Raw genomic sequence first — 71,837 nt, forward strand, 5'->3', positions numbered from 1 at the left:
CACATGCACACACCAATATACATATGTTCAACAAACATGCAAACACCACTATGCATGTGTACAACATGAAATAAATTAAAATTTTCATGTTAGTCATAACATAAAATGTGAGTGTGCTTGAAAAGTCATGTGGGAGTTGTTACCAATAGCCACAACATTTTGATTTTGATTTAACTGATAAAAACTTAAATAAGGGTAATATCATCTTTCAGCAGTGGTCAACCTGGTTTGTCCTTGAGCTTTAATTATTTGCAGAACTAAACTAGAAGCGAAATTAAAACGCAATTTTGTCTTACGGGCCCATTTTCTGAAATGGTGTCATTACTGTCTACAAAAAAAACTTTTGGGGCCCCACAACTCAAAGCCCATGGGCATGCTACCCTAAAAGCCGAAAAGGTTGTGGGTGGACATGGACTCAATGGCTCGATGCCTACTCTAATGGGCAAGAGATTCGGGTAGCCCACGGCCCACACGCAAATCATATATAAAGAAGGATAACCTAGTTCCTAGTAAGTGCCTAGGGATTTTTATTTTGTTAGAAGATGGTGAGTTTTACAATTCTGCTGTGCGCTTGTTGTATTGTTTAATCATTTCTTAACTTACATATGGTTTTGTTATTTGGCAAAAGGTTCTTCCAAACAATGTTATTTCCAAACAATGTTATTCTTCTTGATGATGTTGTATATTGCGAGGAACTTTATGGACGCAGCACTCCCGTGAAACTCAGATCTCTTCGCCAATCATCAAAACTCATATGTCACTGTCAGGTAACATTTATTATTATTATTATTACTAGTAAACGGGCACGTGCGTTGCACGTGCTAGGAAAGAAAAATTGGGAAAATGAATGAACGCATGTAAATTAGAATAGCAAATTAAAAAGTTCAGTAAGGAAAAAACATTTCAATACGCTAGTTGTATTCTTTGTTCGATTCGATTTTTGATGTTCTACTATCAGTTCTTTTTTTGTTGGTTTAAATAAGTAAGTAGCTTGGACAGAGAGAGAATTTGTAGCTAGCTTAAAAAAACAATTTTTATTTACTTATTTATTTTTTTATTTAGAAACGATCACATTTGACAACAATTAGGAAAAAATGCGTTAGACACTGTTAATATTTGGAGTGAATTGAATGTGTTAATAATAGATTTCTGGAAGATGGTTATATGGCAAGACTATAATTTAAAAACTTTCAATATAATGTGGATCTTATTTCATGTGTATGGAGATTGAATGATGATGGAGTGTTGTTTTTTTCAATCCATCTAAATGGAGGCGACAAAAGGAAAAAATTATGGATGCTAGCTAGCTACATTGTTGAATTCTTACATTGGTTATTGGTCCCCATTTAAAAAATGTTATTAGCACGCAACTCCACATGCAAAACTTTGGAAGGTTTTGGGCTTCAACTTGATTAACATAATGCAATGCAATGTTGGTTCTTTGAGAGTCAAATTAAGTGTAATGACTGAGTAGTTAGCAGCAGGTGCAGAGTGCACGGCGAAGGAGTGTAGAGGCATTATAAGCGTGATCCATTGTGTATGATCACTATGCTATGCTTATATGATTATATAAACATTCTGTCAAGTGGCAACAATTTGATTCTAGAAATATCCATAATACAGACTGGTGTACTGGGAAAAATGGTAGTGTTATTCGTAAAAAAAATAATTGTTGGACTCGTATTAAAAACTCTAATATTGCTTCAACGAAAGATGAGACATGCCATGATTGGTAATTTCAGGTATGCACATGCAGCTCTGGGCATAACTTCCTATTAATCATCATAACAAATTAATCCAAAAGTTTAAAAACTGTAACACCCAAATTAAGCTTAACTACAAATACCCAGATCGCTAAATAAGTTGACTAAAGAAATGGAGATATACCAGTGGAAAGATTTCATTGGTTTAATGAGAGTAACGAGATTGGCATATCCCTTGATGAGTTGATCAATCTGGTCTTGGGTAATCTCGTCCTTAAACTTTGCCATCAATTCGTGTTTCACCAATCCAGTCGCTTCCTCCATTTCTATCTCACTATTATCTCCAAGAAATGAGAAATGCGGCCTTAGCTAGCTACCTCCTTTCACTGTTATCTCTCTCCTAGAAATGAGAAATGATCTAGGAACTGGCGACTTTTTTTGGATATGGGCTTCTAAACTCAAAGCAGCCCACTTTGAAATTGGAACTTCAAAGTTCAAACATGCAAAAAGTATTGAATGCTTATCTGCGTTTCAACAACTTTTAAATCAATTAAGAACTGTAAAAGAGTTAATTGGCTTCTAAATCATTCATTTAGTTGGTTAATTTAATACTGGGCTTTCAGGGGGAAAAAAAAAAAAAAAAAACCTTCAATATCTAACTTTGTTCTACAAATAGATTAGGATTGAACTGCTAACTATTGCTGGGAGGTTACACAAAGAGTACAGATATCTAAAGTGTAAATTCAAGAAAAAGCATGAGGTAAATATTATTTCATATTAATAGCAAAAGACATGATATCCATTGTTCTGGCTCCCCTTGAGTGTATAGAGAAACCCTGTAAGGAAAATAAATAGAAACTAAAAGTCGCTGCAACTGAAAAGCTCTAGAACCATTTCCATAAACAAACATGAAGAACAATTCTCAGATATAAGGAGCGCCATTTACACAGAGGCTGAACTGTGAGTACCATGTAATACAAATGTAGCAAACCAAGCCAATACACTTTTTGGAACTTCAATTTCTATCAACCTTCTCGTATTCTCATCTTACAAAGCACTGAAAGTTTGGGCCTATTGATCAAGAAATTAAACTGTGGCAGAACTATTCGCAGTCTGAAATAGCCTAGCAGGTATAAAAAAATATAGATACAAACAAAACCAGGTACAACCCTCACTTTTTTTCGTTCTCTTGATTAAGCCACTACAGTTTACTATGCAAACCAATAGTGACAACGCTAAAAGCAGACTATAATGTAGATGAGAAACGGGATGCAATAGTCTGAGAGGTAAAAGCTTGAATCTGTTTCTTCGCATCTACAGGAAGATAAGACGTAGTTGAGAACATCAAATTAAGGAATACAAAAATAACAATCCGAGAAGATGAGAAGTAGAATAACTAAAGATAGAATGGTTACATAGTTACATTCTAAGAAAATATAAAAGGACGATAAGCTTATAAACCATTCAAATGTAATTTAGTAAAAAAACATACTTTACTAACACAATAACCAACAAAGTTTGATTATTTTTCTTTTCATGATATTGTGAATTTGTTACTTTTAAGAACTTACTTACCATCGATCCCTGCCGTCTTTTTAAATAGTTCATTTTTAAAGAAATTGGAAAATAAGCTTAAAAGATGACGTGTTAGTACTCTAAAGAGATAGAACAATTTTTTTGAGCTAACGTGTCGTGCTCGCACAGTAAATATTTACTGTCCCAAGACCACATCACAAAGTAGCTTGTTGACAACAAAGTGTCACAACATCATTAACGCGCATTTTCAAGGTACACATGTAGCAGCCGACCTTAACCTAAATGCACTACAGCCATGTTCTAATAAACCTTGGCCACGTCTAGTTTAAGAATTCCAATGGCAGTGATAACTGTTTCCATTATGACACTCATTATTGTCTAGGTACCTTCTCTTCTCCCTTAACATCATTTTCCCTTCAATTCAAAGCACTTAACCATGACTCCAAACCTAGCTCCAATAACAAATTTTAAGAATCAACCAACCACAGAAATAGATACAGCCTTCAAACCCTCAAGAATTTGCATTCAAACCCATTATCAAGAATATATAAGGAAGGCAAAGAATATATAAGTATTGACGATAGAATGCAAGTAGGGGAAAATTACAAATAATGGTGAAGTATCAAAACAAAAGATCAATGGAACTAAGAATGTAGAACAGTCAAGAACTATATAGTGTTAGCAAATTACAATTTTGGAGCAAAAAGAAGATAGTTTAAAGAGGATTGTTCAGGAGTGCATCAACATCAGATAAGGTAGCCTCAGTAAGTGGAGTAGTATCAGGTGGAAGTTGTGAGGTGGTATCAGCCACAGTAGCTGTATCTTCATCTTCATAATCCGAAAGCATATAAGGATGTTACGGGGAACGAAAGGCTTGCAGATATCCAACTTATCACCAAGGGAATTAACAGCTGCCATGACTTTATTGAATTCAACATCGGCAGCTTCAAAGGCTTTTGCACTTTTCTGTCTTTCGACAGCAAAATCATCAATCATTTTCTTCACAAGTTCGGCATGATCAGCCTCTTTATCCGATAACGTTTTCTCGGCTTTCTCAGATTGTTGCTTCATGGCCGTTTTCAGTTGACGAATTTCCTTCTGAAAGCCATTGTTTTCTTGGGATAATCGGTCGAATTCTAATCGCTGAGTAGTCAGAGTTTTTCTAATGCGCCCGATTTCGCATTCTTGTTTATGAAGCAGATTAAATTGAGCCATGGCAAGTGCTTTCGCCTATAAAAATATCCAAAGTAGATAAGTACGAAGTAAAAAAGATGAGATTGGTATGAAATAAGAAAGACAATAAATAAGTACCTTCTCCATATGATCGTAAAACTTGGTAAGCCGTTCAGAGGAGTCGATGTTGAGAGTAGCAATTTTGTCTTTCGGAAGAATAGAGCTGCTAGCTAAAGCAACACCTAATTCAGTCTTATGAGTATCTTTGAAAAGAGAGGCATTTAAAGGGATATGGCTGCCATCAGCAAGGTAAAATTCAGGTCTGAAAATTTCATTGGCATCGGTGGACGAGAAGGAGTTAAGGTTTTGACCATCGGGAAGACTACTTTCACCCCAGGAATGAGTTTTTCTTCTTTTAGAAAAGACATTACTAGTTGGTGGGGGAAGGGTGGTATTGGGTTGGGATATAGAGGAAGGTTAATTTTTAGGAACATTAGGAGGATTGGTAGGGATGGAAAGGGGAGCAGGTTGTTTATCAGCTGCAGAGGGTTTGGAGGAGGAATTCGGGGTTTTCTTTTTCCCTTTCTCAGATAAATAACGACCAGTGTTGGCATTCATCGGCATTCGAGGAGCCATATCTGTGTAAAATAAAAGATGTTGATTAAATATATTTTGCAATATCGGATATTCATAAAAATCAGGAACTTCTTTTTTAATATCTAGGGAAAAGATTGGGAGTCATGGTACAAGTGTTATCTAGATAATCGTAGAAGCTTTTGGGAAGTTTAGGAGGCAATTCGTGCAAGGCAAAGGAGGATATAATAAAGGGTAGATCGTCTGAGGAATCGTTTAAAGGAAATTGAGGGGGAGTTGGCGATTGACCCATTTTTTGAAGAGCTCGATGTTTGAGAATGTAAAGAGGTGCCCGATAGTGGGAGATATCGAGAAGATGAACAGTAACTTTGGGATTCCCTTCTTTATCGGCACCCGTTTTAATATCAACATCGGCTTCAATTCCTTCTAAAAGCCTCAATACTCTATCAGAATTACCACAAGCTTTGGCAAAATGAGGTAGAAGTACTGAAAAGACGCAAATGAGAGTGAAATTAGATAAGGGGTTCTGAGGGATGAAGAAGGAAAACAAAGGAAAGGGGAGGACATACCTGTGAGGTTGAAGACTTGATGTTTCATAGGGGGATTTGCTGGGCTATCGGAGCTTTCCCAGTTACCTAAAACAACAACAAGATACTGGGTCCACTGTTTGTCGCTATTGCGGTTCTTTCTAAGGATACCCTTAATGTTTCGATGGGTATGTTTTTTGGGATAAAAGTATCCGATAATCTTTTCACAGAATCTATAGTGCATAAGAATATCGGATAACCTAATACAGTCAGTAGCATATTTATCGGGAGAAATGTGGCTATTATAATAATTACATACAAACATCAGCGGCCAAAAGTTACCAGTACCCTGACAAGGAGAAATGTCTAAATGGTTCAGTACTTCACGATCAAAGGTGGATAGAGGAAATCTCAGACCAGCAGCTAGTTGGCCGACAGTAATAATGATTCCATTCTTGGTACCGCTCTGGCATTGAGTAAAAGCCCGACTTCCAGCATAATGTTGTAGATAAAGTGAAGAGGGAATCTGATAGGCGGTTTGAACTAACGATAGATTGGGTCGTTTAATAAAGAAATTGGAAAGACCAGTTCTCTATTGGCTGGTATCTTCTATGGTATCACGTTCAGATTCAGAATCAGTGGTTGCAAAAAGATGGCATGGGATACCTTTTACAACATAAGATAGGTCCCATGAAATATGGGGCCGAGAGTTATTGTTCGAAGTCGAAGCGAAATTTTGACTGAAAGGTCTATCGTCAGAAACTATATCGTCAGAAAGAATGCTATCCGATATGGTATCCTCAGAAGACAGACTAGCATTAGAGATGATATCTTCACTGGCCATTAAAATGACTATACACAAAGAAGGAAGGACAAATTTATTTTTAATATTGGCACTTCAATATTTATAATGTTATTAGTTGCATGCTATTGTAGTATCGGCAAAGTCGATATAAGTCATTGGAGATACAGATGAATAGAGTTATATCGGAATAAATTAATATCGGAAATATTGTGATACATGCCGATAGTAAAGCCAAAACAACAAAAAAGATAAAAACAATGGTAGGAATAAAAAGATTCAAACTTTTACATGTTTAGAAGTTCAAGGTAGTAATATATGTCATTACATAAGCATTAAATACACGGACATGCAAAAATTAAATGATTCAGATTTAAACAACTAAAGCTAAGATAAAATGTCGTATCTATTATTACTAAAGCAAGTATATCAATGCATGTGTTAGAAAGATTAATAAAGTCCAGGATGAAGGAGCATACCTTATGGGTTGCAAGAGAGATGAGTGCTAGAAAGTTGAAGAAGAAGAAAACCAGAGTTTTTTTTAGGACGTTTGGAGGCGTACTGAAGAAGGAAAAGAGATTATGTGCTTGGGAAGTGTACTGAAGAAGCTAAAGAGGTTTAAATTTATATATTTTTTTAAAATGTTGGACCGGGTGTTTGTATGGGCCCAATAGTTTTCATATCCGTTGTTTGGTATAATTGTTTCTCGAAAAGTTGAAATTTCAAAGAAAATTTCAAAATTTCGAGAGGGGGCAATGTAGTGGGCAAATATCGTATCTATAAACATGTTCATTTCAGTATTTTTAAACTCGAGATATTGACATAAATTATGTTGCAGGTAGAAAGCGGGAAACAAGAAAAGAAAGGGAAGGGACACGTGTCAAAGATTGACTGGGTCCAAGCCTAATCAGGACACTATATAAAGACTGGAAGAGCATCAGAAAGGGATTCATTCATTCATTATCCAAAAAATCATTGAAAAGAGGAGAGAGAAATAGAGAGGAAGAAAAGAGAGAAATTGTAAATTGTTATCGCCATTTTAATAAAACAAGTATTCACTTCATCTTCTTTGATTCTGTTTCCTTCATTCATTTTGTTGTGTGATCTTAGAGCATAAGTAAGAACGTGTTCTTAGACATCACAATTAATATCTTGAAGGGAAAGGAGAGTCAACCTTGGCAGTGTGCAGAAGTTACAGCAGCGATAAAAAGAGTTTGTTAGCGTTAGTTTTGTCCATGTTTTTAGGGAAACAAATCGTGCTGCCGATCACCTGCCTTCTTTAGCTACCGACCATGAAGTGGAATTTTTTGTTCCTCTTCTTACTTCAGTTCTTATGTCTATTGTTGAGGAGGACAAAAATGAAACTGTGTACTTAAGATTTTGATGGTTATGAATGCAAGTAGAGGTCATGCCATAACCTCAAATCTATTCAAAAAAAAAACTTTGTGATGCATAATACTTATGGCAGAATTGGAGGTCTCTAAAGTGCCCAAAATGTGATCGTGTGTATGTTCCCTACTTGACTACTTACAACTTCAAACCCATTTATTAATAATTTTATAATTCCTTTATCTTCCGTTGTCCGCAGGACTATGAAGGATGATTGGTTTTCTCATGTGGAGTGTTACTATTGCGGGATGGTTTTGCTCCCCCTCAGATTGGCCGAGCCAGGCATGTTTTGGAGAAGAGATGCAAAATAGGGGTGCTGAAGGTTTTTTATTGGGAGCTCTAACTAACCATATGGCGCCAGGCGTTTTTTCGTTTTTCTAATAGACTATGATGATCTACAACTTGATCTCTCTTGTATGGACAGTATATGTCCTTTATCGTTGATGCATTGTGTTAGAAAAATGATTTGCTCAAATCCATTTAAATATGAATGAGTAGTTTGTCTCCCAAGTTACCCCACTTAAGATGAAATGGGTTTTTTCTTGAAACAGTACGTAATGTGAGAAAAACCTTTTCAAAATGATGCATTTGTTTGAAACAGTGCATTATGCGAAAAGGTGCGACCTTTCGAAAAAAACCGGTTTGAAAACAGTGTATCATGCGAAAAGGTGCAACCTTTTCGAAATAGGCACGGGTTCAAAACGATGCTATATGCGAAATGGTGTGTCCTTTTCAAACATGTGACTTTTCAAAGAGTTGCTTACTTTTTCCCAAGAGTCACCGTGTTGTTGTTTGAAAAGGCACCACTCACCTATAAATAGTGGATGAATTTGGAGAGAAAGATACACCCGGATCACACGAGTTCGATCTTTCTCTTCTCCCTCTCGTTCTTAGTCAAATACTATGTTGTGTTCACGAGTCTATAGAATTGAAGTGCTAGCTTTCTATAGAAGGAAATCCGTTCTATCTTGGGAGATAGTTTCCCATCAACCTTCAAGCACCGTGAGGGGGAAAATCTGTCTTAAGGACATAGTGTATCTACACTAGGCTCGGATTTAATTAAGAAGTACAAGACACTTACAAGACAAAAGGTTTGTATAGTTTGGTAATTGGTAAAGAGTAAGTACAATTAAGTTGTATATTCCTAACAACTTAAGATGATTTCTTTTTCTTCTTCTTCTTTCTTTACCGAACAGAATTTGTTTCTGTTTTCTTTTCTTTTTTGGTTTAAAGGAATAACAAAGTGTAGTTGTATTTCAGAATATGGCAACACCACCAGTTAGTCCTGCTGTTACTGTTCCCCATTCTGTTCCTCATGGGGAGAAGCCTGAAAAGTTCAATGGAACCTGATTTCGCTACCGGGCAACAAAAGATGCTCTTCTATCGACCACCCTTAACTTGGCAAGGTTTACGTGGGATAAGGCTCCCGATGTAAGCTCGATGAAACCCGACAAGGAGAAAGTTTTGGCCAAGGATGCTTGGTTTCATGCTGATTTCTTGTGTAGAAATTATGTTCTTAGCGGGTTGGTCAATGACTCATTATACAATGTGTATAGTGTGTTCAAGACCGCTAAGGAACTTTGGGATTCGGTTGGACAAGAAATACAAGAGTGAAGATTCGGGCATGAAGAAATTCATAGTTGGCAGATTTCTTGATTTCAAAAAATGACGGATAGTAAGACCGCCATAAGCCAAGTCCAAGAACTTCAAGTAATCTTCCATGATGTCATTCTTTGAAGGAATGACCCTAGGAGAATCTTTCAAGTGGCTGCTATGATTGAGAAATTACCACCATCTTGGAAGGATTTTAAGAACTATCTTAAGCATAAACGCAAAGATATGAATCTTGAAGAGTCGATTGTCCATCTAAGGATAGAAGAAGATAACCGCCCTATCCGGAGAAGAAGGGCAAGGATCCCATGGTGGCAAAGGCCAATATGTGGAAGGATCTAGTGCTAAGGGAAAGAGGAAAGCCAAGACAAAGCTCAGCTAAGCGAAGAGAGAGTAGTACGCCTACTAAGTTCAAAGGGCAAGTGCTACAACCGTGGGAAAATTTGGACATAAGGCAAGTGAATGTCGCAAGCCAAAGAAGTACAAGAAGCAAAAGATGGAAGCAAATGTGACAATGGACACGCTTTTACGATAATGTTAATGACATGAACCTATCGGCCGTGGTTTCGAATGTCTCATGATTGGAAATGAAAGGGAATGGTGGGTGGATACCGGTGCTACTCGCCACATATGCTCCAACAAGTTGATGTTCACCACTTATCATCTTTGTGGAAAAGGAAGAACAACTCTTTATGGGGAACTCTTCTACGCCCAAGGTTGAAGGCAAAGGAAAGGTGGTGATGAGGTTGACTTACGGGAAGGAACTAACTCTAAATGAGGTGCTCTATGTGCCGACATTCGCAAGAATTTGGTTTTCGGGTATTTCTTTGAGCAAGAATGGCTTTAAGTTAGTCTTTGTTTTTACGATAAATTTGTACTAACTAAGAATGATGTATTCGTGGGAAAGGGCTATCTTCGGGATGGACTCTTTAGGATATCTTGTTTTACTATCAAGCCAAAGAGCCAATAAAAGTTGAATCTTTTGTTTACTTGATTGAGTCTTCACATGTATGGCATGGTAGATTAGGACATGTTAATTATGATACCTTTGCGTAGATTAATTAATTTGGAATATATACCAAAGATAAAAATAGACCCACACCATAAATGTGAAACTTGTGTAGAATCCAAGTTGACCCGGATCATCCTTTCATTCCATTGAAAAGTAATGAACCTCTAGACTTAATACATACAGATATATGTGATCTTAAGTATGTACAAACTAGAGGTGGTAAAAAGTATTTCATTACTTTTATTGACGATAGCACTAGATATAGTTATGTTTACTTGTTGAGAAGTAAAGATGAGGCAATTGAAGTGTTCAAGCATTATAAAAATGAAGTTGAAAATCAACTAAGCAAAAAAGATTAAAGGCTATAAGGAGTGATAGAGGAGGTGAATATGAATCACCTTTTGAAGGTTTCTGTTCTGAACATGGAATCATTCATCAAACTACGGCTCCTTATTCACCTCAATCAAACGGTATTGCAGAACGCAAAAACCGAACTCTAAAAGAGATGATGAACGCTATGTTGTTAAGTTCTGGTTTGCCCCAGAATTTGTGGGGGGAAGCTTTGCTTTCTGCCAATTACATTCTCAACAAGATTCCTAACAAGAAGACGCTTTAAAACACCATACTAATTGTGGAAAGGTCATCGACTTCCTACTTAATTCTTAAAAAGTGTGGGGGTGTCTTGCTAAAGTGGAAGTCCCTAAACCTAAGAAGGTGAAGATAGGACCCAAGACTATTGATTGTGTATTCATTGGATATGCAAACAATAGTAGTGCATATCGTTTTCTGGTTCATAAATCAGAGATTCAAGATATACATGTTAATACAATTATAGAGTCAAGGAATGCTTCATTCTTTGAAAAGATGTTTCCGTGATAACATGTGTATAGAGTCAAGTTCAACAAAGAGAACTTTAGATGCTACAACTAGTAACCATCCTACACAAAGTTTAAATTGAGGAGGAACCTAGACGTGAGCAAAAAGGTCAAGGACGCCAACGTCTTTTTGGACCTGATTTTCTAACATACTTGTTGGAAAATAATCCTCAAACGCTCAAGGAGGCAATGTCATCTCCGAAGCTACTTATTGGAAAGAAGCAATAAATAGCTTAGATTGAATCCATAATGCAAAATCATACATGGGAATTGGTAGATTTACCACCGGGTTCCAAGACTTTGGGATATAAGTGGATATTCACAAAGAAATTTAAGACCGATGGATCAATCGACAAGTATAAAGCTAGACTTGTGGTCAAAGGCTTTTAGACAAAAGGAAGGATTGGATTATTTTGACACTTACTCTCCAGTTACAAGAATAACTTCCATAAGAATGCTAATAGCAATAGCATCAATACATGGATTTGAGATACATCAAATGGATGTAAAGACGGCATTCTTGAATGGTGAAGTTAGATGAAGAAATATACATGGAACAACCCGGGCGGTTTATTGCTCCTGGACAAGAAAGGAAAGTTTGCAAGCTTGTTAAATCTTTATATGGATTAAAGCAAGCACCTAAACAATGGCATGAGAAATTTGACAATGCAATGTTGTCAAACGGTTTCAAAATAAACGAGTGTGACAAGTGTGTCTATGTCAAAAGCACTCAAAAGGGATGTGTCATTGTTTGTCTCTATGTAGACGATATGCTAATTTTGGGTAGTAATATGGATGTCATAAAATCTACCAAACAAATGTTGTCTAGTAAGTTTGACATGAAAGATTTAGGTGTCATTTGATGTTATCCTAGGAATTAAGATCTCTAGGATGGAGGATGGACTTGTTCTATCACAATCTCATTACATTGAGACGATTCTTGACAAGTTCAAGAAATATAACATCACAAAAAAGGTCACCCGGTTGACGTAAATCTTCATTTAGCCAAAAATATGGAGATAGCATATCTCAACTAGAATACTCGTGATACTTGGTAGTTTAATGTATGTCATGAACTGTACAAGGCCCCGACATAGCATACTCGTGGAGCAAACTAAGTCGATATATACGAGTAATCCCGGCAGAGATCATTGGACCGCCATATTGAGAGTTTTTTGGGATACTTAAAGTATACTCGTAATTTTTGGTTTGCACTATACAAGATATCGGCCCGTTCCGAAATGGTATCGCGATGCTAATGGATATCCGACACTAAAGACTCAAAGTCCACAAGTGGATATGTCTTTACACTTGAGGTGCAAATTGTTTCTTGGAAATCCTCAAAACAAACGCGCATATAGCGAGGTCCACTATGGAATCGAATTCATAGCATTGGACAATTTGGAGAAGAAGCAGAGTGGCTTCAAATTTCTTAGAGGATATTCCAAATCGGGCTAAACCTCGCGTGCCGCTAGCGGTGTGTATACACGTGACAGCCTATCTCGCTATTGGTAGAGCCGTGAGTAGCATGTATAGCGGGAAGTCTCGACATATACGCCGTAGACATAATACCGTTAGACAATTGCTCTCAAATGGAGTTATCTCAATCGACTATGTAAGGTCAAAAGATAACATTGCGGATCCGCTTACAAAAGGTTTAACAAGAGAGCAAGTAGAAAGATTATCAAGGGGAATGGGCTTAAAGCTTTTGAGATAATCAACCAAGAGTCATCATAATGGAAAAACCAACCTAGTTATTTGGAGATCCCAAGATCTAGGTTCAATGGGCCAACTGAATTATGTTAGTGACTCAGTTAGCACTGGAGAGTAATATTATACTCTAACCCATTCCTATATAAGACAGTGCATATCTGCCGCGAGAACCAGGATAAGTCAAGCTTTTAATGATTTACTATATCTTGGAAAGTTATGTTATCCAAGTGGAGTATTGGGGATACTCTTTATAGAAATCACCTATGTTGAAGTGGGGCCGTTTCTATGAGAATTTTAAAGACAAATGTCTCAAAAGCACTATCCGAAACCAAGAAGTGTTCAAGGCCAAAATGAACACAAACGCGTGAGAACCAACAAGATTCGAGGCGGTGCTCGCGTGAAGATGATTGTCTAGGTTTATACAAACGGCCGACAGTTCAAGGACATTAATTGAAGTCTCACCGATCGTCCAATTAAATCCGATCGTCTTTCACTAAGGCAAGTTCAAGGCCTCCCATGCTACTTGACCTCGGTATCTTTTCATTTGTAAAAAGAACGTAAATCCGATGTTTATGATAGAAGAAGCCAAATTTTCATTCATGGGGATTGTTAGAAAAATGATTTGCTCAAATCCATTTAAATATGAATGAGTAGTTTGTCTCCCAAGTTACCCCACTTAAGATGAAATGGGTTTTTTCTTGAAACAGTACGTAATGTGAGAAAAACCTTTTCAAAATGATGCATTTGTTTGAAACGATTGCATTATGCGAAAAGGTCGCGACCTTCGAAAAATGTGCACTGGTTTGAAACAGTGTATCATGCCGAAAAGGTGCAACCTTTCGAAATAGGCACTGGTTCGAAACAGTGCTATATGCCGAAATGGTGTGTCCTTTCGAAACATGTGACTTTTCAAAGAGTTGCTTACTTTTTCCCAAGAGTCACTGTGTTGTTTCGAAAAGGCACCACTCACCTATAAATAGTGGATGAATTTGGAGAGAAAGATACACCAGATCACACAGAGTTCTGATCTTTCTCTTCTCCCTCTGTTCTTAGTCAAATACTATGTTGTGTTCGTTGAGTCTATAGAATTGAAGTGCTAGCTTTCTATAGAAGGAAATCCGTTCTATCTTGGGAGATAGTTTCCCATCAACCTTCAAGCACCGTGAGGGGGAAAATCTGTCTTAAGGACATAGTGTATCTACACTAGGCTCGGATTTAATTAAGAAGTACAAGACACTTACAAGACAAAAGGTTTGTATAGTTTGGTAATTGGTAAAGAGTAAGTACAATTAAGTTGTATATTCCTAACACATTGTCTGTTACCTACTTACGTTTATGGATGAGTTAGTTAGTTGCAGTCAGGGATTTTGCTTCTTATCTTCCCGTGCATTTCATCACCTTTTAGCATTGTTGCAGCTAGATAACCAACCGATTGACATTTTGCTCATTTGTATGCACCGAACTATCACAAAACTGGTTTCACAAGTTTGTCTCAATCAGGTCGTTTTGCTAGTTTGAGTTTGTATGGTTTTTAGTGCATTGCTGTACTTGAACACAAGGAATGGCTTCCAGTTCAGGTTTGATGCATTGGCTCTATTACTACCATTTTTAGTGCATCATGTTCGAACACTATGTGATATGTTCGTACGCACAGTTAAACACAAATATAGGTATCATCAATGAGATAGTATTGATTAATAGAATCAATTGATTGAAATGTATAGGACAGCGTAGTCCATGATACGACGTGAGTTCCTTTCTGTAACTCTTTTTTAAGAAATATACCAAGGATATTCTAATTCTCGTTGTTTTGGAAATGTTGTTTTTCAAATTTGAGCATGTTATCAAGGAAGTAAGATTATTGCTTCTTGTTTTCGTTGCGTTTGGTCATTGGTGACTGCTGTAAGAGCAGTTCCGCTTCTTTTTGCTGTTCACTTGAACCATTCAAGACCACTGCTCGAGTCACATTCAGCATTAAATACCAAGTCTCCTGCTGAGTTCTTAAATACATGAACCATCAGCATTGGCTTTGCTCAAAAGTTTAATGTCCACGTAGTCTGCTTTTGTTAGTGGCAGAGTTTTATAGATGTTTGTTCCCTATTGTAATTTTGAAAAAGAGTTTGTTTTTTCGATTGTGATTACAGATTAATGAATGTGAGAAATGTGCATCTATACTTGTGTAAGATTATATTGGTTAGCATATATGCTTGACGATTTTAAACGAATGCGAGTTACTTGTGGAAGAAGGTGCTTGGTAAACTAGTGGGGTATTAGTTGGATTGCCATTGTGATGGATTGTTTTGGCTTGATTAGAATCTAGTCCAAAAGTATGGGTAAGCCTATGCAGGACTTTGTCTGTTCGTGGCCGGAATTAACCTAGTTTGTTACTTGGTGTTCGTATTTGATTCACTCTCCCTCACGTTTTCATAGTATTGAGTTGATATGATATTGCAGCTACTGGTATATTGCTCTAGGATTTGTTGTTTTGAATAATCTTTTGCTCTAAATTTTGAGATAGGACTTTAACACTGCAACTAATCATATATTTGCTTTGGGATTTGTTAGTCCGGAGTTTTTTTGCTCTATGCAACTAAAATTCAACACTTTGTTGTTGGAAACATTGTTATCTCAAACCTGCCTACTTTTATTCGTTGTACTTGCGGACTTGGATATCAAAGACCATGAATACTGAGTAGTTGAGAATGCTCCGAGTGACCCATGTCAGCTTCTTTTTTTTTCTCTGAAACTGACACACCAGAATTTACATAAAAAAATGAACTCTATGCCCTTTTTTGCCGATTTCAATTGTTCGTAATCCAAAATAGATAAAAACTTCTTTCTATACTCTTTTTTCAATTCTACAAAACACTCTCAACTCTCCAAAAAAAAATTCATCTCTTCAAATCCTATCTCTTATTCTTCTCCTCTTCCAAAATTGAACGAAGGTCAAAAAGGATGGTGTAGGGAGATGACATTCTAGGTCATCCACTTATCATCTTATTAGGCTTCCTCGTTTCTGGACCGACTTATAAACTTGGGGCTTCCTAGGACATGGGATTTTCAGGGTGTCAGCCCGAACAGTTTTGATGGGCATGGCAAGTAGTTAGATTTAAAAGATACTCCAAGCAATTTTGCAAGAGTTGAATTTATTACTTCGAAATGGTGGTGAAGAGGAGAAGAGAGAAGAAGAAGCTAACAGAGCCGAAATTGAAGAATTGTATTATACTAATTATGATTTCTTCAAGCCAATTGACGATAGCAGCGATGATGAAAAGAGTATGTGATTTAATATTGATTGATTGTATGTATATAGCTCGAGCTACACAGAAGAAGAAGAAGTACTTAAGGGTACAACTGATGAATATACCTATGATGAAGTATATGCTAAAATGTGTATTGAGGACTACGATCAAGTCCAAGAAACTCGCAAGTTCAAATCTGCACAGACAAGGGTAAGAAGATTTCATGGTGCTCAATTTGTATTATATTATTTTTGAAGTGTTGAGATAGAGACATTTAAAACTCTATTTTGAATGGTGCATGCAGGAAGAAATGAAAAAGTTACTTGGGCTGGGATATTCATTTTGCCCATGAGAGGGAATGTTGGTTGGCTACTATTTGAGGAAGAAGATTATGGATGAACTGATTTATTATTGCCTTATTGAAGAGGTCGACAATGTCTACGCCATACATCAAAAATTAATGAAATTGGTTAAGGTGGGAGGAGTTTGTGGCATGGATCAGTTGCACTCAAAGAAGGTGATGAGATTCCAAAATTTATCAGGGCATCGATAGAACCCACGAAAAAGGATAACAATTACTTGGCGTCTGATCCGCATATCAAATTATCTCAAATTTCCATTGGAGATGGTCTCACCCTCTATTAGCGGATGATTCTCAGGTGAAAGTGTTTGTTAGATTGTAAGGCCTGAGATCTATATAGTTTTATTTTTTTTTTCCTGTTATTGTAACACTCAAAATTGCATTAGCCTAATTTGTGACTCTCCAGTATGGACTCTCTACCTGTCCTCATCTACAAGTAATATCTAACCGGTCATCATCTCTATAATATCAGGTATGTCTTATCTTCTTCAATTCTTTTGGTAGATCTATAAGACTTATTTATTAGCAGCATGAGGTTTACAAAATATGCATCATTTGCGAGGCAAGCCTTGAGACTGTTGCATATGTTGGTAGTACCAACTTGGTACCAATACTACTGTTAGTTACAAAATCAAGGATTAGATATTTGAATGTAATTATTTCTAGCCACAGTTGAGTTGTTCCTGTACATGTTGCATTGTATTTGAGTGGTTTTGAACCATTACATGCAAGCGATTTTGTTTCCAACAATTAATTAATGTTAGTTGTTGCTCTAGCAATTAACACATTTTTGTAATACAATTGAATGCTTGAATTATACACGAATAACAACTTCTAATATTGGATGCATGGTTCATTACTAAACCCTCTTCTTCTTTGCATCAAGCTAATAATAATAATGCCGATAAAGCCTTTGCCAAGCAGCTTAATTCTGTGCACGGAACCTCATGTCCTTGGAGGGGAAATAGCTGTGCGGAAAGCTTAGTTAAGTTTCCTCCAACCCCACCTTCAGCACTAATTGGGGGCTTTAAGGATGACGGATTGTTGCAATTTGTTTCCCTCAAAGAAGGTGATGAGATTCCAGAATTTATCAGGGCATCGATAGAACCCACGAAAAAGTATAACAACTACTTGGCGTCTAATCCGCATATCAAATTATCTTTCATTTCCATTGGAGATGGTCTCACCCTCTATTAGCGGATGATTCTCAGGTGAAAGTGTTTGTTAGATTGTAAGGCCTGAGATCTATATAGATTTTTTTTTTTTCTATTATTGTAACACGCAAAATTGCATTAGCCTAATTTGTGACTCTCCAGTATGGACTCTCTACCTGTCCTCATCTCTATAATATCAGGTATGTCTTATCTTCTTCCATTCTTTTGGTAGATCTATAAGACTTATTTATTAGCAGCATGAGGTTTACAAAATATGCATCATTTGCGAGGCAAGCCTTGAGACTGTTGCATATGTTGGTAGTACCAACTTACCTATGTTGGATTGTAGCTTATGTGGCGCTACAGTCAAAATCTAGGACTTCCTGACTGTTGATCTTGAATCTTAGGATTGCTCGGGATTGGGCATCCTTCAGGAAGTGAGGTTGGTGATCGTAAGGGGACCAACTACGCATAACTGGAACATCGAGGGTGGTGGGAGTATAGTTGACAAACCACAGTTGTAAATGCAGGAGGCTGATAATGTAGAATGAACTGTCATTGAATGATGCATTCTCAATCGCTGAATTAATCCCAAACAAAACAGCTGAAGCCAATCTCGCAGGCTTACTTTTCAAACTTAGTCGAGGAAGAAAGGGTGTTTCAAGTGATGAATTAGATGATTTGGATTTAGATATAATCTTGAATTTAATCCTTCGATCTTCCATGTATTGGTAGAATATTGAAAACAGGAAACACACGAGTAAAGAGAGTTAGTAGTTTAGGTATGATTCGGTTTTCTTCTTATTTATTTTGGTGTTACAGGCAATGTCGCATTACGGATATGAAATAGTTCAGACTCTTATCGTGGATATTGAACCTGATGAGCATGTGAAAAGAGCAATGAATGAGATCAATGCAGGTTAGTGGCTTTACTCAATAAGTTGATGGCTTTGTTGAAAAGTTGATTTTTGTTAATTAGAAGCTGGAGAGAACAACACACGAGATGACTGTTGGGTCGTAATTGATGGAAAGGTAATTTCCCATGAGTAGTAACTAACAAATCTTTATTTTCCTTATTAGTCTTTAACTCTTTATGTAGATTGGCATTGTTTTGATTGTTTTTTTAGATATTCATTGGAGTTACACAATATGCTATTGATTCTCCGTAAAACCAAAATGCTATACATAATATGCTATCGATTCATATTTGTAAGGGATTCACACCATGCAACTATTAGAAACTACAAATATACAATTATTCCCCTAAGACTACTTCTCACCAAAAATAAATTAAACAATAAAGGAGGGTATATTTATGACCCTAACATGATTCTTATTAGGTAGATGCGAGATCAGAGTCTTGGATCATTAAGCCTAGATTTTCTCTATATACGAGTCTTATGACGAGTGCTTCTCGAGAGCTAAGGGCACAGAGTGAGTTTTAGATCAATGGTCGCAACTCGCGAAGGCTCAGTGAAGTAAAACACATGGAGGGAAAATAGTGGAATACCAAGTTACCAACATTTCAAAACATATTATCAATTGCCAGGAAGAGCTGTGGTGCCCATAACAAGCCATTTAGAAATACGCTCATCATAATAACCAAGAATTTCATGTACTCAAAGTGTGAAGGTTGCAAGTTAGAGACATAAAGCACATACGCTGAAGAAATTCACAAAGGGAGAATCATCGGGAACATTTGCAACGGCAGAGGACGTTGACGATGTTGGTTCCAGCGGGCCCTCCATCACAGCCATAGTTGGGACAGCCTCTAATTCCTCAAACTCACTAAGTATCAAAGAAGAATAAATGGTAAATGATATTAGGAAAAAAAATCAACTAAAGGAGAACTAATTGTTAATGTGAACAAAAATATCAGTTAGAACTACTGATAACTGAGGCATAACTTTAGTTGTCAGGACTAAAAACGTTTTTGACATACACTGATAATCTGGGCAGTGGATTCACAACTTCCTTTATTATAGGTAATCACTAAAATTCTATTAGCCTCGGCCGCGCCATATGACTTGATCACACACCCTTATTGGTACAATACTACTTCATCGGTAAGGATCAATCAAACAGAGTAAGATTGCAGATAAGTAAAAAAAACATAAAACATAAAACACAGCAGATAATAGCTTGGTGGGATTCCCACAACAGATTCCAACAACCCAATACATAAAATATTTTTGGCATACAAACAATTGCTCTAAACTATTTTACAGTGAGATTGAAACGTGCTTCGATGGATTTAGTTTGTGATGGGGCCAATCAGCTGGCCCCAATAAGCTTAATATAGAATTTCAGGTTTCTCATGCAAGTCAAGATATAGCTTTCAATCTAGAACGTACATTTTTAGCAGAAAGTCAAATAATAGCATAAATGTTGTAATATACAAGTGTAAACAAAAAAGAAAGTTGTAAAGAGATAAACATAAACTATGCTCTTTTTTCAGTGTTTCCCTTCTCACCTTTTGTTTGAAGGTACTTTTGGCTTTGGAGGAACTTTGGAGTATGCATTGAGAATCCTGAATATAAGAAAAACAGAAAGAATGGAGTTAAAAGACAAAGATATTTTATAACGGACCCATCCGAGCCTTACAAAAGTCCGAAGGTTGTAGGTTCTTCCTATGGATTTATGGACTTGAAGTTAGATTCTAGATTGCAAATGAGCATCGATAATGATTTAAGTAATACACAACTTTTACATTTTTCTTCATTTTGATAAATAGAATGCAGCTGCACTCTAAGATCAAACAATTATTCACGGCATGGTATGCATTATACAGACTCTAAGTGTAAGCACCATGGGACATGAAGGTTTATCTATTCTAAAAGACAAAATTACTCAAATGAATCTACTTTCATTTCTAAAGTAGGAAGTTCTTTAAAGAAACATCACATTATTTTATTTTATTAAAATTCACAAGATATATAAGTTGTAAATCGAGACTTTTTTTGAATTTGAATATCACTTTGTCTTTGCTAGTTTCAGGAAAAAGAAGCGATGTTGAGGATTATTTCAGTTACAGAAAGTTCAAGCGTTGGAATCTCATCGAGTTTGTTTTGGAATCTGCTTGAATAGGTACTCTTTGTCTTTGTCATTGAGCATGATATCACTTCAATACTGTTAAAATATTTCATTTAGAAATTTGAATTCTTTGTATTCTACCTTTTCCATGTTGTTGTATATATAATATTTTTTTTTTCCAAATTCTTATTCGAATTTGGAAATGAGGATATGGTTGCATAAAAAATAAGCCTTCATGAGTATCCAACTTCTACATATTAATTTTGCACTGCCTCTTCAAACCTATTTCAATGTATTATTTGTGCTATGTCTCAGTCGATCTAGAAATCTTCAAATCCATCAAAAGACTTTTATTTCTAGCTTAGGTTGGATCCAAGATCACGCGAACTGAGGCAGTGCTGTGGAAGTTCCTCACGTTGAGAAAACACAGCCCTAGCACTCATTGGTGAGATGGGTTCCATGCTTCTTGGTGACATTCTTCCTGGAGAGTGAAGACCACCAAAAAGGCCTGTAAGAGAGGGTGATCAACATTTTTGGGGGAGAATACATTTGTGTTTATCGGAGAGAGCATGCTCTGTTGCTGCTGGAATTGATTGAGGACATCTGATTTGTGTGATGACGAAAACATGCTAGATGACATAGCCTGATCAAAATATCGGGGAGATGAGGACATCTCTGCACTGAAGAGGTCTTCCAAATTTGATGGTGCTAGAGATTTTGTACAAATGGGGTGGTTGGCAGATGTAGGAATTAACCGTGGTTGAGAGAAAATGATAATTCATTGAGGAGCTCCTGATGTTGATGTTGCTGTTGTGCTTCAAATTCCCCCAACAAGCTGAAATCATCAACTTGAATATCTCTTGCATTAAGGGATGATCTGAGACGACTAGACTGGAGATTGCTTCCAGGAAGATGCAAGGTAGGAACATTTGGTTGTGGCCACGCCATGGATGAGTGTGAAATGCCACTGGCTGACGGAGACATCGGTGGCGTGAAAGGATTAGGTGACATGACAGAACCCGAGGACGGGGAGGCTGGTAGTAGACTCAAGGCAGCAACCATTTCCATAGCAGCAGATGCAGCTGAATGGGGAGAAGGAACAGCAGAGCCTGTGGACACATAGAAAGGACGAAGCTCTTCAGTTGTGTGCGCAGAGAAACACACTCTTCGCATGCAGCCCATACCATCCTTCCAGAGGCGTGTCCTATATTGTGCAGGGTGAAGCCAACACTCAAAAACTCCATGAGCATATTCACATAAATCACCCCTCCTGCACGCTCCCTTCCGGAACTCTGGGCAAGGAACACAACTGTAGTGAAACTTCCTTGGGTCTCTTCTTCTAGCATTTTCACCCGGGTGAACAAAAGGACACTCCGTCCAGTCATATGAGAATATGCCCTTGAACAAGGTCGAACCTTGAAGGAGAACATGCGAAATTCATCAATTGCATAAATGCTGTTCTTAATGTCGGGGAGTGATGGATCAATAGGGTATTCTTTCTTCTCCGACATCAAAGAAGTTGGGAGGCCATTGTACTTTGTCATTGGCGATGAAGTCGAATTTGAAGCAGAAGATGGAGATCCATTCTCCGGTGATGATGAGAGCGGCGGAGAGTTTGAATTCTATGAAGCTGTTACAATCCTTAGATTGTGTTCCCCAGAAGAACCAAATGATCCATTATTGGTGAGGAGTTCTTCAAGTGCAGCTTTCATATCAGGAAGCTTCGGAGAAACATTTTATCAAAAATTTCGACCCGTCTTTACACTTGATAAGTTCTTTTGATATATAGTATTTCTCATCTGCAGTGAAAATGATACTGTACACGATAAGCTAATGACACATAATTAGTAGAGAGAGAGAGAGAGAGAGAGAGCCTTGAGGTTGAATTTTGGTACTTTGTACTGTAGGCATGCAAGTATCGCTCGAACAAAATCAGTCCAGCTAGCTACTTGGTGTTACTGTGTTTGAATTTGAAGTTGCTATTTGCTGGTCCCCCTAATTGAGAATTTGAGATAAAATATCCCAGCTGTAAGCCATGAGCCACCATAGAGAACTGCACCCAAATCGAACAACCAACTCATTTTGTGTCCACGTTAACATTGTATCCATCAATTTTTCACTTCAGACCATAGACTAATGTTTTGAGAATGCTCATTACTAAACCCTCTTCTTCTTTGCATCAAGCTAATAATAATAATGTAGGTAAAGCCTTTGCCAAGCAACTTAATTTTGTGCACGAAACCTTATGTCCTTGGAGGGTAAATAGTTGTGCAGAAAGCTTGGTTAAGTTTCCTCCAACCCCACCTTCAGCACTAATTGGGGGCTTTAAGGATTGATGCAACGGATTGTTGCAATTTGTTTCCCTTTCTGTTATTGTTGCCTCTGCAATTGGTCAGATGCGACTTTCTAGGAGTTCTTAATCTGATTTGAGTGGTACGAGATTCTGGATCTGCAAAGAAAGTGGCCGAGTTAGTGGGAAAGAAGTCATATTTTCATGAAGAGGAAATGGCCATGGAGACCTCGGTTTGCTAGACGTTGAGTTTTGATCATGAAGAAGATAAATAGGATAACAAGGTATGATAATCTCTTTGATGAATCTTTTCCTTATATTGTTTATCATTTTTTTAATGTGTAATATGTGATGTTCATATGGTATGACCAAGAATATGGAGGTAAGCTCTTTTACTTCCCCAGTGATCTGTTTGAAATATCTACTTACTTCAGCTTCTCTGTATCTACTTTAGGCATAAATGAAAAGTCTCTTCTTATGTTTTCAGTTTTAAATGTTTTTAATGAAGTTTTACTCGGTAATGAAATTAGTGTATAACAAAGTTTAAGCATGACAACATTGATTTCCTCATGAGACACCCACTTTTGGACTGTTGTTCCTTGACATAATTTACTTCATCAAACAAGGTCTGTTGACTCTGTTCCTGATTTTTATGGTCACTTAGATTCTAGATTTTGCAATGTGGGTCAGTTGTGACTCATTTATTGGTACAGTCTGCAGCCAATATCTTCTGATAATGGGATCCTTACATAGAGATCCTAGGTTTTCTTTTATTCCTCTTTGGTAGTTGTGTGGTATCTACCAGATTTTATTTCCTTTTGTTGCTGTTATAGGATTTGCTTTTGTCTATATGGATGATGAGCGAGATGCCGAGGATGCAAATCGAGGACTTGACAGGGCGGAATTTGGAAGACAGGACCGGCGGCTTCGTGTTGAGTGGACAAAGGTATGTATGACATGACAAATCAAGCCATCTGACGTGGGTTTGAATCAGGACACAGTGATACGTACATGCAGAGGTTCCAATCAATGGTTTAATAGAACGAGACGCAATGGGAACCTCTAGCACCCGCCTACAATGAAATATCTTCACTTGCCTAAGTGTGATATCGTCTTTGTAAGCCTTCAAGTTCTGATCAAGACCTACTAATTTAGTGTTCTGTCTTGATTGTAATTTAATTCCACTTTGATTTTGAGTTGTTGGGATATTGTAGGAGGTGTGGATTAATGAAGTGTTGGGATATATATGTTTGGGTTCTGCCCTATTTTGCAGATATGAAAATTTTGTATACCAACTTCATTGATCATTCCACTTCACAGTCATCCAAGAATTGTATTGAGCACCTTTATGGTTCATTATATGTAAAATCAAATGACTGTCTTGATTTGCTTGGGACTATTAATCCGTCAGAAGATATGACTCTTTTAAATATTGTTCAAAACAATTGGAACCTAGCAATGGATCCTAGAATGACAGAATGTCAGCACAAAAGGACCAATAATTATACTTCATATATTTGAATTCAATTAATCATTATGCAAAGCAAAATACTTTTTTGAAATAGATTCAATATCAATGCATGGGTTTAAACAACACATAAGGGCTTAAAATAGTTATTAAGAAAGTCCAAACATATGGACCCAAAATAATCAGCGTGGAAAAAGTAATGTAAAATACAAAGACTTCTAATTACACTCAAATAACTGGTAAAAAAATGAGTCTTAACCTCAGTTGCAATAAAATCGTATAAGATTCATATAACTATATATTTTATGATAGTATCATTATTTAATAGTCGTACTTTCCATATGTAATTAAAAAGACTTCTAATTACAGTCAAATTACAAAACAAAATGGACTCTTCACCCTATAAAATATATATATACAAAACACGTATGTGCTCAACACAATTTAGTCCACTCCAATATATGTTTTTTATTAAACTACTATAATTAAAAAATGCAGGTCATGGAGAATCAAACATACAACAAGAAGATCGTGGAGTACGAAACAAAATACAATGTTTCACTGAAGAGTGCACTTATAGAAATTCTCAAAAAAGAAAAGATTTATGAAAAACCAGTTTACAGTTCAATATTTGAGAACTATCAGTACGCAGCGGATGTCGCAATCAATGTGCCTATACTAAGAGAATACCATATATAAAGATCCAAATTATCCTATGATACAAACATCATTTGGAACATATCAAACCAAGAAAGTCGATTCAGAAAATATTGCTGCAGGAAATGCCATACGCTATCTACAACAGATATACAAGTTTGAAGTACTAGATGTGAACTACAACTAACTCATGACTAGACGTGAACAGCTCTACGAAGCAAATATTCAAGTAGAAGAACTTCATATGCAGATTAAAGCATTGAAAAAAGATAATGCTTATTTAAAGGGAATAAACGAATACTTGCTTATAGGCGGACCAAATATGGAAATTGATGACCTAAGAATTCCCGAGTAAATATTCACAACCGATTGGAAGATCCAGTGTTAGGAAAACAATGTGATTCTTAATATTCGTGTTCTTAGTTTACGCAGTGAATTTTGTTATTAACATCCTAATAATGTTTATTAATAAATTCCATCTTTTTTTATTACTCCTTTATTTTGTTTGTAGTTTTACATACACAAGTTACACAACAAGGTATATTAGCTAGAATAGATATTTAGACAAGTGTAAGAAAAGAAAAAAAACCCAAAAGCCAATATAACATAACAAAATTGAAAGTAAGCAAAGAATAGCCCATTTCAAATTGAAAGTAAGCAGAGCATAAGCATAGAGTCTACTTTTATATATTAGAAGGTTACAAGGTCAACTTTTATATATTAGAAGGTTACAAAGAGTCAACACAATGCATTATCAATGCCATAAATAAGACCGATCTTCTATGTAAATTTAATGAGTTTGCTTTTGTTGGCTCAAATTGAGATTCACCCCTGAGAATTCTACCCACAGCAAATCAAAAGCTTCTCTCTACTCTCTTCTAGCTTATAGTTCCAACTGTAATCGACTATCGAATCGACTCTTGGATTATTGAATCGACTCTAAGGCTATGAATGGCTACGATCTATCAAAACACTGCCTTGGAGCTTTGCTTCCAGTTCGAGGTAAGATTATGAATTGAATTTAAAAGCGGGATGTAATCTAGGAAACAAGTTTGTCTTTTGATTGTTATCATTCATTTTTTCATATTGTTCTCGTTATAAAGTAAAAAGTGGCCTATTGAATGTTGGTTCCCGCCCCTTGCTATTGCTATGTTGAGATTGTAATTTGGTTAATTTATTTTAAAATATGGAGGCAGAATTTGTCTAGCAAACAAGGTTTTCTTAGGTGGCTAATTAGACCTCGAGGCCTATAAAGCTTATGCCTCGAGTTTATATAGACGAAAAATATCATGAGTTACTTGCGATCTTCCACACCCAAGGCCTTTTCTTTTTCAGCCCCTATATTAACAATCCCTTCAATTACACGATGAAAGTTTGAACCCATTTTACAGGACAATAATACTCTGTCAAAGAGACATTTGTTCTCTTTTTATGAAACCTTAAACTTGATTACTTATTAGTCAGATACTCAGATGACTAAGTTTAGAGATTATAGTTTCTTTGGTTGTTACATGGTTCTTTTCCATTAATTGCTTTGATTATTTGGGTCATTGCAATATATAATCTTTCTTACTGTAATTTTCTAATGAAAATTTAAACTATCATTTTGCACCATTCCTCAACTCTTTATTCTAAATGAATCATGTTGTGCTTCCCCTTGGACTTTATTCTTACTAAATCTCATTCTAAGTTAAATATAGTATTTCCTTTTTAGCTTTCTTGAAAGTATATACTTATTCATTTGTGCGAATCCCGATTATAATAACAAATCATAGAATGATTTATATATCACTGGAGGTCAAATGGAAGATGTATTTGAGTTATGCATTATGCGCTGTAAGCATGATTAATATCTTTTATCCAGCTTAAAGAAATGGTTATTTTCCAAAAAAAAATATTTATTCTAGGACATACGAAATATTAGTGTGTAAATTCTGATATTCTTTTATTTGATTTGGCCTTACCCATATGCAGGAGGGTATTTATCCCACTCTGGCTATTTCATGGCAGTGGTTAATTATATACTAGAATTAAAAGTGTGGTTTCACTTTCTTTCGTTAGATAAGAAGTTCTGTTGACAGTTGCATACTTATATAGTTATCTCCTATTTGTTAGTACATGAGATTAATGGTCACAAGGTCTTCTATCAGTGCGCTGGCGGGTAGGGGCTTATTTATGTGATTCCCTAGGCTTGCTTGCCCCTATCGGCTGATTCTATTGCCTGCCAGTTAGCGAAACTTTTCCGGTAGTACAAATCGCTATGCCTCGCCTCTTTCTATATGATAATATGCACCTTGGTTGATGCGCTCCCTTCGGGTAATAGCAAGAGAGTCAAGAACGAATGATCCTCCAACCAAAAAAAGTGATTGAGTCCGCCTAAAGCAAGTGAGTTCGCGTCGAAAGAAAGAATATAAGGTCCCCCAGGAGCTTCTGATTTTAGAGTTACTCACCAACTCTTATTGAAATTGAAGAAGAATAGCTAGAATCAGTTATTGTGCAAGACCAACCAATCCTTGGTTGACTCTCTACTTCTCCGGTCGGGGATATAACTGATTCCATCTATGTGTTGCAACAGAGATACATGCATAAAGTTTGTGCAGCTATGGAAGGAAAATCATGAAACTGGCCAGTGGCTTGAAATTGATTCAGCTGAAACAATGTTGGATCCTTCTGATGTCTCTTCTATGATTGCTCCCGGCACTGTGATTTCTATTGAGGCAAAGAAGCAAAATGAATCCGGGGAATTATGGCATGAGTCGAATGCAAGTATGATTTTCATTGTAGATGGGGCAGTCAAAAAACATCATTTACATTTTTCCATTTTCCCTTTGGCTTAAGATATTTAACCTAAAACTATTTATAAAACAACATTTTGGCTTGCAAATGTAAAAACTATTTTGTTATAAATTTTAATTGCTATTATCTTTTGTGTTAATGTATTTGTAACAAAACCTTTTTGGTAATTTGCAAAGGTAAATTTTTTTCCATCTCACATCCCCCACAGCTCCGGGAACATGTCACAAATTTTTTGGTGTGTTGGTATTGCATTTAATAATTTAATAATTTAATAATAAAAAAAAGGAGTAAAGCTCAGATTTAACCTTTAAGTATTCTGCAAATTGGATAAGCATCGACAGATTCTCTCATCTGTCTACTATTTGTCTTTTCACTTATGCTCATGGAAGTGGAAGCTATTGATATTTCCAAATTCAGTTAGGTCAAAATTTGGACATATTTCCAACAGGCTGTTTTTGCACGCGTTATATCTGGTTTGTGAATATTCTATTAGTGTTACCAATTGTTATTTTTTTTTATATGACAGGTCATTGTGATCTCTGGAGAGACTGGATGTGGCAAAACCACTCAACTTCCTCAGTATGTATTAGAGTTTGAGATGGAATCTGGTCGTGGAGCATTTTGTAGCATCATCTGTACACAGCCTCGACGAATATCTGCTATGGCTGTTATAGAGAGAGTTTCTACAGAAAGAGGAGAGCCTCTTGGTGATTCTGTAAGCTCTTTCTCTCTCTCTAACTTTTCTGATTTTTATAGTACTACTTTTCCTTCCTTTAATTAAGAGGAAAAACTAGAGAGAGGAAATGCGTCCTATTATGTTATGCGATATTACTTTTATTTCTTTTATTGCGCAAAATCAGACAAAACTAGATCTCTTAGGGGGGGTTTGTTTTTTTGGGATTCAGCATTCAGTGGTGCTGAATAGTTAGTTTTCAGCATTCAGCGACCAAAATAGTTGTTTGTTTTTATTTTCTATTAAGTATTCAGCACCAACTTTAGTCTTCAGCATTCCGCGACAATCTTTCTTCTGAATGCTGAATCTATTTGTTTGAGTTGCCTAGTTCCATCCTTGCCCCTTCATCTTCAACCATGCTATAGAGAGAGAGACGATGGGGATGGGGATGGGGTTTTTAATTTCTCTGTTTTCTGGAGAGAGAGATAGAGACGATTGGGTTTTGAGAGAGAGGACTAGAGGAGAGAGACGAAGGGTTCTATTTTCTGGATTTTGGTAGCGATGGTAATGGGATGGGTGGGTATATGATACAATGGTCTAGCATGTTACAACTTACAAGTTATGAACAACTAATTACAAAGCAAAGCCCATCCCATCCCATTTTTTTTAAAAGAAAAATGAGCCAATGAAAATTTTTCTACAACAAATTGGTAACTAATTTTTCCAAATTGCCATCATTTTTCTAACTAATTAGCCGAAAAAATAATAAATAGATAAATACATTTATTTTCGCTTCTATAATAATAACTTGTAATTTAATTTAACTTGGTATTTTTCATATTTTTTGTTTTTATAAACAATCAAGTTGTGCTCAAAATAGATAACAACGGGTGAAATTGTCCAAATGATTTATATTAAAGATTATTGAGCAGGATCATTTTTTTGAGAAAACAAACATGTATTTCAGAGTTCAAAGAATCAAAGATTGAAGATGTGTCATATAGCATTCAGCATTCAGCATTTAGCATTCAGAGGCTCAGAAAAACAAACAACCCCTTAGGCAAGGAAAGATCAAGAATTGTATTTTCTCATACATATAAGACCATCCAGACGATAGAAGCTTGAGTCTGCTCTAATTCTAGGCTACAGACACAATAGTTAGAGAGAGAGTGATATTCGTCATAAACTCTCTGAGAGAGTGATGAGAATTAAAATGAAGAATGGTGGATTTGGTGCCACACACAATGCGTGTTCTGTGATTAAGTGTAACCACCATTGTAATATTAGTAGTTCTACAGTACTCAGGCTGCACCGTACGCATGAATCTGGGCCCTTGCACAGTACTTCGTGATGCAATACACATGCACTTTTTGTTGTTATGAGTGGCCTAGATTGACTACACTATATACACAACCTGCGCACATTAGCTTTTCTATTGTAAATATTTATGTTTTTTATTATGGTAAATAATATTTATGTACGAATATGTAACTATTTGTAATTAATAATAATACTCCACGATTGCAATTGGTAACCTACCTAATTCCAAATACATGGCGCTTTCTCATTGGTTGTGGTGATCATCTCTCTCTTTCAGACCCACTAGCCAATTAGCCCGCCTGCGGCTGGGCCTGCTACATTGATAATTTATGCCATCTACTTTTTTGTACCAGCGGTATTTTGCTAAGAAGGTTGTTGAGTGACCGCAATCTGAATGGGGTAACCCATGTTTTTGTTGATGAAATTCATGAAAGATGGATGAATGAAGGTCTGTTCCTTATGATTTAATTTCATTTGGAAGTATTTCATTCCAGATATTCACATATTTTTGCCAATATTTTGGTTAAACTTTGTTGTGCCGATTTTTTATTGATTGTGCTGAAGGATCTTCTTCCACGCCGTCGTGATTTGAGATTGATTTTAATGAGTGCCACTCTGAATGCGGAGTTGTTTTCTAACTATTTCGGAGGAGCATCAACAATTCACATTCCGGTAAGCCAATGTAGCTGGACGGATGTAATTATTTTTGGTGGAAAGTGATATGTATTAGTATAATGTTTGTTTTGCGAATTTGCGACTTAAAAGTTACATCGTTTATTGTGTATTGTCAGTGTCTGAATTTAAGTTTGTATATTTATTAGTAGTAGTAGTAGTAGTATAGCTGTTATAGTGTTATTGTTATTCTTATTATTGCACTTCCTTTTTTCAGGGATTTACGTACCCCGTAAGATCACACTTTCTGGAAGATGTTTTGGAAATGATGGGATACAAATTGACTTCATTTAATCAGATTGATGATTATGGCCAAGAGAAGTTGTGGGAAACATAGAAGCAACTCATGCCACGGAAAAGGAAAAATCACGAGTAGTTTCGGATTGTATGGGTAAAGAATGCCTGAACTGCGTAGTGTATATTTTAAAAATACATTAAGCTACCAATGATTCCATTTATGTGTTGCAACAGGGATGCGTGCATAAAGTTTGTGCAGCTATGGAAGGAAAAGCATGAAATTGGCCACTGGCTTGAAATTGATTCAGCTGAAACAATGTCGGATCCTTCTGACGTCTCTTCTATGATTGCTCCCGGCACTGTGATTTCTATTGAGGAAAAGAAGCAGAATGAATCTGGGGAATTATGGCATGAGTCGAATGCAGGTATGATTTTCATTGTAGATGGGGCAGTCAAAAAACATCATTTCCATTTTTCCATTTTCCCTTTGGCTTAAGATATTTAACCTGAAATAAATCTCCTACTATCAAACGACGTTTGAAATTTTGGGAGTAGCAAACCAACCATCCTTCCAGAAAGTTTTTTCATTTGGTTTGAGGTTGTTTCCAATTTCAGTGTACAGGGTGTAAGTGAATAAACACTGTTAGAAGAATTCTGTACTTTTTAGTAGATTCAGATCCCACAAAAAGAACTAAAGTGGTTCTTTAACATGCTTTTTATAAAAATATGTTTTGACGTCTTCTTTGGATATCCCAGTAAAATGAAATAAGAATGTATTATTTAAACTTTTCCAGAGAAAAGGCCTCCACTGGATACACAAATACCCCCAGGCGGCCTGGAGTATTTCCAAGGACAATATCAGCATCTTATGTACCCTTAGTGGCCTATTCATCCACACGGAGCGCCTCCCATCTTCCAGTCGTACCCAATGCATGCCATGCCTTACTATCAGAACTATCCAGGAATTGGACCATTTTTCCAGCTACCCTATCCTCCTATGGGCTTATCCTAGGTTCAACCTCTCACAAAAAGAGTGGGACAAAGGAGACAATCCATGGAGAGTAAAGACAGAAACATAGAATCAGACTCTGGGGAACCGGGTGTTCCCAGAATGAGGCCTCAGGATGTTTCTGAGTTAGAGAATGAAGGCTCACAAGGCTGGGAACCACGGAGAAAAGGTGGTCGGATGAGTAAAAAACAAGCGGGCATGGTTGTCATACGAAACATCAACTACATCACTTCAAAGAAGAATAATTCAGGGAGTGAGTCAGAATCAGCATCTGACCGTGAAACTGATGATGAATTTCAAGATGAGATGAAGCTTAGGAACTCTAAAACTTCTAAAATTGGAGCAAAAGATACAAGCTCTACCGGCCAGTGGCTTGAAATTGATTCAGCTGAAACAATGTCGGATCCTTCTGACGTCTCTTCTATGATTGCTCCCTCCCGGTACTGTGATTTCTATTGAGGCAAAGAAACAGAATGAATCCGGGGAATTATGGCATGAGTCGAATGCAGGTATGATTTTCATTGTAGATGGGGCAGTCAAAAAACATCATTTACATTTTTCCATTTTCCCATTGGCTTAAGATATTTAACCTGAAATAAATCTCCTACTATCAAACGACGTTTGAAATTTTGGGAGTAGCAAACCAACCATCCTTCCAGAAAGTTTTTTCATTTGGTTTGAGGTTGTTTCCAATTTCAGTGTACAGGGTGTAAGTGAATAAACACTGTTAGAAGAATTCTGTACTTTTTAGTAGATTCAGATCCCACAAAAAGAACTAAAGTGGTTCTTTAACATGCTTTTTATAAAAATATGTTTTGACGTCTTCTTTGGATATCCCAGTAAAATGAAATAAGAATGTATTATTTAAACTTTTCCAGAGAAAAGGCCTCCACTGGATACACAAATACCCCCAGGCGGCCTGGAGTATTTCCAAGGACAATATCAGCATCTTATGTACCCTTAGTGGCCTATTCATCCACACGGAGCGCCTCCCATCTTCCAGTCGTACCCAATGCATGCCATGCCTTACTATCAGAACTATCCAGGAATTGGACCATTTTTCCAGCTACCCTATCCTCCTATGGGCGATCCTAGGTTCAACCTCACACAAAGAGTGGGACAAAGGAGACAATCCATGGAGAGTAAAGACAGAAACATAGAATCAGACTCTGGGGAACCGGGTGTTCCCAGAATGAGGCCTCAGGATGTTTCTGAGTTAGAGAATGAAGGCTCACAAGGCTGGGAACCACGGAGAAAAGGTGGTCGGATGAGTAAAAAACAAGCGGGCATGGTTGTCATACGAAACATCAACTACATCACTTCAAAGAAGAATAATTCAGGGAGTGAGTCAGAATCAGCATCTGACCGTGAAACTGATGATGAATTTCAAGATGAGATGGAGCTTAGGAACTCTAAAACTTCTGAAATTGGAGCAAAAGATACAAGCTCTACCAGCCAGTGGCTTGAAATTGATTCAGCTGAAACAATGTCGGATTCTTCTGACGTCTCTTCTATGATTGCTCCCGGGACTGTGATTTCTATTGAGGCAAAGAAACAGAATGAATCCGGGGAATTATGGCATGAGTCGAATGCAGGTATGATTTTCATTGTAGATGGGGCAGTCAAAAAACATCATTTACATTTTTCCATTTTCCCATTGGCTTAAGATATTTAACCTGAAATAAATCTCCTACTATCAAACGACGTTTGAAATTTTGGGAGTAGCAAACCAACCATCCTTCCAGAAAGTGTTTTCATTTGGTTTGAGGTTGTTTCCAATTTCAGTGTACAGGAGTGAGTCAGAATCAGCATCTGACCGTGAAACTGATGATGAATTTCAAGATGAGATGAAGCTTAGGAACTCTAAAACTTCTGAAATTGGAGCAAAAGATACAAGCTCTACCAATATATATAGCCCTTCTGGGAAGGACAACGGAGTTTATAGAGAAGAAGCTGATGGTGAATCCTGGCAAGCATTTCAGAAATTCTTATTGAGAAATGATGACAAAGATGTGCATAATACCGATTGAGGTAAGGTTCTCGCCAAATGTCTATTATGAAGATGTATGTTCCTACTTTCTCACACTTTCACTGTGGTTTAATAAGTTTGCTTAATTCTCAAAGTTTCATCTACACATACATGTAGATTGCAAACCAATGCTGGGGCACTTACAAATTTCGAAGTTCTTGATTTTTTACAATCTAGAGGCGCATCAATGGGCCCCACTCGAGTTATTGCCAATGTAGCTCCAACTGAGTTCCAGGTGTGTTTTAGATTTTCTGTTCAAATAATAGTACTAATAAGAGTTGTTTTTTGTGATTCTGTTGTTAATTAAGTTTGTTTTAATGATTTTTTATGTTAGGTTCAAAGTGTTGCTCGCAATCAAACAAGAGAAAGTATTGATGAGTTTTTGACAAGTTGCATAAAATTTGATCTTGCAAAAGCTGAGAAACTTAACCTTATTAATATCAGACCTTCTTCTGCAGCTGAAATCGACTCGGTAAGCTAATTTCGATAGTGTGCAAGTTTCTTTTCTTTTTGTCATATTTGTTAGTGTGTTATTGTTTTGCAATATTATGGACTAAGACAATTTTCATAATGCTACTACATACACTGATTCACCGTTGCTCAAGTTCAACATTAACCACTTCTAATTCACCGTTCACTTCAACTGATTTTATTCAAAAGTTACCACTTACTCCTATAAACTCGGGGAAAAAGTCGAGTTCTAAGGTGTTACTTTCTTTGTTATGAGGTCAGCAAACCACCATCAATTTTTGTTCAAATTGTTGTCACTTGGAATTTAGTTGTTCATAGATCCAAGTTTGTCTACACGAGTGTGGTAAAACTTATGTTATGTTATTTGGACTTGCTGAGCATACTGTATTTGTAGCTATTCATTGTATTGGCCAGAAAATCCTGAGGACCTGCAGATTATATAAAAAAGTACTGTTTGTCCTGTTTCAAGTAGCCAAAGTCAGTCTTAATTAGTGATTCCTAATGGTGTTTATCATCATAAGCATCTGATTGTAAGGTCATAGTGTATTTTACCAGTTAGGATCTAATGCAGACTTTAGAAGTTCATCTGGTTATAAGTTCATCTGGATATAAGCAGGGCCTTTGCGGTTGCTAAAAATTTAACAGAGAGTACATGTTCCATAGATTCAGACATAGTACTAACTTGAGTGTCATTCCTACTGAGACTGACATGAAAATATAACAAGAATTGAAAAGCTGAAGAGTTTGACAAGTCTTTTTATATCATAGCCCAATTAGGGGACATCCGATTCAACCAGGTTTTTCATGTTGATAAATTAGGGTATTTAATAGGAGAGATGGTCTGGTATGTTGTTGTTGTTGTTTGTGTGTGTGTATGTGTACTACATGTGTTTAGCTATGTGGGAAGCTTACTTTCATTGAGTTTGTGATCCTTCACTGTCTTCATATAAAATTTCTGATATGTTTGTGTCCTTGCTGGCAGATTGTAGAAAACTGTGAACAACGTATGGGCAATGAAAATGAAGCTTTGGTGAAAATGATAATTGAGATGTTCCCTACTCCAGGGAAACCTGAAGGGACAGATGAGGATCCTACAGAAAGATGTTGCCAATCAGGAAGCAATGGAAGCGGTGTTGCCCTCTTCAACAAAGCCTGGAGGGACAGATGAGGAGACTGTAGAAACTGTTGGGGATCAGGACTCAGTGCAGACTCTATCTTTTTTCTACTGTTACTATATATCTTTATGTGGTGTGAAATTATCACCACACTTGCAGTTGATGTGAAATGTTTTTGTACAGTTTAAGGGCGATGAAAGTGAAAGTCCCAGACAATAAGATGGTTCTGAGAACGAAGGTCTCATAAATAATAGTTAGACGAGATGTTCTCTTTAATGTTTGTCTGTGCATTTATTGTATGTATGTTGGAACCTATTGCTGTAAAGCTATGTATTTAAATATGCACTCAGCATACTCTTTGAAGTAATTTTGTTGATCGAACTTTGTTGTTCAAATGTAAAAATGTTTGTTAGTGCAATTTGACGGGATTTTGTTTTTCTGTCTTCCAAGTCTTTTTAGGTTTTAATGATTACTGAGTTGACCTTTCTTTCATGTATCAGTAGTTTCTCTTCAAATTTGTATTTTCCATGAAAAGGGTGTGATCAGCTGTTCAGGCTACCATTCTAGAAGGTGCAATTTGCCAAATCAAAACTCACAGATAAAATTGCGCAAAATGTTGAGTTGCACTTTTACATTGTTTGATCTGACCAAAGTCCACTTCACTTTTGGCGATCGGTGCTGTCTTTACATTACCAGGGTTTCAAGCATATAGTTGTTAAATGTGTATGGTCCACAGTGATCATGCAATGACAGCGGTTTTGAGCTTTTACGTACAGGGTATCTATAAAACCCATTTTAGATGATGGTGAAGTGGAGGGCTAAATATTGTCTAGGTTTAAAGCACAGTGTTTTCAACACTTTGCTATCCCTTCGTATTTTGCAGTGCAGCTTCAGCTTCAGGAATAACCCAAGGGCTATTATCTCAACTATGGCAGCTAAATGCAATCGCACATTTAAAAGCCATTAGAAATTCAACTCAAATGTCCAAGGATAAATTTAAGAAGTCTTATATAATTAAAACTCTAAAGCTAACTCAGTTCTTACACAATTACAAATCTTATACAATTAAAAGTCTAAAGGTAACACAACACTAACAAAAGCTGTAAGCAAACTGTTTTTTCTGTCGCTCAAGATCCTCTTTAGTGTCACAGATCTTATGGTAAACTCCCCAACGCCCTTAGCACCTCCAAGAGTTGTAACACCCCAAGCACAGCTGACAATAGAAATAATTCCCCCAAACACCTGCAACTTAATCATAGCACTGATTATATCCTAAGGCTTCCAGTATAATATTTATACTAACACCATAAACCCCATCAGCAAGAAGGGCACTGGAAGCCAACACAAATGTGAAACAAATCAGCGTCAAAATCAGCAAAGCAACACAACAAGCAATCACTCTCGGCGTCACAAGGTAATCCACTGGGTCAGTACCAAGAACTCTTAATGTATCAGTCTGCTCTGAAACCTGCATTGTTCCCAACTCCACTGCAAATGCACTCCCTATACGCCCCCAAAGGCTGCTGATACAGTCAAGTAAGTGTTGTCCAAGAAGACAAATTCTAAATCATTATCAGCTGCAGTGAATAAGAGCAACAGCTATAAGAGGAGTTAAAGCTTTAGCCAAAGAGAGGAAGAGTTGTTCAGGTTTACCTTATGGATGACGAAAAAATATATACCTCCAGAATTGCTCGGTACAATAGACAATGTATTCTTGCACTGAAAAAGAATAATGGTACGAAGTGTTAATTTTTATTTTACACACTTGATAAATATTCTAACAAAATAATATATTGAAGGGTCTAACCTTATGCGAATATATTGAAGGTTCTAACCTTATGCGTCATAGAAGAATTATGATGTCTACAAATACAAAGAGCAACCATAGAGAAAAAGTGCTAAAAGAGCATAAAAGAAAACATCCACAGCTAATGGAATATCAAAGTCACACTGGTATGTAACTTGCGAAATAAAAAAAATACCGTTTTATACTCTCATTTGATTTTAAGATATTGTATAGATGTAAGTAACTGATATCTATATTTTTCTTTATGCCTTTATTACAGAGGAATTGATACACACACAGGAATTAAATGAGCAACAGAGCAATCATTTAACCAATAGTACTGGTATGAACTTACTGATTTTATAATGACACAATAATTCTAATATCCTTTCCACAAGAAATGGCTAAAGTTGACCCTTTTTTGGTATAATTCTTCTCAAAATCAATGTTGAATCTACAAAGGAACAGATTGCTAAAATAGCTTATTTGTCGAAGTCATTTGTTGGCTTTAAAGAAACATAATCGTTTGTTGGCATCCAAGGAACACAACTTGCGTTCAAATAAAGGTAAAATTGTATTCTATATTCGGTTGAGGATTAATTCAAGTTTTTGAAATTTGATATTTTTTATTACACAAGCCAAACAAGTACTTTGAATCTTACAGATGCTATGCGTCGTATAATGACTTCAATATCTCAAATCACAAATATCAGTGAAAGGAATAAACATTTGCAAAAGCAAAAAAAAAAAAATTCATCGTGATCTAAGCAAGTATACTACTTGGTGATGGTATGTGTTTTCTTCTTCAATTCTGATATTTTATTCAGAATGTTTGCCCAATTCACTAATAATTTTTATATTTTAGGAGTTCATGACTTTGGACAACCAACTGAAGAGTGTATATACTGTGGAGCAATTCTTTGGGAAGAAGAAAGAAACAACAAAGGAAAATCATTTGTTCCAACGTTCTCTATATGTTGTGGAGAAGGAAAAGTTCAACTTCCACTATTTGAGGCTGCCCCTGAGTTTCTTAATAAACTCTTAGACTTGAAAGGAGGAATAAGATCTACTAAATTTAGAAGATATATACGGACATACAACTCCATGTTTCAATTTACTTCTGCAGGAGGGAAGATAGATAAGACTATCAATGATGGAGGAGGTCCTTGCGTTTTCAGAATAAGTGGGCAAAATCATCATAAAATTGGGTCTCTTCTTCCATTCGAAAATAAGCCTCCTCAATTTGCCCAGTTATATGTATACGATACTCAAAATGAATTGAAGAATAGGATGCAAATATTCAATGAATATAATGAACTTCCCCGATCCTCGCAATTGTTGATGGATTGATCAAAATGTTTGATCAACACAATAAAGTTGTACAGATCTTTTAGGATGGCTAGAGACAGATTTAAAGAAGATGAAATGATTGATGTCCGCCTAAGACTTATTAATTCTCGGCAGAGTGATGGAAGACAATACAATCTGCCAACTGGCAATGAAGTTGCAGCTTTAATTGAAGGGGATGGATTTAATGTTAATGATTTTAGGGACATAATTGTTGAAACTAGAAGAGGTTTGGAGAGAATAAATTAATTGCATCCTAAATTCATGGCTTTGCAATATCCTTTAATGTTTCCCCGTGGTGAAGATGGCTATAGACCTAGGATTCCTTATTGAAAACTTCCTAATAGTGAGAAAAATGAAAGAGTTTTTAATATAGATGATCATAAAAGAGATACGGTTAGTATGAGACAATATTGGGCTTTTAGACTACAAATAAGGACACTAGAAAGTCGATTACTCTGGATAGGTGGACGTTTACGTCAAACAGTCATTGTTGATGGTTATACATGTATAGAAGATCAAAGAATGCGTTGGTATCGGACACACCAAGAAGAAATTAGGGCTGATTTATACAGCAATGTGATGGATGCAGTGGTCGCAGGTATATAAGTAATATTATTTAATTTTTAAATTTTATTTCCATTAGCTTATGATTTGTTTTAATCTATCAATAACCGATTTTAAAATAAACACAGGTGATACTTCAGCAGCATCAATTGGTAAACGTTTGATCCTTCCATCAACATTTAGAGGAGGCCCTAGATACATGATACAGACCTACCAAGATGCTATTGCCATATGTAGATGGGCAGGACCACCTGATCTTTTTATTACTGTGACTTGCAATCCAAATTGGAATGAAATTCTTAGTTATCTACAAAAAGACCCTGGACTATTGCCTAATGACGTTCCTGATGTTGTGTGTCGAGTATTCAAAATGAAGTTGGAGTGCATCATGAAAAGATTGCATTATGGAAATCATTTCGACAGATGAGTCATTGCAAGTTATAATCACATACCTTTTTTTTTTTTTTTTATATAGAATAGATCATGTCTAGTAAGACTATAAATTGACGTACAACAAAAACCTGCAAAATGTGAAACAATAGTTAATAATTTATTCATAAATGTGGAATTCATGTTTGCTATTAACTGTAAAATGTAAATTTATGTGTTTAAAGATCCTATATTTAAACAGGGGAGAACACTTACAGATTTTTTTCTATATATGGTCCAACAGATCTGCACTCAAACTTTTCTCTATTTAGAAGCAGTTGAGATATGTGTTTTTGATGGAAAACATTGCATTGTGGCTAAGATAATATATAGTCAAAGTTGAAGAAGAAAACCAGGGGCCGTGATGTTAGAAACCAGATGACGTAATGAAGAGGAGATAGGAAGAAAAAAGGAGGTGTTTTGTGGAATTTTTGAAAAAGTGAAAGCAGTTTTCTCCCTCGCCCCCAATATGTCCAGTTGTCATATTTACTTTGTTAATGTACTTTAGTACCCTTTTAAATTCAATTTGTTAAGATTGATGCTTACGGTTTGTCTCATTTTCTGAGTGATCCATCTATGTCACTTCTTAATAGGAAAATATATTTCTTACTTAATGATAAGATCATATACCTTTATAATTATTTAAAGACTGCTACTAAATAAATTTTTCTTTTTTGTGTGCAGTATTGTATGTTATTAAATTTCAAAAACGAGGACTGCCACATGCTCACATTTTATTGTTTTTACATCCGGAAGATAAAGCTAAAAGTGCTTCGGATATAGACAAGATGATATCAGCTGAATTTCCAGACAAAGCCAGTGAACCTCTACTGTATGATATTATAGTCCAAACAATGATTCATGGTCCATGTGGTGAGAAGAAAAAGGGTTCTCCATGTATGGACACTAAGAAGAACAAATGTACAAGGAAATTTCCAAAGGATTTTTGCAGTGAAACGACATTTGATGAGAAAGGTTTTGCAGTTTATCGAAGGCGAGATAATAAAAGAACTGCAATGGTGGGTCGTCAAAATCCGGTTGAAATTGACAATCGGTGGGTTGTTCCTTACAACCCTGAACTTACCAAAGACTTTCAGTGTCACATCAATGTTGAACATTGAAACCATTCATGGATGATTAAATACTTATTCAAGTACATTTCAAAAGGGCAAGATCGAGCTACAGGTATTGTTGAAGAAAATAATGTCTATGACAAAGATAACCAGAAGTAGGTCGTACATCAAGTTGATGAGATTAAGCACTATCTAGACTTCAGATATGTATCTGCATCAGAAGCAAGTTTGAGGATTTATGAATTTGACATCCAATACAGAGATCCTTCTGTTGAAAGAATGAGTTTCCATCTTGAAAATCATGAGAATATTGTTTTTTCGTGCAAATGGGGATCAGTTTGAAATTGTTGCAAAACAAAAAAAAAAAAAAAAACAAAACAAAAAAAAACAAAAACAAAAAAAAACAAAAACTATGTTCACTGAGTGGATGCGTATTAATGAAAAAGACCCGAGTGGAAGACATCTTACATATGTTGACTTCCCTTTCCAATTTGTGTGAGACAGAAATGCAAAGGTCTCAATACATTACAATTTCCAAACAAAAATTTATATTTGAAATTACATATAAATTTTATATTTATTCATAACATACATGTTTGTTTATTTTTTCAGGAATGGAAAAGAAGAAGCCAAGGATTGAAGATTGGAAGAATATTCTATGCTCAGCCAACACAAGGTGAAAGATACTATATGCGTATGCTTCTAAACATTGTAAAGGGAGCTAGAAATTTTGAATAAATCAGAACTATTAATGGTACTCTCTATGATGATTACAAGTCAGCTTGCCGTGCGCTTGGTCTTTTACAAGATGACAATGAATGGCATCTTGCCATTAAAGAAGCAGCTGAATGGTCTTCCAGTCCATCATTACGCCAGTTATTTGTAACACTCTTAGTGTTTTGTGAGGTATCCAATGCTATTGATATGTGGAACTGCCATTGGGAGTTACTATCTGATGATATCTTAAGGGATAATCCAAATTTATCTGAATCGGAACTTGAAAGGAAAACACTTTTTGAAGTTGAAATTCTAATGAACGAGAATGGGTGGAGTCTAAAAGATTATAAGTTTGATATCCTAGAAGCAGATGAAGCTGAGAAAAGAATTATCCAAGAGGAACTAAATTATAATTGCAATTTACTTTCCTCACAGTACTTACAGCTTCAAGGTGGATTGAATGTCGAACAAAAAACTGTTTTTGATGTTGTCATTAGCGCTGTTGAAAGTAATGCTGGAAGTCTCTTCTTTCTATATGGAAGTGGAGGGACAGGAAAAACTTATCTATGGAATACAATAATTGCAAAGTTAAGCTCACGAAGAAAAAATAGTTCTACCCAGAGCATCATCAGGCATAGCATCTCTTTTATTACCAGGTGGTCGAACTGCCCACTCGAGGTTCAAAATTCCCATTCGATCAGATGAATCTACAACTTGCAATGTCTCACTAAAGATGCACTTGGCAAAACTCATTTAGAAAACAGATTTGGTCATATGGGACGAAGCACCAATGAGTAAGAAAAATGACTTTGAGTCTGTTGACAAGACATTTAGAGACATAATGTCCGTGGATTGATAAAAGCTTGAAAGATAAACCATTTGGCGGAAAATAGTTGTTTTGGGAGGTGACTTCAAGACGCACGCCCAGTTATAGAAAAAGGCTCAAGAGAAGCTATTGTATCAGCTTCGATAAATAGATCCTACTTATGGCGTCACTTCAAGGTTTTTCGTCTTTCCATAAACATGCGTTTGAGTAAAATAGATTCTACATCACCAAGTACCCAATCTAATGTAGAATTTAACAATTGGATATTAGCTATTGGTGAAGGAAAACTGCCCAGTCAATCATTATGCGAAGGGGAAGAACCGTCATGGATTGAAATACCTGAAGATCTAATTATTCGTTCCGAAGGAGATGGGATAGAAGAGATTGTAAATACTGTTTATACAGAACTTTCAAGGAACTACAAAGATGTAGAATACTTGAGAAGTCGATGAATTCTGGCACCTTCGAATGCTTCTGTAGATGAGTTAAACAAATACGGTCTCTCATTAATTCCAGGTGAAATACATGAATACTTGAGTGCAGACACATTAAGTGCGGCATCTGATAAAATCGCAGATCAAGCATTTTGTATCCTACAGAGTTCCTTAACACTCTTCAAATATCAGGGATTGCAGATCATCAAATTCAACTAAAAGAGGGAGCTCCTATCATGCTTATTAGAAACATAAACCAGAGTAAGGGACTTTGCAATGGTACATGGATGAAAGTGACAAAAATAACAGATTATGTCCTAAAAGCATAAATCATTACTCGAGTACGAAGTGGAGATGAACACACCATTCCTCGGATTGTGATGAAGTCAGAAAATAAAAATTGGCCTTTTGTCTTACGTCGAACGCAGTATCCAATAAAGCTTTGTTATTGTATGACAATAAACAAAAGCCAAGGCCAAACTCTAAGCAGCGTTGGAGTATATCTCAAAAATTCAGTATTCTCGCATGGGCAGTTATATGTTGCAGTGTCACGTGTGACTTCACGCTTTGGCTTGAAGATTTTATTAAACAACAGAGAAGGCAAATTGCATCAGCATACCAAAAATATTGTCTTCCAAGAAGTCTTCAACAATCTTCCTTGACATTCTCTACTCCTCACTGTCATTGTAAGTTTTTTCTTATTTACCTTTCTCTATTATGTTGTTATTGCTTCTCATTTGTTGCATATTATTTTTTGGAAACTCCTTTCACCAGTTGTAGTTGTTCACATTTTCTCCGTTGATTCCTCTCCTCTCAACTTCTCGACAATAGCTATGGTTTCTGACACTCCAAATTTTCAATTGATGTGGGATAGGTAGGTTTCCCTGATTCCCTTAATCAAACCAGCAGTAGTCTATAGTTATAATAGTGTCCTTTTTATTGTTCTTGTCTCATTTTCAATTATCTGCTTCATTTAAATTTTTGTACCGAGTTATTTCAAATGCTCCTATGACACATTTCTTTAACATACTTTTACAACTCTGTTGGTGAACTAATATTATTTCATCTTTATCGAACAATATTCTTTCTTCTAATATATATATTCACTTCCAAGTAAAAATTAGGCCTCCTCATTTGAGGCAATCAGGTGTTTGTTTTGACTTTATTTCCTATCTCTCTACAATAAAACAAGAAGGTGGAAGCATTACATCAACTATAATAACTACCACAGCTGAAACTCAAGTAGCAACTCCAAAAGAAGAAACCACTACTTACAATGTAGGAGACAGAGAAGGAATTGCTGCTGTTGTTAGTTGCGGTGGTGGAGAAAGTAGGAGAAGATATAGCGGAGTAAGACAAAGGCCCTAGGGAAAATGGGTAGTAGAAATAACTGCATCTACAGAGTTCTGATATAACTAGAGACTATATTCAGTATTCCCTGTTTCAGCAACCGATTCGAAATATCATATGAGATGAGATGAGAAAGCATCATGATTATACCTCTTTCGGTGGGAGGAGTCTTTTCATAGGAGTATTGAACCATATATACATTTAACCGTAGGAACAGCATATGACGGAGAATGTTGCCGTGGTAAATGGTGGTGCTTTCTGAGTGGCGCTTTCTGTGTTGCTATCTGTTATTCTATTTTGGTTTTGTTGCCTTCGTAGCTATCTGTTTCTTGGTTTGATCTGTATTTTCTGTTTGGGGTTCTCTTAGATGGGAGTGGGGTGTTCTGGAGTCCGGTCTTTAGACTATTAGCTTCTAGCTAATTGATGTAACTGTTTGCATCATATCAATAGATTAGAAAAAATTGGATATTATCAATTTATTAAGTTTTATTGGTCGAAAAGATATATATCATTTCTGTTTTTATGTTCTCCTGATTATGTTGATAATGGCTAAACTCCGTATCCTACTTACAGCCACTACCCAAAAGTCCAAAACATACAAGAAGCTTACCGCATTCAACTTACAGACCACACTCACCCTAAAATACGATCGCCCTTCTACTTACAGTTCATATAACAAGTACTTGCTGTCACACCAGAAATACGTTTTTACAGTTTTACCACATTGTACTTACAATTGCCATATAACAAGTACAAGATGCTTGCAGCATTTTCCTGATGCTTGCACCAAAAATAGGATCAATGCAAGAATGAGGAACCCATTGACGTGTCAACAAAAAGGCCAGAGTCGTCTGATTGTAGCTTGCATCTTCCTCCTCTCACCACTGGTGAGTCCAAATATATTCTGCTTAACCATAAGTGGAACACTATATACGCCCATTTGTCGAACCAGATATAATTAATCACGCTGCCAGGCAAAATTACTATCATTTTTTGTGGCATTTCTTGAAGCCCAGGAACTGTTCTTTGCCAACCATGTTCCTTCAGGAACACCCCTACCTCTTCCGAGGCCTTGATTGGCTCCTGCACCAGCCCATCCCCATGCTGATGGTGAAGCGACCTTTGGTGCGTGTACTATCCTATTAGACTCAGGAGTTTGATCTCTCCATAACACTATATGCTCTTTGCCTCTGACTGGGACATTGTTCCTACTGGCAACAGGTGAACCAGATAAGTCCCACATCTGCCCAGAATCAGAAATCTTGTTCCATGATGATCCCATATCTTTCGCATGTGCCAAAGATGGGTTAACTACCTACAAGAATCAGAAGTTCGATTCCATGATGATTGGATATCATCCATATCTCCACCTCTGCCCCACTTTCCTATTTCAAATGAGGAGCTATATGATGTTGTAGGTCTCATATTGTTTGCTGCTCTATTTCCTCTGCCATATCCACTTGCCGCAGGAGAACCATGTAGAGACTAAATCCTCCTACGCAAGTCTGGAGTTCTGTTCCATTGTGATTCCAAAGTCTTTCCTCTACCTCTCCCCCACTTACCAATTTCTGATACATTATTCCTCTTCTATATTTCCTCTTCCCTTGCCTCTCCAAGCATGACCTGCTTCCTTCACGGACATTGCATCTGGTGATGCAATGTTTCCCCCATTAATCACTTTCCTGTATCTTTCTTGATTTTGCAAACTAGCGATAGAATCAAGAAGAAAAAGCCTATAATCGCCTTGGTGTCGCCGACGGTGGAATGGTTCAAAAACTCAAATATTCGGGAGGAAACTCACTGAAGACAATCGTGTTTAGAGAAACCGAGATAACACTCGCTACCATTTATGTGTTTTCTCTGACAACATTCTTGCTACTTCAGTAGTTGTCAAGTCAACTGCGTTAAATTCCAATCATCCGGATAGGATTGCGTTCCACCTGGTGACTGATGAAGTCAACTATGCTCCAATGACTGACAATCCCATATGACTTGATGCATAAGCAGGACATATACCTTCACATAAACACTTCCAAAGTTTATGGAAAAGTGATTAAGTTATCCATTTTGCTTTTTTATGGTAGTCCCTTTTTAATGTCTACCTTTTTTTATTTTTAGTTCCCACTTTTGATTTTCGTTAAAATTATTCTAATATATTGTATGACTTTTCAGTCTTTAATCACCATAGGACCAATTTCATTTACAAAATCTTCTCTATTCACATACTCTACTCTGAAGAAAATTTCATTTTTTTTTTTGGGATTTAATAATATGTAATTTATTTTAATCAATTTCTTTAAGTTGGCTCACTTTAAATTCATTCTTAAAGATATATGTCTGCATAAATATTAAGCATCAATATGACTTTCGCAAGTACAAATGCTATAGAAATATAAAGTTTATCTCAACTCACTTACCTTTCTATGAATACATACCTTTGTGTAGGCTATTTCTGCTTTTTCACATCGGTAAGAAACAACCTTATCTTGCTTCATTGGTGGTTGATTCTTATGTTGAGTAGTTATTACCCTACATAACTTGAGATAGTTACAAATATGATAAAATGACACATCAAACAATGGAATTTAGAAACACTTTTCGTCACCAAATGAAAAAGTTATAGATGGAGAGTTCAAGATTGAAGATTAGGAAGCACTGCAGGATCAGAAAAATAAAAATGGATTCTTCATAGAATTTTGATTTGACTTGCCAAAAACATAACAAGAACAGGACCGACTTTAAGCTTAAAAAGAAGACTAGCCTATGCTTACACAGACAAAAATCTAGACTAAAGAAGACCAGGAAGTACCAAAAGAAACAATCAGAATACCCAGAATCCACTAAAGATTTGTTCCAAACCGTGTGTTAACACACAACAAATCAGGGCACCTATCCCCTAACTTTCGAACCCGTTATCCCTCACAAGCTAATGTGAGAGAAGTCGTTCAGTAGTAACAAGAATTGAGAATAACATTATCAGAAACTTAGATATATAAGGAAGCTATCATTTATTATCAAATCTGTAATAAACTTATGGCAGAAAAACTGAAAGATGCTTTGCACAGTTATTTTTTCTCTTATTCTTTTGATCCATAAAAAGTATTGATTTGATATATGTCCAAAAACAACAATTCCTTCAATTACATGATGAAAGTTTGAACCCGTTTTACTATGCTTTTAGGACAATAATACTCTGTCAAAGAGACATTTGTTCTCTTTCTATGAAACCTTAAAGTTGATTACTTATTAGTCAGATACTCAGATGACTAAGTTTAGAGGTTATAGTTTCTTTGGTTGTTACATGGCTCTTCCATGTGATTCCCTACACTTGCTTGCCCCTATTGGCTGATTTTATTGCCTGCCGGTTAGCGAAACTTTTCCGGTAGTACCAATCACTACGCCTCGCCTCTATAGCTTCCAACACTTTCCTATTTTTTAGGAATTATAAGAGTCAGACTTACATACTAATACTAATAATAATTACAAAACATTATATATAAAAAGCAAGGCGATTGTCACATGCATGGAAGATTAGGTTAGATGCGTACGTATTGACTACTTTCCACGTGTATTGGTCGAAATTTTCATCTTACCTAGCATCGTGTTGGGCAAAATTACAAAGATTTGTAATAAGTTCTTATGGAGTGAAGAGAGATGAAAAAGAAAAAATGTATCATGCAAGCAAGTCTACATCTCTTCACGAAGAAGGAAAGAGGTCTGAACATTTTAGATTTGAAGATTTGGAACAAAGTGACTATTGTGGCCAGTGTTCAAGATTGTTTCCAAAATATTTGCTTATGGTGAAATAGATTTTGGTGCAACTCATAAAACAAGCTTTTTAGACTATGAAGAAGCCAAAGGCATGGCAAAATTTTAAACAACTGATACTTGTATGATGTGATGACCCAATAGCAAAATAATATTCAGCTTCCATTAGATGAAAGGTGTGACATATATCTAATGGAAAACAGGGATGCTTATATCAGTTCAAAACGGTATAATAGAAGGTATGCAGGACACATGAATAAATAGAACAAAATCAACGTTATTCGCTTTAAGGTGGTCAGATTTAACTTTTACCGATCGATAAAAATAAATAAATAAAAGTATATAGAACAAGATCACAGTTAATTTATTTTAACATGTTTGAGATATCAACTCACTGGGAAAGGAATCATCTTCAAGGAAATCTTGGAAAAGAAATTTCCCTAAGAGCCCTTATCCGAAGGTATATATGTACGTCATTACTGTTATCACATCCAACAATGAAAATTCAATACTTTTGTGGATGGGTTTCAAATTTGACAACATATAAAATCATGCAAGTGACGGCGGAACCTGTACCAATCTTGACATTGGAGAAAATTGTTGCCCAAAAGAAAGTTGTTGTAATCTGTAGGTTGATGTAGACAAAATAGAATAGAAATTGTTTGCCGTAATCGTTCATTCTGAAAATTGTCAATCCTGTGCAAAAAAGATTAAGTTACAAAAAAACTCCTAAACATATAGTAAACATGTCTGTTTATATCAACTTACCAGTGATGGAACCAAATACAACAAAACACAGGATGTAGGTAAAGGATAGGACAAAGAAATATGTATATGATATAATCCAGTAGGAACCATCGCTGAGCCCATGCATTTTCATCATCATTCTTAGATTTTCTTGCTTCTCATAAACCAGAGATGACAATATAATCTACATCACAATTCACAAGGCAGAATGTGGTAAGAATATTAACTAGAAAATGTAAAATAGCACACCAACCAAAAGAATTATTGTACGCAGTCACAAGTTTCATATAGCTCACCCTCACACTCCTAAGTACATCAAATGAAAAACAATAAATATATATATATATATATATATATATATATATATATATATATATATATATATTTTTTTTTTTTTTTTTTTTTTGTTTGGTAAGCCTGTTTTAAATAAGATCGTTAAATGAAAACAAGGATAAATATCTGGTATCATCACCCAAAGGCGATTTTACTAAGGCACTAATTTGAAACAAGTTATCTCCCCATGGTCAAATTCCCCTCATGGTCAAAAAAAAAAAAAAAAAAAAAAAACAATAAATATCTCTCAGCGTTATTGCTAATTTGAAAGAGTTGGATGCAAAAGGCTATTAGTAAATGGTATTGATACTGAGGTATATTTATGCATGTTCACAATAGTATAAAAACCTGGTTATAATGATTCCGTAAGACGTGACGAGCATGATATCATTTAATTTAAAATATCAAAATGCTAATGATGGCAACACTGCCAACCCCAGGGGTGCAGGGTGGACAGAAGAGGAAACCTTCTCGGTACTTGAAGCAATGTTAACAAGGATGGAACTGCAACGAGTTCAAAAAATAGCAACTGACAAGAAAACTCTCAAAGAAGAGCTTCAGGTATTCAATACAAGTAAACTAAAAGTCATATCATACATTAATTGGCAAGGAATCTAAAGAGCAAAGAAAGGCAAATTTTTTAGTTACCAAGTTCTGAATCACCTTTAGTGATCAAGATTTTTTTAAAATAAGCAGTGTAAAAATATGTGTGTTCCAAGTGCACCCATTTTTTAAAAGCATGTAGACTATGTTGTCTTTTCAGATTTCCATAAGTATACTAAGTATAAATTTTCATAATTTTGACCTACAAAGTATTATTACTAACAAAATTAGTATAATCAAAAAAGATTTTTTTAGATTTTTAAGTGAATTTTTTTTTCTATAAATAAGAACTATAAGGGCATATTTTCTTCCAATGCCCTTATAGTTCAGTTATTTGGTCTACTATCAAGTCGGCAATAGGACTACTTCTCAGCTCATTAATTCTAACTGGGAATGGATGATGTTAGTAACAAAAATAATGTTGAAGCTGAGATAGTTAAAGTGTTCACATGTGCAACAGTGAGATACATCTGGAGGGAGAGGAACTTTAGGCAATTTCAAAGAACATCACAACCAAGTCAAGTGGTTTCTGGAAGGATTCTAAGGGACATAACACTCTACCTACAAGGTCTACTCAAAGTGCCTTATGATCATAGTTCGGGATTTTGGAATTCTTGGAATTCCGATAAATTCAAAAACCGAAATCCATTAAATTTTGACTCTATATATGATTTGAATTCATTTGAAATTTTGGAAATCTCTATATTTAAAATTTCAAACAAAAAGCTACAGAAGCAGGAATATTATGATATGGATTGACCAAATTGACCATCCTGATGAAAAGTGGATTAAAGACCGATGAAAAGTGGATTAAATTCAATGCCGATTGGGCCTTATCTTATTCAAGAACAAGATAAGGTGGACCTATTCGAAACCAAGAAGGTGAACTCGGGTGATGATACCAAAGGTCTGGGGCTCGAACCCCGCTAGCATCAAAGAGTTACTGATCTCATTTAAAAAACAGGCTTACCAATCAAAAAAAAAAAAAGGTGAACTCAGGTTCCAATGATCTGAAGTCTATACTCTTTCAGGAGTAACAAACGATCCTCAAAGGATTACAAGGGTGTCTCATGCTCGATCACACTCAGATTCTGACAGGTATCGAAAAACTGCCATGATACAAATCCTAGGCCATAGATTTCAAAATCTCCAATACACACATATGTATAGAGAAACTAATTGGGTAGCAGATTACTTAACGAGTTTAGCTAAAGAACAAGACTATCTGTATTTTATCTCTCCTATTGATGACCTTCTTAGCTTATATGTAAAGGAAGATAAGGAAGGAAAAGTGTACACCTATGGTCTTTCATCTTATCATAAAAATTAAACCACAAGGTATTAGCATGTAGACCTAAGAAAGGAAAGTAAAGTTTCAATAGGAGTTCGCATTGATCGATACCAGTAGTGACCATCTCTAGCATCCATAGCAGTATGAATAAAATCCATCCCAGAGTGGGCATGAATAACAAATATCTTCCTTGCTGTATGAATAAAATCCTTTACTTCTGCCTCTTTCTTGGGACATTTACTTTTCGTTCTATAGCAGACCTAATCATTTTTTTTTGGCAGTTTTTCTTCAGTTAAAGGACCACCAGCTTCAGTCTATTACAACCCATAAATCTTCTACTCCAATTCTTACATCAATGTTATCTCAAAACTTTTTATTGCCTAAACGCCAAAGACCTGAAGCAGATTCATCCATAATGTTTGTCAGAGAATTGGACATCCATTTAGAGACTGTGTACATTGGCCAGTTGTGTCTATCTTGGGAGTTCATCCATTAGCAATAACAACCAAGTTGTTGGAGAATTTCAACAATTTCAAGTGCTCATGCAAAGATTACTGGAAAATGAGCCTTTTCAAGAACCTCGCGTTCAAAACTACATTAAAAATCGATGTGTACTTCGTAATCTTCTTCAAGTTCCAGTCATAAAAGGTACATCTATTCGCAATGCCTTTCAAATTGATGGAAAAAATCAGTCTAACATGTAGGGATGAATATACCATTCATTGTCATATCTAAACTTTTTCTACAATTTTACCTGACCAGAACTCGAAGTTAAGTATTCATCTGTGGAAGGCCAACAAAAAATATATATATAAATAAAAGGCTCAGACCATAAAATTGTAACCCAAATATCTTGAGGAATGATATATTCTTCCAGCATATTATTTCGTTGTTTCGCGACTTCAGGTAGCAACATATGTTTATGATTTATTATTTTCCCATATCTTACAAAGCATGAGTTGCTCGAACTAAGGACCAGAGCTGCGAATGTAGCACTTTTCTATGATTGTATTGGCATAAGGCTGTAAGCCATGGTCAGACAAGTGTATGAGATTTTTCAGTACATACTTAGCTGCCCAGTCAACATAAAGCCTCGCACTGATAAGGTACTCGATGTTAAGCACAAGTAGGTCAATAGGCTATATGCTCATGCCTCACGGTTACCACTATAGCATAACAACTTATTCGTGAGTCGAACACATGTGTACCTATAGATAATTATCTAACTCATGAACTGTTGATAGGGACGATATCTAACTCACAAAGTGCATAACATTGAAGGATATGGGCAACCAGAATAACTTTCTGATGAAGATATATTGGAGCACCTCACAGAAGTCGAATTGGATATATACAAACAAAATGAGATTGAACTAGACGTTGTTACATACTTGCTAGAGAATGAAGGCTTTCTGTCGAAAATGAATATCGATTGCAAATGCTGTAGTGGAAGAGATTATGATATAAAAGATTTTATGCAATTTAGAAAGAAGTTGATGAGATTGTCCAAAGGTTCTACCTGTTCAGTCACTGTTAATGGACGAAATCTAAATATTATCTGTAAATAACTTTATGTCTTCCCTAGCAGATTAATATGACTCGATCCTGTTTTTTAACACCCAGTTGCTTGGATTGTTCTTTAATTTTCACTAAAGTCAATTTAGTCGGCCAAATAAGAATATGAAGGTCCAAATCAGCCCTTCTGAAGCCCTTATTCGTCACAATAGCAAAACATTCCCTCACAGCTGAGTCAAGCATTCGTAGCATACACCTTTCAAAACTATCCTAATCCTCTTATCTTTAGTTCTTAGACAATTATAAGTCTTATACAATTAAAAGTCTAAAACTAACACAACACTAAGAGTCTTAGAAATCTTAGAACTCTATTACTAATTTACTACTATAACTATCTCAATACCTACGAATCTTTATCCAAAAAAAAAAAACAACTATAAATCACAAACAAACACCGTACTCCACTAATCTCCAAAGCTTCTCTCCTCCAAACAAAGGTATTATTAGAAAACTCAACTACTATACATATAAATTCTACGATTTATCAAAATATTTTTACAGTTTCTAAATTCTTCTTTTGTATATTGCAGGCTATTCTATAATTCCAGTAAAGCAATCATACAGGTACAACATTTTCCTCTTATTTACAAAATTTATAAAGTAACAGATCATATTAAATTAAAAAAATTAGTTGAAATAATTACCTTATTATGTATCTGTTATGCTTAGGCTAACTCTATTATGCAAAATTATATTTTGTCCAACCTGTAACAAGTTCAACTAAAATAAATCTTGATTAGTAGAGTGCAATTAAAAGTCTATGTCTTATCGTAAGGGTGTAATCATAATTAGTAGAGTGCATAAATTTAAAAAACCATCAACATCATATTGTACAACTCTATGGACTATATTAAATATCATAAGTTTACCCTTGATATATATTTTTTTAACATTTATTATTATTAAATATTGTAGAATATGGATTACGAATATAAATACTCTACGTCACAAAGAAAAAATGCTTGAGGAAATACTTGATTCACTTAATATAGAAGAAGCAACTTACACCTCAAAATTTGAAGACAATCTACATATATCTGAGGTTACCATATTTGATGACTCCAAAACAAAAACCATATCTGGAATTCCATCAACTACAAAAGAAAAGTCTGAAAACTCAACAGCATGGAGTGCAATCAATTACCTAAAAGACAAAAACCTTTTTGAAATTGAAGACTTCAACTATAAGGAGCTGAATGAAAAACGCCAAGAGATTGAAGAACAACAAAATGAAATCTTAGAACTACGTAAACTAATACTATCATTATGGGCGAAAGAAAACCTACAAGAAGAAGAAATGATAAAGCTCCGTCAAGGGATAAAAGACTTAAGGAATAGAAAGCAATATGTTATAGATTTATGCATTGACGAAAATAATTGCTAATTCATATAACATTTATGATTAATTTATTATTGCAAGCAAAATTTGTTTCTTATTTATAGATTTATTTTTAATTCGTTTGTATTTATTCTTAGATTTTGGATCTATAAATTTCGCTCACGGGTAAATTATTTAATGTTACTGGACTCTTTTTTAGGCTGAAAAATAATTGCAAAGAAAATGGATTATCAAAGTGACAATGAAATTGATGGGTATTCGTATGTTCACTTTCTAACGCAATATGTTTGGAACAACAATAACAAGGTTTGTGATATTTAATTTTACATATTACATGTTTATTTGTAAAAAAAATTATTCATTAATATCTTCTCAAACATGTTCATATTTTCAATACCTCTTCAATTGTGACTCAAACAATTATTATATTTTCAAATGTTCAGATATGGAAAAAGAAATTCAATTTTATAGGTACAACAGGTCAGTACAACAACACAATGACTATCAAATATCTGTTTGAATACATTAAACAAGGGACAAACAAAGCAACTCTGAAAATCAAAGAGCTATTCGAAAACAAAGAAACAAACAATAAGGGAACATATTAAAGCAATGTTATGAATCTACAATGACAATCAAGAAAGGAAAGAAGGAAGAAAAAAAGGGAGCGACAAAAGAGTAGTACTTTAAAATAATCCCATTATTTTTTATTATTTTTTTATTTGTGATCAATCACATTTTCTACAGTGAATTTTCCTTCTCAAAGCTGTTTTGTTTATTTTTCATATTTTATTTTATTTGTTTACACCTACTTGGCAATGTGTTTTGTTTAATTCCATTTTTGTTCTTTGGTTATGCCTATTTTGATATCTTATATACTTAGACAATATATGTTGATAAAATACCATAAACAATGTCTTCTGATTCATTTTCTGTGTGGGAAAATTTAACAAAAATTTATTACAGGTCAACTACATGGATAGTCTAGATGACGATGGAAACTATAACGGAAGCACAATCATCAAGAGTGAATCTCCACTACAATATTATGCAATTACACTTGCACAGAAAAAAAAAATTGATATATCTATTAAATTAGAGCAGAATCGATTGCAATACTACACAATGAAGAAAAATACAATTCTCAAAGAAAACTATATGGGATTATCAAATGTGCAGGAAGATATATTATGAAAAGAAGAGATTGAATATGTCAAAGCAATTATGAATAGGGAATGGGAATAGTTTTTAGAATTAGTTTAGTTATTTTAATATTGTTAGTGAATATTTATGTGAACTTGCTTCAAGTATCAACAACTTTATTATATATCCTGATTGTTTAGAAATGCAGTGCTCACATCTGTAAAATGCTCCATGCTAACCAACAAAGTTCTGATGGAAGCACACAAGCCATATGCACACTATCAAGACTACAAAGGACTTTCATCCGCCTAAGCCTGAGTTCAACACCTCCGCAACCAGCGACGACACCTGTCACACCCCGAATTTTGACAGAATTTGGAAAAACATTATTTGTTCCCGACTCTTCGATCTCCGAGGTGTGACGCACTCTCAACTCCCAAAAACCCATAAACAGTTTAAATATGTGGATAAATAAAAACCAATAAAAATTTTAACTCAAACAAAAGTCATCTTCATTACAAAAATTAACAAATGAAAATACAAATAACTTTGTCTTAACTGAAAAACTATATCACCTCAAAGGAAAACAAAGCCTATCTTGAAATGCGTATTAATACGAAACCACGAAAGAACCAATCTTCTTCCACACTAAACCTGTCAAGACTTATCAATTGTGTTCATTTAATGAACGCACCCGATAAGCAAACATGCAAATCGGGTCAGCATTATAAAAATGCTGGTGTGAGTAGCTCTAAAATATAACATATACTTATACCAATATATACACAAACCATACGGCAATTAGTTCCTTCACCGAGGTGCCTTAACTTTTAACGACTAATACAACATCCTTAAGTACAATAATCTAAGCAGGTAGTTCCTCCACTGAGGCGCCTTAACTTCCCACTGACCACACCACAAACTATACGCATCATAAATAAGGCATGTAGTTCCTCCATCGAGGCGCCTTAGGTTCTAACTAAACAAATAACCAACAACATATTACCATAATTATATTATTTAAGGTTTTCTTTGTGTGTCCCTAAAATCACGTCGTATCTATGTCTTACCTAGTTTCCCTGGCTACAACAATCGCTACCCAACGCCGAACATGTACATCCACATGCCTCCCCTTATATAATGTACCACTCCGTGTGTAACCACCTCGAAGCGGGATGCCGCACACCAGGTAAATCCTCACATGGAAGCCATTATATAAATAATGCCACTATTCGGCATAAAATATCGCGCGTCTCGTTCTATTTTGCAAACGGAATAATCAAGTCACTATTCGGCTACGATTGCCCAACACATGGGTCAATCAACATCTTATATATACAACATCTTATATATCACATATGCCCACACAGGGCAGATCACATGAGTTGTGGTAGTCAGGTTCTAGGATTTTCGTTACGTAATTTATTTAGGTGTCATACATTTATGACTCATAAACATTCCACTATATCACGTGCAGGTCAATTACCTTATTGCACTAAGCCACAATATTTAGAAATATCTCAATTATATCTCATAACCACTTTCATTATTTCACGTGTCAATATATTATTGCACTATGCCACACTTCCGTGGGAAAATATTCACAAATACCATACTACCTCATAGTAGCATCTCACATATAAAATAATGGAACGTTTACACATTTATTTCTCCAAAACTATTGCATTCAATATATATATCCCAACATATTATATAATGTCACAATATCAACGTCAAATCTTAATTAGATAATGACCACCAAATTTATACAAGCCTCCACAGCATTTTAGCATTGGATTTGTCCATACAACTTACCACATGAAACGTAGCACAATTAAACAGTCCACAGTCCACAATCAAAGCCCAATATATATATACTTTACACACTACTCACGTCAAATCTTAATTAGATAATGACAAACAACGTTATATAATGTTCGACAATATTTTATTATTATATTTGTCCATATTCTTAAATATGTGAAAAATGGAAAAGTCAACATTCCAAAGTCAAAGGTCAACGGTCAAAGTCAAAGTCAACACGTCATGGTCAAAATCAAAGTCAATGGTCAACGGTCAAAGTCAACCGTCAGTGGTCAAAGTCAACACATTATTGTCAAAGTCAAACTGTCGTTCCATGTTCGACAGGTTCAGGGTCATAGTCATGGTTCATGGCTAAAGTCAATGTGCATGGCTCATGGGTTCATGACCAAAGTAATGGTTCGAAACCAACTGGCCAAACCCAAACCTTAAAACCCGAAAGTCTAAACATTTAAAGACCCAATTATATCTATTTTAAGTCCTATGGACTGGCCCAAGCAATATTAGAACTGACCCAAAAACTTATACTGAACTGGCCCAAAACATAATTGGATTCGGCCCAAAAACTTTAAATTGAACTGGTCCACAAAACAGTTTAACCTAACATGGACCGGCCCAAGCAATACAAACTACAATTGGCCCAACCAAAACAAAACAAGGTCGGCCCAACCCAAAACAAAACAACCAAGGCTTTGGCCCAGGCCCAAACCGGCCAACAGTCATCTTCTTCCTCCAACAGTTCTCCACCACCACCAAATCCGGCCACCACCAAGCTCTAATTGACCACCCATTTTGACCCCACGGTTTTAATCCCTGCGAAAAACCCACTAACTTTAATGAAAGCGAAATCCTCAATTCATTCAATCCTAACTTCATCAAATCTAGATCTAAAAACCTTTACCACGCCATTAATGGCTTCCACCACCATTCAATGACCCCCACTACCACCATTCATCAAACCCCAAACAACAATAACCAAAATAGTTCAAAACAATGAAAATCACACATCAAAACCCAACCTTCAGTATCACAGTAATGGCGTTCAGCGCCATTAAAGCCTCCTTCAAAGCTTCATTGCCCCCACTCGACCGCCCTACACACACAACCAAACAATCCATACAAGTCGACGAAATTTAGAATCACAAGGACAAGGTTTCAAACCCAAGATCAAGATAAGCGATGCCATTATCGCCGAATACCAAGCCGGCGGTCCCAACACCACTACACCACTATACCATCACAGCCCAACCTTCATCCTTAACTCCCGACCTCAACCAACAAATAACTCAAATAACAGGTTCCAAAACAACATAGCCACCACCACCGCGATTATCGCGGTTCGGCCGGTTCAAACACCATTTTCGATATTTAACGAAGTTTAATAATACGACATGCCGACGTAGAATAAAACAAGATAATAAGCAATATCACTAGGCGTAAATCTTAGACAGTATACACTGATACATGAAAACCATAAATTCGGCAAGATAGCAAAAATAGCTACTCACCTTAATGAACAGCTCGACAAATTTCCTCCGAGTCCGAGTCAACGCTCGAGCAAACGGGTTTCTAGCCCTGCCTCCATTTTTAATATTTTTATTATCTTTAAAACCCTATTCTCTAGAAAAATGTGTTTATATACTTGGGTTCGAAACCCAAGCCCAACACAGACTCGGGCCCAAAAACCAGGCCCACATATCCAAATCCAATCCAGCCGATTTTTAAATAAATAAATTTAATTAATTAATAAATAGATAAAAACGTATTTTAAAAATACGGGCATTACAACACCTATGTCCAATTTTCAGTATTTTATACAGATGTGAGTTCATGTGAAAATAATATTACCTCAAGATCCTCGAGAGTTAAGCGCCTATTTTGGGATTGTGCCTCCTGCCTCTTTAACACATACTCAGCCCAGACACGCTGAGAATCTACAAAAACACTTTCCCATGGCTGTCGAGAAATATGATAGGATATTAGTATATATGAATATTAATATACAGGTTTCAACTTTAGATACGCATAAAATTGTGAATTAGGGGCTCCAAGAAATACCAGTATGTAACGATAAAGATTCAGGATGAGTTGGTCCTCTTCATGACTCATACCACTTCGGAAATGGGTTACTCCAACATCTGTCTGTTGGTTGTATCTGAGGTCACTTTGTGGAATCAATATGTGACCCATTGACAGCATACCCAGTCCTCCAATTTCTTTTGGTGTATAGAAGATGACAAAAGGAACCTACATAACAGATTATTAATTAGGACCTTCCTAAAAATTCAAGAAATTCAATTGGTAAGAAGGTAACCATATTTCCTACCTACTAGGCATCTTTGAATTCAATACAATTTTAATACGTGTTTGGATTTTATTTCCACATTTGACCACCAAATCTAACAGTTCTTGCGAATGTATAGTTGCCTCACGGAAGTATGTCATAAGACCTGCCAAAGGCAATCAAAAGTACTTGAGTCTTTGTGATATCACAAATTCTACATCTACAAATAAAAAAAGAAAGAAAATACAAGAAAAGAAAACTGAAAATTAAATGAAAACCAAAGGTAACAATGTTACCTATGAGAGTTGTATTCCATTTGTTGACGATCTTTGTAAATGTTATTGACCCTGACAACATAAGAATCTGGCTGACACGATTTTCAAATACTTTCATGTGTTCATCATCAACTATTAAATGGGCCACTGCGATGACGCTCTTTTGTGCGCTCATTCCGCAAGTTCCAAACCCCATCTTTTGTGTTGCTGAATGCCTCTTGAGTCATTCTTATCTTGGGCAATATCTGAATCTCAAACCCACACCTATATTGAAGAAACAGATCTAATAGTTAAGAAACAGTTGAATTAGGAAACATTCAAATGAAAACATACTGTAAACCACCAGACACCTAGATGTCATGTGAAATGACATCTAGCAAGAAATAAATAAAAGCTGAAAGCACAACTAACATGGTATACAATTGTAATGCTAGCATACACTACAAAACCTAACACACATACTAAAAGTAATTAGAACATAGAAGAAACAAGATAATGCTTTCCACTAACTCCACTCAATTTTAACATCACTGCATGTCAGCATATAGGTCACACGGGAACTTCCCGCCGCATTGCAAGGTGAAGATTACACATTTTAAAGTACAACAGTTAACCCAAGTCAGAATCAAATTGGCCATGAAGTTACTCTGTTACTTGCTGCTCATTTGGGAACACCAATCTTTCTTTATTTTATTTTTTTGTTATAAAGTTAATAGTTCTACTAGCTAGGACCATCTCTTCACGTTATTTTTAATTTCAATTTCGTGATAATCGCATTTTTTGGTGTGTGGTGGCCAATGCAGGTTAATGTGTTTGTGGTTGGGGATAAATCTCATAGTGGGTCTAAGTTAATTTATTCGTTGCTCCATGATCTGCATTACAAGATGAGGAGGCTGGGTTGGGTATGTACCGTGTAAAGACAACAGAGTGGAAGAATAATCAACAGTTCTGTAACATGGGAATATGAGTGACACAGCCATTAGTATGATCAACTACCTACATGCAATCAAACAATCGAGGCATGTGTAGGGTTCCATGGTACATTCTCAACAAGGAAACAGGTAAAATTCAAAAAGGATAACTGGATAACCATATGACGATTGGAGATTTTGGGGCAGAAGAGAGGACACCACAAGTTCTGGAACTAAGTGAGTGCGTAGTAACAACTCGAAATGCTTGGAGAAGGTACATAGCTTGTGGGGTTCAACAAGTGAGGCACGACAAAGAAAGGCATTGTCCACATGCAAAAGATGTAAGATATCAAGATTTATGCAGAAACATTTATGTCGTTTGTCAACGATGGGTTCAGAATCAGAAATCAGAAATTGAACAAAAAACAGAGAACATATCGCATTTCGTTAAAATGGTACCTGAAATGTATTACATTGCGTTTATAGAACAATAGGGCAAGATCCAGTAGCTTATGTATTGAAATGACAGAGAGAGTGGTACCTGAACGGAAATTGATGGAGAGGGCATGCTGACGGAGCGATTGTTCTTCGACTGTGGATTTGGGGATGAAAATGGAGGCTGACTCTTGCAACTCATTTGCCAGCTCCCCCAATCTCCTTACTTAAGTTAAAGTTTCCGATCTTGGGAGTGTGCTATGTAACTTAATTTGAATAGAAGTTGCCGATACAAATACCCGCTTAAAATATATATTATAAAATTTGTTGGGCCTAGGCTTAATGGTACACGTAGAACTAAAACAAATGTGAGACCTTTCCATTCTTACTAAAAATGAGAGAGTTTACTGAGTACGCTCTCAGAGTGAGACTCTGATTGTGAGATGGGGAGAGGATTAAAAGAGGGTATAATCTGGATACGATTATTTTTGGTTCTTTGATTAAGGGTCTTTGTGTGGAGAATAGGCTATCGGATGCTGTAACGTTACTTGAGAAGATGAGAATGTTGAAATGCCCGCCTGAAGCGATTACTTATGGTTTTCTTATTAATGGGTTTTGTAGGACGGGTAAGGTAATGGATGCTTATGGTTTTCTTAGGAAAATGAAGGAGAGGAATTGTAAGCCTAATGTGGTTGCGTATAATATAGTTATTAATGGGTTTGTTGAGATAGTTATGGGTGAGGCACTTAAGTTGTTTGGATAAATGAGGAATAAAAATGTATTCCCTAATGTCACCACTTATAGTTCTATTATTCATGGGTATTTTATTGGAGGCTATATGAATGATGCTATTAGCATTTTCCGTGAAATGATAGAGCAGAGAGTTCCGCCAAACGTGATAACATATAACACGTTGATGCATGCTCTTTGCAAAGAAGGGAGGGTTGTGGAAGCACATGGAATGCTATTTGTGATGATTCGGAGTGGTGAGGTTCCTAATGCGGATTCGTACAATATATTGATGGATGGCTATTGCTTGGCCGAACGAGTGGATGATGCACTGAAGCTCTTTGATTCAATGGTTTCTAAACGAATTAAGGTGAATGTTATTAGTTACAATATATGCTTTGATTAATGGATATTGTAGAAGTAGGAGAGTAGATGAGGCAGTGGGTCTGTTTAAAAAAATGCAATGCAAGGGGTTGAAACATATAGTTGTTAATTACACTACGATATTGGGTGGGCTAGGGAAAGTTGGTAGAGCTAAATCTGTTCAAGAGCTCTTTGAAGAAATGATGGGCAAAGGAATATCTCCAGATGTTGTTACTTACACTTCCATAATTCATGGACTTTGTGTTTCTGGCTTTTTTAAGGAAGCCACATGGTTTCTGAATGATATGCTGAATAGGGTAATTCCACCAAATGTCGTAACCTATAGTTCTCTGATTTCTGGTCATTGCAATTCGGAGCATTGGCAAGCAGCTAGTAAATTTGTCAATCAAATGGTAGTTCGAAGAATTCCACCTGATGTTGTGACATTGAACATATTGATTAATGGTCTATGCAAAGCAGAAAAACCTGACGACGCACATGAACTATTAGAAAATATGATTCAAAGAGGTATTGAGCCTAACAAGGTCACATATAACACACTGGTACATGGATATCATTTGACGGGGAACGTGGATACTGCTCTGAAGCTCATTGATTCAATGGTGGCTAAAGGTCTTCAGCATGATGATGTGAGTTTGTTGTTCTTTTCATGGCTTACTTTGACCCTTGGTAGATTTAGTATAATGCCTTTATGGCTTCACTCTTTTGTCATCAGGAGCGGATCAAAATGTTTATCAACTCTTATTTTTATTTTTGTTCTTTGTTGTGTCATTCAGTTCACTTTACATCTTTTGTTCTACTTATTTGTTTTATTCGGGCAGACATTGTGGCCCCTTATCGGTTTGCAATATCAGATTTCAAAATTTAAAGGCACTTTGAGGATAATTTATAGGAAAAAACTTTAAACTTGAGGGTTCCAAGAGATTTCAGTCAAATTATCACATTTAGCCATTGAGGTTATCAATTATTTGGGTGTTAGGTAAGATGTTTCTCTATGTTGAAAGAGGGATCACGTCATGAAACTGAGCTCAACCAACTGTTGCATGAGTGGAGCCAGGTTGGATATAAAGTAACTGGATCAGTTTTCAATGTCTCGGTGCGAGCCCAAAGAGAGAAATTAATGGAAGAGACCTCATCAGTGTTCAATGGGAAGCTTAACATCTTGGTGAGTTTCACACTTACACTGAAATAACTTTTAATTTTCTTTATCCAGCCTATCCTCACCCAATGTAATAATGCCTAAGAGGAGATGATACAAAAAATACGGTGAAAAGATAAGCGCATTTAACAAAATTGCTCGCGGATATGATGAACAAAGAGCAAACGGTAGACATATACAATAATGTCAAAAGGGTCATGGGTTCGGTAGCCTCTTCATATCATGTAGTCTTTGATGAAATAGTAGAATATACTTCCTTTTTTATGCATTCCTTTCTAAGTTTTCATTGAATCCCTACTGCTCATATTGGTTGTTTGTTTATGTATCTTGCTTGATAATTTAGCCCCCATTTGGTGCTATATATTTTAGTCGAACTACTATGCTAATTTTTATTTCTTAAAACTTAATCCTTTATTCTTATCATTGGGTCCTTCTTGACATCATTCATTTTTTTTTGTATAATTAGGATACACTTAATAATAATGTTTCCTTGATAATTTATTCAAAATAAATTTGATTTTTTATGGGAGCAGAGAAACAATAACAATTTATTTCCGAGTTTCATGAAACCTCAACTTCTTTGACAAAGAATGTTGTTACATAGAGCTCTTCTTACCTTTAATAGTGGTTGGATTTCAATTTCAACATTTTAATTTCTACTATAGTAATTGGCTGTGCCATACTATATAGATATTGTATGTTCACATCATCACATGTGGCAACGACTTGATTTCTTTACTAGGCACAAAAAGGCCATGCAAGATCTTACATGTAATACATTGGTTAGGCATGTTGTAGCTTATTTTTCAGCATAAATTTTTTTTCTTCTCTTTGAATACATGATAGAAAGAATACATAATTCTTGGATGTTTGGCCCAATTTGAACTATGAAACCTCCAATATATGACCCGTTTATATCGATTTTGCAAGCACATAAACATTCAATATGTACAGGGCTATCAATAACTTGATCCAGCATGGTTACGTTTTCATAAGTCTAACATGTTTATTACTCTTGAAATTTGATTAAAGTAAGCTCTTGGTCATATGCTGCTTTAATCTATTGCTTCTACTGATGTTTCATTTTCTTGGATGTCAAAATTCGTATATATGCAACATAAGCTATGGGGATTTTTTGTTATGGTTGGAGCTACAACACTTGATATTGCTTTCTTTGAGGAGAAAGAAGTTCATGTCCACACTAATTACTCTCTTGGAGTTCAAATTGAGTGGTTCAAACAACTCTTGCTTTCTCTTTGTGCTTGACCTTCCAGTAAGTCAAACAACTTAGAACTTTTTTTTCCATCATTCCTTAACAAGTAAATAGGTTGATAGAGTTGTTAGCTAAATTCGTTATGTCGTTAAGCATATGTCCAATAGATACAAAAGAATTGATAGAGTTGTATAAAAATTTGTTATTGATAGAATTTTGACAACATGTGTTTAAGATGGAGCAAGAGGAATATACAAAAGAAGAAATTAATTTGAGCTACATAGAGTTTGTCGACAACCAATATGTATTGGATCTTACCGAGAAGGTTATCACTGTCCCTTAACTGTAGCATTTCCAGACCAGCTTAATATGTGTGATGCAATATTCAATTACATCGACTAGCTTTATATTTGTGCAGAAACCTGGAGGAATCATTGCGCTTCTGGATGAAGCTTGGTATGGAAGGCGCTAATCTCAAGTTCTTGAATTCATATATATATAGCCTAGAAGGATTTTTTTAATATTCTACGTTCTTCCAAAAAATATTAGTAGTAATGCATTTTCGATTTGTGGTACTTTTTGTGCATGCTGTTCAAGTAGTGGGAATGGGGTAACATGATGTGATTTGGTAGAACACAGTTTCAACGTTGTTGCTAAATAACTTTTAATAGGGCATGTTGATTTCACTTTGCATATTGTGTATTGGATTTCAATGACCATGTTTTAAGTGTCGTGTGTTCAGAAACTAAAGAAGAAAGAAACACCTATTAAACTTCTTTTGCATAATCTCGACGAATCAGGTCATCAGGTGTGTCAAACCCTTATATTCATCTTTGCTTCCTATTGCTATACTTACTATATGACAACATTTAAAAAAAAAAAAAAAAAAAAACTACACAATAAAACCAATATGATGTTCCATATATATTCATTAATTGAAGGACCTATATTTGAATACTCTTATATGTTTTTGTGTCTAGGATAACCCCTGCACTAAAAAGTTATTAAAGCTTGAGTGCAAGGATAGGACATCATCAGCCCATTCAGTAAGTATACAACTGAGGTGACCATAGGTTTACCATGATGAAGTCCAACTGAAGTGAAGTAGCAGCTTATATTCAAGAGTAAGTTGGTGAGAGCCTTATAGGTATCATTTAGTCAGTCCAGTGTATATTCAAAAATTAACTCTTAAAATGAAAAGTTAATAATATTAGATTAGGAGAATTACATGTATTCCAAGAAAGAATTTGGAATATAGGAATATTTATATAGATATCAACCATAACTTCTACTCTTGCTTCCATCCAAGATTGTGATACTCAGAGCCTTCATTAAGGTACAACTGATGAATATACCTATGATGAAGTATATGCTAAAATGTGTATTGTTGAGAGCTAGAGATTAGTTTTATCTTTTTTAAAATTCTATAAATGAAGTATTTAAACTAAGTATCTTTTTTCTCCAATCTATTCCTCTCTGCTGCAAGTTGAATACAGGCTTAATAATCTTTGTGAATAGTTTAGCGAATGAATTCAGTCTGACTTGGATCAAAACAACAGGGTCACTCACACACTTACACTCAATGCTAGAGTGTACAATGTGTATATGCTATTTCTTTCTTTTAGACCCTTTCTTCAAAGGAAAAGTTAAGTACACATCAGTTCATAACTATACTAAATTGATGTTATTTGGTAGACCAATGATTCAGATTCATTCAAGAAATTTCCTTCCAAATCTTGCCCGTTAAAGTATGGAACTGCAAAGATTCAAGAAGATGCACTGAAACTGTTTAATTCTGGGCTACGTGAGTTCTTAGGTTCATACAGAGCCGAGACCTCTGGAAATCAAAACAATAAGTGGGGAGTAACAAGTCTTTCTGTTACGGCAGGTAAAATATTAGCTACACCACCATCAAATGGCATCATCTCAAGCTTAATAGAATTCTTGGTTCATGAAGTTCACAGTTTGGGTGTTCTGCTTCTCAGCTTCGGTAGGTGGCACAGATTGAGATTCTTTTGCTTGCTTTATGCATTCTGCAGGAACAACTTCTATGTTTCAAATGCTGGATGTAACGGATCCTAATTAGGGCAGGGATCGGGTCGAGTTCGGGTCGGATATGGCTATATCCGAATCCGAATCCGAATAGTTTCATAATATTTGAACCCGAACCCGATTATATATGAAATTTAATATCTTAACCCGACCCGAACCCGACCGAATCCGATTAACCCGATCGGATAACACTAAAAATTCAAAAAAAATCCAAAAAATATATCCGAATCCGACAGACCCGAACCCGAACCTGACCCGAATAAGTAAACGGATATAAAAATCAACTCGAACCCAAACTATTCGGGTTAAGGTCAGGTCGGATTCGAGTCAAACCTGACCCGATTCTATAACATCCCGTGTTTTAATTCTCTTATTTTCATAATAATAATAATAATGAATAATATATAAAATAATATAGGATAATTATCAGTTAAGGATAAGAGTCCGTAACTAATAGATAAGGGTTGTCCTTGTTTTTCGGTGAGTTTTCTCACGTAGAGTTTTGGGAAAAAAAAAACACAGTGAAGGGTTTTAGAAAAAATGGGAGTTTTACTGAAGGAAGGAAAGAGAGAAGTTTCTTGCTGGAGATTTTGCTGGGAACAGGAGCGCGCTAAAGGTGAGTAGCTATTCTTGCTATTTCACCGAAGTTATCGTTTTCGTGTATTGGGGTATACTGTATAAGATTTCTGCATAGGGATACTACTTATTATCTTGTTTTATTCTACGTCGTGCGGTCGTATTATTAAACTTCGCTAAATATCGGAAATGGGGATTTAACTGTTGGAAGCTTTGAATAATGTGTTAATGGCGGCCAGAGACAATAAAACAAGATAATGTGTTAATGGCGGTCAGTAAAGTTTATGCTAATGGCTAGAGAACTTAAACAAGATAATGTGTTAATGGCGGTTGTATTATTAAGCTTTGTATAAATGTGTTAATGGCGGTCAGTACCGTTTATGTTAACTGCTATGCGTGGGTGGTTTGTGTTGGGCTGGAACTTGTTGTTGGGTGATTGAATGTTGGTTTGGAGGGGCTGTGGAAGCTTGAAGGAGCGTCAATGGAGGGCGATCCCCAAACCTCCCCCCAGAGAAAAACGCCCCATCTTGGATCGTGGGTTGAACTATTATGTTTTTGTTTGTTTGAACTTCGTGTGGTGGCGTTATAGTTGGTGGTAGCGAGTGAGTGAGTGAAGTGTTAAAAAGGGGCAATTTGTTAAAGCTTGGAGAAACTATTAATGGCTGATAAAATTTCTAGATCTAGATTTAAGGATTTGAGGTTTTATTAGCTTTTATTAAAGTTGTGTAGGGTTTGGAATCACGGGTAAAATCGGTTGGTTATTTTGGGTGGCGATTTGGAATTGGTGGTGGTCGATTTAGGGGGTGGTGGGAATTTGGAAGATGAATAGTAAATTCGGGTTGGGCCTTGGGCCTTAGCAAGTTTAAATTAGTTGGGCCAAAACCTTATTGTTAGTTGGTAGAAATGTTTTAGTTTTGTTGGGCCAAAACTTTATATTTTATGTTAGGCCCGATTCTATTTTAGTTGTTGGGCGGTTTGGTTTTAATTTTTGGGCCGAACTTCGGTTGTGTTTTGGGCGATTCGGTTTAAAGGTTTTGGGCAAATTTCTAATATTGCTTAGTTTAGTCCATGGGACTTAATATAGATCCAATTGGGTGGGTGGAATAAATAAGTTGGTTTTAGACTTTTCGGGTTCTAAGGTTTTGGGCTTGGCCAGTTGGGTCCGAACCATTACCTTAGTCATGAGCGCATGAGCCATGCACATTGACCTTAGCCATGAACCATGCACAGTTTGACTTCGACCATGATGGTTGACTTTGACTTTGACCAGGGTTGACTTTGACCAGTTGACCCAATTTGACCTTTTAACTCGGATTATGATTTGGGTTATTAAGATAGGTCTAAGACTATTAGCATACTTGACTTTAGGCTAAGACCTCTATATATACGTGTGTATGTGTATTAACTACTATGTGATTTTGTAGTATTTTATGATATGCAACATTATGACACTAAGACATCCCTGAAATTAATAACGTGTAAATAAAAAAATACATGAATCAAGATACTCATTCGTTCTCTAAAATGATATATAAAATAAAGTTCAATAATGCGTAAACAAATTTAGCCTCAAGTTTTGGAATTGAGGTTATATTGATGATGTCATATGTTAGGTGGACATTTATTGAATGTGTCATAAATGACCCGTTAAGCGTTATATAAGGTATTCATTGAATGTGCCATGAATGACCCATTTAGTGGAAACTTAAAGAGGAACTAAAAGGTATTAGCTTTTGCGGGGTTAGTTATTGTATTCCTTGAGTGTAATGCGGGAATGTAGGATTGGGTATTCCTTGAATGTGGCAGGGAATGACCCAGGGCATTCATTGAATGTGTCATGAATGGCCTGTTAGTGATATGATAGGTATTCCTTGAATGTGGCGGGCACTACACCATAACAGAAAATTTGTAACAGCATATTTTTTGCTTTGCAACAGTTTTTTACTGTTAGTAAGTCGCCTACGCTTTCTAAGTGTTGGGAATGTTGTTAAGTGTTGCTTAAATTCGCATGAATTTCAGGAATTAATTTCTAACGCTTAAAACCGTGTGATAAGCGTTAGAAATCCAAAAAACCAAAACAACTTTGAAATTTCGAAAATAGGGAAACAAAAAAGAAATCACTCTCGTATGTCGAAATAAAAACCCTCTCTTTCTCTCTCACAGCCGCTACTAATAGTAGGGTTTTATTATCTTCTCTCTCACTGCTCTGCTCGATTTTCAAACTTTAACTACCAAATTTTGAAACTTTAAGAGACCAACGTTATTAATTTGTTATGCTTATGCATCTGGGTTTTAGATTTAGTGAAAAGTCTTTAATGGCGTTTGATATTATCTTGACTGAACTAGATTCAAGTTGATATTGGAGGTGCGGGGAGTTTCTTGGGTCTCCGATCTACATGTTCAAGAGTCGACTTTCCTGGATATCAAGCAGTTTACAAGGTTTTTACTTTTTACCTGTTTTTTTTTCCCTGTTTCATGTTTATTACTTTAAAAAAACTTGAAGAAACTTGTTTTTCCCTGTTTCATGTTTACAAGATTCTCCTGCTATGCTGAAAGGTTAAAAAACTTGAAGAACTTGGGATTGGAATGCCTTCTACATATGCAAGCACTATTAAAGTTCTTAAGGTATTCTTGAAGTGTGTAATTGGTCATGTTATCATTCTTTTATTTGAATTCTCTGATAATTTGAATAAATAAATTAAGTTACTTCCAAATAATATTTCCAACCCCTGTCTGTCTGTGCATAAATTCTATATTGAAGCGTCTAAGTAGTAATATTACAAATATTTGTTTCGACTATGGAGTTATGTGATTATCTAGTCTCAGAGATTTATGTGATATACTGCTAGTGTATTAGTTAAACTTGAGAGTAATCTTATATTCATATCTAGGAATGTCTCAGAGATAATGTCTGCTTTTTGAATATTTTGCCTCGTTGTCATATACTGTATGTTTTGAATATTTCAGCTTTGTCTCTACTATTTTTGGATACTTCTAGGAAAGTCATCTTCGCTAAGCTTAATAGTATCATTTACTTTGGGTTTAGATGAAAGTTTGATGCCATTTTCTTGTGATATCAAGACAGAAACTATGTAACGATAAAAAGTTGAATTCTACATCCAGAATTCCGTGGTCATATAGTATGTTCTGCCTTTGATCAGTACCTTTTCCTTCATTGTGTCCTTTGAGCCAAGCCTTTCTTAAGTAGATCTTTTGTGATATTCAGGTGTCAGCTTTTCTTGCCCACCATTTCTTTGAGGTGACAAACTATAGTTTTACTGCCGATATGGAAACAGAGGTATGTATTTAATACCTTAATATCATTTCATGTTACAATCATGCTTTTGGAAAGTGATGACTTGAATCTTATAAAAGTGTTTTTGGTATCAGGTAAAATGGTAAAACTTCATTGTTTTGAATACCTTAAATGATGCTTGATGGGGTTACTCTATCTTTATCTCTTGATGTTCTTATTTTGTTGCATTTATTGAATTGCTATTGGAATGTAAGTAGTATAAATGGTTAGGGAATTTTAAGTTGTATGTAATTTGGCTGATAATCAAGAGAACCTTATACAAGTATATTATATAGTTCCTCAGAAAATTGACATGTTTGAGTGAATGTAAGAGCTATGGTCAAGCCTTATATCCTTTCTGAGTTTCTATGCTTACTGTGTACCTTTTCTTGATCTTAATATGTCATATAAAATATTTTTCTTCACATATATTTATGTTGGAAATGATATGAGATGAATTCTTTGTTATTTCTGAAATGGATTTTTTGAAAAACACTTGAGATGAAATTTAACTGGTTTATATAGCATATGTTTGAGAAAAGGCTCGGAATCGGTTCCCACCTTCACCAAGGAAGAGGGATTTAAAGGTTGAAAATAATAAAAGTTGTGCTAATTTGAGTTGTTAATTGTAGTGCTTCCCCACCTCCTCTCCACGCAGGGGCATTTTCTCGAGGTGATGTGACCGTGCGATGTGATTTTTCAACCTGTAGTTCTTGCCATGTCTCTCTTCTAGTGTCGGGCAGTGTTCAAACCTATTTTGATGATCAGGTAATAAACAGTTATAATGACCAGGCTGATCAATATACCTAATATATGGGTAGTTATTTTGTATTGAAATACATGTGAATCTGTTGTCATTAAATAATTTCAGCAACTGGAGAATAATATAAAAAACGAACTTCTCGAGAAAAGTCAGCTAGTCCATGCATTGCCAATCTGTGTTGAAAGCAATAGATTTTTGTCTGTACATAGAACGTCTTCTTCAATAACTTGGAGGATGGAAAAGTTACCATATGAACTGCTATGAAAAATGATGTTGCTGCAACGAATGCGAGACTAGAAGCTGTGAAAGAAGTTAAAGAGAAGAAGAAATCTGTGAAAGAAGTCAGATCTGATGAAGTTAAGGAAGTGAAGAAAAAGAAGGAAGAAGATGAAGTGAAAGAAGATGAAGATAAGAAAGGTAAGAAGAAGGAAGATGGTGAGTCAGGTGTTGAGAACACTTGTACAATTTCTACTTCTTCCGAGATTACTTCTGCAGATTCAAGCATTGAGCACCGGTAATAAAACGTTTGTTTTAATTCCTTTTTTGCTATGTTTTAGGCTTTTGAGTGGTGGAATGTTGTTGTTATTTATATTATTTGACCTCAACTATTTGGTATTTACAAATCAGTGAAGAATATATCATTTAAAAATATTTGTTAGCAAAAATAGGTATATTTAAGAGATGTTTTTTCTGATATTTAAAAATATTTGTGCGATAAATACATTTAATGTGAAGTTTGACGACTTGGAAGTATCTTGCACTAATCTATTGTTTATGAACCTAGAGATTGAGATGAATCTTTGTAGTAGCTCATTTGGTGATTTCTTGGTTTCAAGAAGCTTTGTTGTAGTGCATGGTCTGTTTATAGAACTTGGTTGCTGCTTCTCAAGTTGTAATAACTCATTCTACTTATAAAAAATGTTCATTGTTTCTGTTAGCGGATTTTTCTCTTGTCCAGCAGATACTCCCATGTAAAGTTATGCTTCTTGTGTGTTTTACTTGTTAGTTTTAAATCTTACATCTTTTTGGATCCTTTATGTGCTACACCAACAGATGCGGCTGATAATGTATTGTTGCAACCCACAATATTTTTAAATTCCTTTGGAATTCATTATACTCTTATATGGTTTTGCACTTTATTCATGTTTCT

At 35.8% G+C, this 71,837-nt stretch overlaps 5 protein-coding genes, 3 long non-coding RNA genes and 1 pseudogene across 12 annotated transcripts in view; 6 read left to right on the forward strand and 3 right to left on the reverse strand.

Moving 5' to 3' along the window:
* Window positions 1-16,878: 16,878 nt before the first annotated feature.
* On the reverse strand, window positions 16,879-20,251 carry LOC147522753 (uncharacterized). The gene is made up of 2 exons (XR_015214470.1): window positions 20,166-20,251; window positions 16,879-19,480 (listed from the first exon to the last, which is right to left on the reverse strand). It is a non-coding gene; the product is annotated as an uncharacterized LOC147522753 (long non-coding RNA).
* Window positions 20,252-20,409: 158 nt separating this feature from the next.
* LOC147522754 (zinc finger CCCH domain-containing protein 24-like) lies at window positions 20,410-23,293 on the reverse strand (annotated as a pseudogene).
* A 3,995-nt stretch (window positions 23,294-27,288) lies between these two features.
* LOC147522755 (DExH-box ATP-dependent RNA helicase DExH3-like) lies at window positions 27,289-31,263 on the forward strand. Of its 2 annotated transcripts, XM_086595000.1 has the most exons (5): window positions 28,511-28,651; window positions 30,283-30,377; window positions 30,494-30,601; window positions 30,819-30,986; window positions 31,073-31,263. In XM_086595000.1, the coding sequence occupies exons 2-4, from the start codon at window positions 30,372-30,374 to the stop codon at window positions 30,936-30,938; spliced, it is 234 nt and encodes a 77-aa protein (XP_086451126.1). In that variant the 5' UTR covers window positions 28,511-28,651; window positions 30,283-30,371; the 3' UTR covers window positions 30,939-30,986; window positions 31,073-31,263. The 2 variants fall into 2 exon arrangements, with proteins under 2 accessions (XP_086451130.1, XP_086451126.1); XM_086595004.1 differs by lacking the exons at window positions 30,494-30,601; window positions 30,819-30,986; window positions 31,073-31,263 and adding an exon at window positions 27,289-27,906 and having other exon boundaries at window positions 28,463-28,651; window positions 30,207-30,345.
* A 1,465-nt stretch (window positions 31,264-32,728) lies between these two features.
* LOC147522756 (uncharacterized) lies at window positions 32,729-35,880 on the forward strand. The gene is made up of 5 exons (XM_086594997.1): window positions 32,729-33,442; window positions 33,633-33,878; window positions 33,994-34,111; window positions 34,211-34,348; window positions 35,330-35,880. Exons 1-2 carry the CDS (start codon window positions 32,860-32,862, stop codon window positions 33,875-33,877), a joined length of 828 nt encoding a protein of 275 aa, XP_086451123.1. The 5' UTR covers window positions 32,729-32,859; the 3' UTR covers window position 33,878; window positions 33,994-34,111; window positions 34,211-34,348; window positions 35,330-35,880.
* Window positions 34,064-35,515, forward strand: LOC147522757 (uncharacterized). The gene is made up of 3 exons (XM_086568432.1): window positions 34,064-34,111; window positions 34,211-34,348; window positions 35,330-35,515. Exons 1-3 carry the CDS (start codon window positions 34,064-34,066, stop codon window positions 35,513-35,515), a joined length of 372 nt encoding a protein of 123 aa, XP_086424558.1.
* Window positions 35,881-38,643: 2,763 nt separating the features above from the next.
* Window positions 38,644-42,086, forward strand: LOC147522758 (uncharacterized). Its single transcript, XM_086568438.1, has 7 exons — window positions 38,644-38,824; window positions 39,083-39,196; window positions 39,291-39,523; window positions 40,126-40,138; window positions 40,276-40,610; window positions 41,277-41,340; window positions 41,446-42,086. The coding sequence occupies exons 1-7, from the start codon at window positions 38,644-38,646 to the stop codon at window positions 42,084-42,086; spliced, it is 1,581 nt and encodes a 526-aa protein (XP_086424564.1).
* Window positions 42,087-48,055: 5,969 nt separating this feature from the next.
* LOC147522759 (uncharacterized) lies at window positions 48,056-52,333 on the reverse strand. The gene is made up of 3 exons (XR_015195581.1): window positions 52,125-52,333; window positions 48,528-48,690; window positions 48,056-48,455 (listed from the first exon to the last, which is right to left on the reverse strand). It is a non-coding gene; the product is annotated as an uncharacterized LOC147522759 (long non-coding RNA).
* A 253-nt stretch (window positions 52,334-52,586) lies between these two features.
* On the forward strand, window positions 52,587-55,115 carry LOC147522760 (uncharacterized). Of its 2 annotated transcripts, XR_015195582.1 has the most exons (4): window positions 52,603-52,745; window positions 52,839-52,872; window positions 53,847-53,953; window positions 54,999-55,115. It is a non-coding gene; the product is annotated as an uncharacterized LOC147522760 (long non-coding RNA). The 2 variants fall into 2 exon arrangements; XR_015195583.1 differs by lacking the exons at window positions 53,847-53,953; window positions 54,999-55,115 and adding an exon at window positions 54,614-54,919 and having other exon boundaries at window positions 52,587-52,745.
* A 13,654-nt stretch (window positions 55,116-68,769) lies between these two features.
* Window positions 68,770-71,837, forward strand: part of LOC147522761 (uncharacterized) — a 4,288-nt gene continuing 1,220 nt past the window's right edge. For 2 of the 3 annotated variants that reach the window (XR_015214482.1, XM_086595010.1), the window contains exons 1-4: window positions 69,691-69,769; window positions 69,856-69,927; window positions 70,557-70,692; window positions 70,796-71,201. Coding sequence is in view for 1 of the 3 variants with exons in the window: in XM_086595010.1 (XP_086451136.1) it covers window positions 70,948-71,201 (254 nt within the window). In the remaining 2 variants the exon portion in view is untranslated. Of the gene's footprint in view, window positions 69,069-69,164; window positions 69,255-69,690; window positions 69,770-69,855; window positions 69,928-70,556; window positions 70,693-70,795; window positions 71,202-71,837 lie in introns of those variants that run through there. The other variant, XR_015214483.1, reaches the window with a different exon arrangement.

This window comes from Coptis chinensis, chromosome 1 (assembly GCF_015680905.1).
Source record: "Coptis chinensis isolate HL-2020 chromosome 1, ASM1568090v1, whole genome shotgun sequence".
Taxonomy (NCBI): domain Eukaryota; kingdom Viridiplantae; phylum Streptophyta; class Magnoliopsida; order Ranunculales; family Ranunculaceae; genus Coptis; species Coptis chinensis.

Bases quoted from the DNA above. Each gene is read 5' to 3' on its own strand.
- LOC147522755 (XM_086595004.1), top strand. From the start codon at position 27,871: ATGAATCCGGGGAATTATGGCATGAGTCGAATGCAA. The intron at 27,907-28,462 runs GTATGATTTTCA...TTTATATGACAG, and splicing joins ATGGCATGAGTCGAATGCAA to GTCATTGTGATCTCTGGAGA.
- LOC147522756 (XM_086594997.1), top strand. From the start codon at position 32,860: ATGCATGCCATGCCTTACTATCAGAACTATCCAGGAATTGGACCATTT. The intron at 33,443-33,632 runs GTATGATTTTCA...TTCCAATTTCAG, and splicing joins ATGGCATGAGTCGAATGCAG to TGTACAGGAGTGAGTCAGAA.
- LOC147522757 (XM_086568432.1), top strand. From the start codon at position 34,064: ATGGGCCCCACTCGAGTTATTGCCAATGTAGCTCCAACTGAGTTCCAG. The intron at 34,112-34,210 runs GTGTGTTTTAGA...TTTTTATGTTAG, and splicing joins TAGCTCCAACTGAGTTCCAG to GTTCAAAGTGTTGCTCGCAA. The intron at 34,349-35,329 runs GTAAGCTAATTT...CCTTGCTGGCAG, and splicing joins CTGCAGCTGAAATCGACTCG to ATTGTAGAAAACTGTGAACA.
- LOC147522758 (XM_086568438.1), top strand. From the start codon at position 38,644: ATGGCTAGAGACAGATTTAAAGAAGATGAAATGATTGATGTCCGCCTA. The intron at 38,825-39,082 runs GTTTGGAGAGAA...TACGTCAAACAG, and splicing joins AATTGTTGAAACTAGAAGAG to TCATTGTTGATGGTTATACA. The intron at 41,341-41,445 runs GTGAAAGATACT...ATTACAAGTCAG, and splicing joins CTATGCTCAGCCAACACAAG to CTTGCCGTGCGCTTGGTCTT.